The sequence below is a fragment of the Buteo buteo genome, chromosome 18 (assembly GCF_964188355.1).
Source record: "Buteo buteo chromosome 18, bButBut1.hap1.1, whole genome shotgun sequence".
NCBI lineage: Eukaryota > Metazoa > Chordata > Aves > Accipitriformes > Accipitridae > Buteo > Buteo buteo.
This window is the reverse complement of record NC_134188.1, coordinates 829,908-901,996: the sequence shown is the minus strand read 5'-3', so window position 1 is coordinate 901,996 and position 72,089 is coordinate 829,908. Positions and strand designations below refer to the sequence as shown.

Here is a 72,089-nt window from a genome sequence, read left to right as displayed (position 1 = left end):
GTTCCCTTTTTTTTTTTCTTCTCCTTAGGAAGACATTAAAACAAAGCACAGATTAGTTGAAAAGACAGTTGGCTTGTGAAGCGTGCAGGCTAAGACTCTCAAAAGGAGAGAGGTATTTTAACAACAAAATCTCTTTACAAAGAATTTTCCTTCACATACTCATTTTGTAACTTAATATACGAAAGAACAATACAGGTGAAGTTTGCAGATGTGAAACTTTGTGTAAAGGCTGCAGGCAAATGACTGGACTGCAGACTAGGTCCTGGCCTGAGGATAAGCGAACTGAACAGGATGGGGAGAAGTACTGGGTGTGACATGAGAAATTGCCTAATACAACAAATAACAGTGTGAGAAGTGAACAAAAGTTACAGATAACACAATGAAGGATAGGTAGATCTCATAGGTGGTTTAAAGGGGAGTTATGTGAGAAACAACCAAACTCCACAGATAATTGGAGGGGGATTTTGGGGACCTTCTGGGGCGTACAGTCTTGCAGGACCAGCAACACCTAGGTAGTATTTTCCACAATAACATACAAGCCTGAAATCACATACGTAATAGTATCAGAAACACAAAATTTGAGTACAGATATAGAAAAACTGCAGCCAATAGAGAAAAAGTAATTAGAGGCAGTTTTTTTCATTTGAGATAAGACTGGGATGGACAAAGGGTGGTAGAGGGATGTCAAAAAGGAGGATCGCAAGATGGGAAAAAGGGAAATATGTCTTTATTTTCCCTATACTGTGAAGGAAAAAATTTTCTTTCTGCTATCAAATATACAGTATATATGTAGGGGTCGGCGTTCGGAAGATCTCGCCATGTCACGGAAAGTTAGAGGGTTAGTCGCAGCCTTGTGATGTACCTGTAACCCCACCTCCCCTTGTTAGTATAAAAGGAATTAACTGCGCAATAAAAGGGGGAAGTTGGCGCTCACACTGCGTGTGTTATCTGTCTCTTTCCCTGGTCCGGGCCGACCAGTGATCTAAGCGTGGCACCTTGATATGTAGCGAATGCTACATATATATTTGTGCTAAACTTGCTCATTCTCTCTCTCTTGGAATGTGCTGTTCGATGTCACTATTTTCCAAGGCTTTCCTGATTATGTGTTCTCAGGGTATGTCTACTATCCTCTTCAGGAAAAAAATTCACCCACTGCTGACAGAGCCATTGCTGGATATGCTATATATTGAAGGGCTGTTTGGTTTTTCCCATTCAATTAGTTATTCATACAAAACAGGAAAGAAAAATTCCAAGGCTTTTAGTAACACCTTTGAACATAAGTTCATGTTTTCCCATAGGGCTAAAATTAAATCAAGGGATAACCCATCTTCCTGAGAAAAAGAACCAGCAAATGAAAGATATCTACAGATATGATTTTACTTTTGTTGTGACAGAAGAAAGTGTATCAGCACAAAAACTTTTGTCATTGACTGAGAGTTAATTAATCATGGTGTTGTAAGGTAAGAGTGTTTATAACTCTAAAAAGCTCTTAATAGGCGTGGCTATCTTGTTTGTACATTGGCCTTAGTGATGCTCCCAGACTAAGAAAGGGCTACTTGTGTGATGAAGGATTAGCAGGACCCTTGCTGACAAGCCAAACCCTATGACTTTACTGTTTTTCTTAGGCTTGGCAAATATTTCTATTATTAAAGGCCAATTTTAACTTTGCATAACCACAAATGAGATATTTTATCCTTTAACTTCCTGACTGTAAATGATACTGAACCTCTACATCCATTGCTAAAGGCTTCACAGGGTTAGGTTCTAGCAAAAAGGTAAAATTTCAGAATTTTTCCAGATACAAAAAAAGGAGCTGGAAATCTCCTACACCAGAAGCCCGAGTGCATCCTGTACAATAAACTCCAGCAGGTAGCAAGGCAGAACATTATTTATGCTGCTCTAAGGAGATAAAGTGTGGTGGTCATTGGAAACAACATAAAAATCTAACAGAAGGTCATAGACCAGTACACGGCCACCCCTCAAAATAGTAGGACACTTGCCTTTCTGAAGATTTTCTCAGATTTTCAGTGCACTGTGTAAGCAACTCAAGATAGAAATGTTCTCAAGTATGGGTTCTGAATGATCAGCCACAGAAGTTCATAAACTATCCTCAACAAAATAAAAGGCAAGACAGGTAATAGCCCAAAGCCAGCACTAAGGAGGTCAGGAACCTCAAAATATTTAAAAATAAAGCTGAATAGGATCATACCCATGTGTGAATATCTGCTATTAATTCCAGAAGTACGCTTATACACAATGGTGTATAACAAGATACAAATTTTGGAGGGAATTTTCAGCCTATAAATCATAATAATTCAGAAAAACAATGCTGTTTAAAGACTATGACTCCAGAGATGACACAAATATAATGACAGGTATCATTATCATTCTGGAAAGTAGCATCATGCTTTGCAGGAGTTTGGAATGGAGCATGAAATGGAAGCCAGGTCCAGAGCAAGTGCTCCAGGCGTTCGGTCCTCTCCTCCTGCTACATCCCTTGTCCGAGAGCAGAGAGACAGATGCAGGGATGCCTTGGAGACACAGCCTCGCCTGCCTATTCACCATCACTTTCTGAAGGGCACCAAAGTCAACCCCTCTGAATACACTCCAAAGACCTCGATTGCTAGGATTTTTAGACACTTGAACTTGCAGATAAGCAGGTAGTTGCATTTTCCAGAATGCCTTTCAGTCATCTCTATCCGCCAGCAGCAGGGCATCCCAGCACTCTCCAGATCCCTGCGCATGCTCGGCTGCATCTCTGGGAGCTTAGGGCATACCTGCAGATGCAAGTAAGGGCAGGATACTCTGAATTGGCAAAATGAAAGCCAGCCCTGCTCTGAAATCTGTATGGCATGCAAGGCTGTGGCTGAGCAAACATAACCTGCCTCTGACCAGAGAGGTGCCTCAGCCTGGCGTGTCAGCTGGGGTGCAGCAGGACGCTGGGGTGGTTCAGCTTAATCCGCACTGAATCTGCCTTGTATCCAAATAGCCAGAACTGTGCATCCCACAGGCCGTGTTGTAAACCCAGTAGACATAGTTTGAAATACTTCTATAAACAGGATTTGGGAAGCAAACACACTGCTGTTAGATACCAGGCCAATCAAAACATAACACTTGAATATGATTCAGTATCCAAGGCCATGAGCTATTCCATGCTTCTGATTAATATAAGCTGTCTCTTTGATAGTCCTGCTGGTTCCACCCGCCTGCTGTAGTCACAGTGAAATCATTCTTCATGATTTCTTCATTTACTCTTAATAATCATATGAAGAATATTCATCTGGAGTGTAATTCCTCCCAGAAACATGCACAGAGTAAGTCTATTATAAGTTCTATCTTTCATAAGTTTTTTTGGTTTTTGCTTTAAAAATTTTACTGCTATAAGGCTACTAGGAACACTCTTCTAGTAAAAATTACATTGAACATTTCTTAGCCTCTCTTTATTATGTATAATTTTAAATTCCAGACTCCCTCTGATTTCCCACCGCTATAGTGTCCCAAAAGCAATGCAAGTCTTCCAACAGAAAACAAAAAAATCCACAGCTTAACCCAAGTACAGCCTGCAATCAGGTTTTGCTTTGCACAGCAAACATCATGTTTCTTTGCATTTTTCTACCCTTGATAAATTCCAGTAGTTTATTTGCCTTTAACTGTAACCACACATTAGTATGGTGTTTCATATAATTTTTAACAAAAATAGCTATCAGCAAACCCACCATTAAATCTCCAGGGCTGCTTTGGTATTTTTCTGCAACTGTTTTTCACTTTTTAGAATCAACTTTTCCAACACCCACTAAAAATGTTCCGCAGTATTTCATTACCCTACTTTTTAAGTCCTATACAGTTACCAGGTCACTGGTTGCTGTTGCTGTTGTTGTTTTTACTAGGCACTGTTTCGGATGCACTCACCTTTCTTCTCCAGGAGGCCTCTGATTTTGATCTTTCTGAGTCTAAAACCAACTGTATGCAGAGATGGACCCTTTTTATATGCACTCATACAAGTAATAATTTCAAACCTCCAAATGTCCAGGTACTGCATCAACAGATCAGGCTGCTGGCAGAAGGGAACTGTCATTCCATATCATGTTCCACAATCAGGGTTCTGCTTATCTCCCATTCTGCTGTGGTGTTGCTGCAGTTAAGCAATGGCAGCGCAGTCTGTTTTCTTGTTTGTGACACCTAATTATCTAATTTTATTATTTATTAAATATTGTTAAGGATATTTGTAGACCAGATTAGCCTGTGAGTTGTGACATACATCTAAAGAAGTGCAACGTATTTCCTTTTATTTTCTGGAAATCATCAAAGCTTCCACAGGTTTGTAAAACCGATATCCTTCTGGGGTGTTGCAAGGTGACCTGACATCTCCTAGAGGCTGGATAACATAGTGAAAGAAGCAAGATGACAAAATGTTGGCAGGGAAACTGAAGATGCTTGCCCCTGACATCTCTGCCTTACAAAGTGCTGAACATCATCAGCCATAATGCTGAGGGAAATTACCTACAGTAAGTACAGCAACTACTTTAGGGGGCATGGGCCGGCGGGGAAAGACAACATACCTCTGTGCTTTAATGTATGTGGAAAAGATGCTGCTTAGCTTCTCAGCAATCTAAGGACATCTGTTGCAGTGGAGCCAGGTAGTGTGCTGAAGAATGCAAAAGCAGCAAGGGCACATTCCTACCACTGAATTCAACACCAGTAAAAGGGAAATCCCTGTGGCTGGGTATGAGAAAACCACATGGGATTAATGAAATAATCATGCTATCTGAATTTTGTATGTGAAAGAAACTGGTTTTCATGTACTTAATTTTTAAAGTTTGTTATGTATGTAACTTTTACACATGCATATTCTACTACTAGCTTGGGATTTATGCAGTGGATTCCCAGACCCTTTACTATTCATAAATTAACATACCGGACTGAGTCCAAGCAAGGACTTTTTCTGAGTTCAAGCCCAGAGCCTTAGAGAGCACTTGTTAGCTTTCTGGCAGGCATAGGTCTGGCCTTGCGCTAGAGTGCTTCCACGGGCTGCCGCTGCAGGGCAGTTCATACAAATACACAAACCCATGCTTACTTTTCTAAACAGAGGTCTTAAGCACCAGGGTACAGACTATTCTATGTAATGACTCACGATTCACCCCCTGCCCTGTCCTTTTGAAAACTTAATATTTGGCAGCAAAGGCTTGAGGAGCCGCTGTGCTAGCTGATGAGTTTGAGGAGGAACAAGGCTGTGTAGATCAGCACTGCATTCAGCTGGGAAGGGAAGACCTTCTAGAATCGCTCCTTTATTTTGTCCAAGCTTTGCTGCATATGTCTGAAATAGGTATAAATGGTCTCGTTAGCAGGAACCCATGTACAGGACTCGCCTCTCCCAGAGTACTTTCTCTTGCTTGCTCTCTTTCCAGTAGTGTGTGTTCTTTACTCTTGGTGGTAAAGCTTCAAAAGGAGAGGTGCTGACTGCCTCACTCTAGCATAGCAAGTCTCATAGTAGATAGATACTGATATAAAGCTCTTCAGACTGAGGAGAAATTCAGGTGTTTTCTCTCCTTGATGAGGGCAGGTTGCTAGGTAAGAGATGACTGCCACTGTCACAGACTTCCTTGCCTCCTTCTACAGTTTTTAAAAGAAAAACTGTCACTATTCTACCTTAACGTTCTAGCCAAAACACATTCATACTTATCCGATGTAACAGATCAGATCTGTCAGGCAGATGAACTTGTGGATTTCAAATGCATGATAAGGTAGGTGTCAGTTTTCTCAGCTCTGAAGTGTTGCTGGGAATATGAACCCAGATACCTGGAGAACTTCAGAGTAAAGGAGTAAATTCTGTACAAAACCTGTATGCTTTTAGTTTTAGGTGATCTGACCATTGAAACAGGGTTTTCTGGATCACAGCTTAGGATTTATGAAGCTAAATTCCATTTAAGTGTCATGTCAGATGCTTAAGCCTTTTCCTGGACTTCATCCAGCCTCCAGGCTAGGAAGCTGTTTGGCCCAGCAGTTTAACGGGTATCTTACTGTGTAAAAGTTATCAGCACCCTGTAAAGCAGATTAAGTAAGCCAAGTTCTCTCAGATGCGCAGAAAAATTCCCTTAACCTCCTGAAGCCCTTTTACATTTACACTGGTGTATCTAGATCAGATTCCCCCCAATTTAATTAATTTCCTTTGACAAGCTCATTCATAACATTTCTTTGGTAAGTGGCAAAAGAAGAGCTAATTACTATATGTTAATGATGTATATTCATGTTTAAAGAAAATGTTAACAGATTATGTTTTGAGACTATAAGAAAGCTATAATGGGGAGGAAGAAGGTAGCTTGTTAACACCTAAAGCCAGTCCCAGCATGCTGTGTTTGCCTGGCTCTGATGCATGTATATGGCAGGGATCTGCCAGATACAAACCGTTACCTCTCTAAGTATGCTTTCAATGCACTCCAAGAAATGGTAGCCCTGCACACAGCTTCGTAAAGAAACTGTATTTAAGTTACTTGATTCCTGAGAAAGCACAGAGCTCCCTTCTATGCAATGGGCTGTCTGGAGATTGTTCTAAAAAGAATGTCAGCAGAAAAAGCTTCTGACCTCATTCTTATACGGAGTTACAATTAGAACATCTGAAGCTTACTGTAATGTTGGTGAGAGAGACCAAAACTGAAGGGGGAGATTCCCAATCGGTGAACTTGTCAAACATGGCTGAGAGAATTATGTATGTCGTCAGGAAAAAAAAGGTAAAATCTTGCTGTTTCACTAGCCTGCTGCTTTGCTAGACTTGTTGAAGAGTAGCAGTGCCTTTGTCTGACAGAAAGACTAAGTGAATGGTTTTATCATCCCTCAGCAGTTCGCAGTGGACTGGCAATCCTGGTAAGATCACACAGCTCAATGTGTGACACCTTGAGACATCTGAACTCTCTCCTAGTGTATATGTCTTTATTTTCTGAAGCTGACAGTGTAAGTAAACAGAAGTAACCTTCCTTCACAGTAGGAAGCCTTGCCTTCTTCAGGCTGAACAGTCCCAGCTCTCTCAGCCTTTCTTTTAGGACAGATGCTCCAGTCCCTTCATCATCCTCATGGCCCTTCACTGGACTACCTCCAGTATGCCCGTGTCTCTTTTGTACTGGGGAGCCCAGTACTGCACCCAGTATTTCAGATTTGTCTCACCAGTGCTGAGTAGAGAAGGGTCACCTCCCTTGATCTGCTGGTGATGCCTATTGCTGAGTAAGAGCTGCCATTGCCAGGGTATTTTGGGAGGAATCCAGTCTATCTCAGATGTGTTTGGCCTTTTGGGTGTTTAGAAGGAACATGTCATTCCTGTATTGCAGGCAGTCAGCTGTGGGACAGTTACTTTGCCAAGACTGAGGCATCTTTTGACCTACTCAGAATTTCACATGCTGGGGGAATTGTCAAATTGTAAAGTAAAAAATAACTGTGCAGTTTAGTAGCCTTCAATACTTAGCAGGAACTTAGGGTGGAGGTAGGAATGATAACTCTGGATATAGGGGCTTAATTTCTGCTCAAGTATCATTTTTCATAAGTGAACGCTTATGTAAAAGCCTGGTTGTTGATCAGGAGTTCAGTGATACTGGCAAACTGTCAGCTAACATAGAGATTTATGAGTTATATTGCTAACGTTTTAGAAAAGGCTGGCAGACAATGCCAGTAATGCAAATGTTGTTCATTACAGTGTCATTAGTTCATTTTCTTTCGCTGGTGTTTGGAAAAGGGTAAATGCTATTTTTACCTCTATTTAAATGGGAAAGGAACTGATTTCCTTTCTACTAAGACATGGGGAATGTGATAATATTTGTAAAAATATTATCTTATGAAAGGTTAAATATTTATCTACCCTCGTAACTTGGAATTTTTAAATGTAGATGTACATTTTGAATTACAAATCTTGATTTATTAAGGATTCTGGAAAATTCAGCCACGTGATTTTATTAATCATTAGTTAAACATTTTTTGCAGATCATTTCAAATGAAAAAGGATTGTGTCCTTCTTTAGTGAAATTACAATGAAATATCACTATCTTTGCCAACTTTGTAAACTTTGTCAGATTTTTAAAGGACCTCTGAAACCTCTGGTGCTGAGCTGAGGCTGATGTACTTAAAATGTGTTTACACAGCTCTATGTCCAGAAATTTGCTTATTCTGTAGGTGAAGTATCTAATTATACTATGATGGGACCACCAATGAATTCTTGGTGTGTGAGTGATTGAGTGACTAAAATACATAAAACTGTACTTGCAGTCATGTTATAACCTAACTTGATTTTCCCCCAATACCTATTGGTTAAACAATCATTATAATACCAGTCAGGTACTCTTATCAATTTGTGTAACTGGGTGTCTTTTCACATGGTACTATGAAAATGCAGTTAAGGCTGTGTAATGATTAACTTCTGGTTAATAAGCTGTGCTGAAAAATTATTAAGGAATGAATCAGTATAAAATGGAGCTCTTTTTGTTTTCTTTGTCAAATGAAAAGTTAAAAATAGCATGTCCAAGATATGATATTTGATAAGAAAACCCTTCATTATTTTCAGCTGTTATTTAATCAAATTTTGTCACTTTTCATTCTGAAATGTTTTAAAACACAAACTGAAAGATCTGAAAATGCTGAAATAAACATATCCTCCATTTTCAATCAAAATTATTGTGGGGGCTTAATATGGATTTATATACAGGATTAATCAAAATAAAATAATAGGGTTTGGTTATTGTATTTGTTATTCATTTGAATACATTTCCCCCTTCCATTAAATACCATTTAACTTCATTAATTTTGGTCCTTTGACATTTTAAGATCAAATCAGTAATGCAGAGTTTAGCTGATATGACTGCAAATACATGAAGAAAAGAGATGACAAGGTTCGTATAGAATCCGCAGCAGTAGGACAAATGACTCATAAAGCTTTTTATATCTCAGCACACTTTTGTATGGAATTAATGAGACAGAGCTATTGGTCTGACCATTAAAATGGATCACCTGAGATGTCTGGTTCTTTTTTTAGAAGGCAACCAGCTTTGACTCAAAGTATTTTTTGCATACATACTGCACCCTCTGCTTACTTTATAATCACTGCAGTTTCAGTTAAGAAAGTTTAGTTTGATGGGCCCCACATAAACTCGAAAATGTCCAAATTAGTAGCAACAAAATTGAAGTTAGATATTTATTTCTTTGCTTTCCTGCTTTTATTTTCCTCAATAGCATGAGCTGGAAGCGTATCACTTAAACTTTAGTCTATAAGCCGGACATTTCCCTCCTCTTCATCTAATGAATTGTCAAGTGGTTTGAGAAACGCATTGGTAGCCAAAACTGGACAAACTGCTGTTGTACTCGTGCTACAATGCCTAGAAGTCCGGTTCCTGGCTCTGGGATGAGAAGTTACGATGCTGGCCCCTAGGGGGGAAGGAGGACCCTCTCTGCACCAGGAGGACTCAGACTGGTTCCCTGTTCACCCCATGAGAGACCTAACGCGAAACCGGTGTTTTGAGCTGGATGCAGGGTTGCCGGGTGGAGGTCCGGCAGGCTGCGCGCTGTGGAAGACATTGCTGGTCCAGCCTTTGGGCTGGTACCTCCAAAGTTATATGGCCCGGGGGGAAACAGCTGAGTGACGGAGGCTGGAGGGGGGACTCTGCCCAAGTACTCACCTGCCACCTTATTCGCCGGATCTCCTCCGGCTCTGCAGGTGCTGCAGCTGAAATCTCTTCCTTGTATTTGAGAAACTCCAGGCTCTTTGAATGATTTATGGAATTATGTAAAGCTGTAAATCGTCTGCTACAGCTAAATGCAACAATGATACTGTTTGTATAATAGTTTGCGTCAGCTTTGCTTGACCACATCTGGGTCAATGCTGAATTGCTGAACGACTGAGTAATGGCTGTATGGAGAGCGTGACTGAAATAACACCGGGCTCCCTGGCCACGGAAGAGGACTGTCCCAGCTTCCTGGTTCCCAAGGAATTACCAGAATTCGTATAAACAGAGCCACCAGAGCTTCAGTTAACCTCTAACAAAGTGACCTCCTTTGAAAAAGCTAAATAAAACCCCCAAGACTTACCAGAAGCAATGTCCAGCTGACGTCTCCGTACGGAAGAACATTCCCCTTCACAACACAGAATACATTTCCCTCCCACCCACCACCATCAGTGTCTGGGCCAGAATGCCAGAAAAAAATCAAGAGTTCATTCTCGTTTTTCAGTGGCAAGCTTAAATCGAAAATTCTTCAGTGTTTTTGTGGCTTGAATTTTTCTCCTTAGCCTCTGAATTTTGTATTGGTGTGAAAAGAGGAAATATTTGACTACCATGAGGTGCTCTATTTAGCTTTTTCCCAGCTGAGAATAGAAGTGAAAGTGCCAGAAAATGTGTAAGAAATATTGTACTTGGTGAAATTTACAATCTAATTCTGTAAACTAATAGACACTTGGTTAAATATAACATTTGGATGAGCTTTTGGTTTAGAATAAAATATTTGACCTGTACGAGGGATGTGTATGATCTAATGGGTGCATGCTAAGACTAGCCTTTGACAAAACAAACATATTTTCAAATGGTCCATTAGCTACCCATATAATACCTAATACCTAGCAAAACAGTAAGTCTGAGACTGAATGAGTGCAGATTATTTCAAAGGCATGTCAATAAAAACTTTTCCAATGTAACACACCACCCTACATTTTTTTTGTACACTATATATGTAACATAGGCAAATTGTTTTAGGAACATTTAAAGAGCTTACGAGAGACTAGTGGTAATGCTATTTTTAATGTGGACCTTTCTTTGTATCCAGAAAAATCTGTTACCTAGAAGAAAACCACATTTTTTTAACATGACTTATAATTAACCATGCTCTCAGTTGCGGTTCTCTTTGTTATTTACTATGTGCTAAAAGATTGCTTCCTCCAGAACTTTTCCAGGATTGAAGTCTTTTTCCAGGATCAGACCGAATTCTATGCAATCAATAGGACAGAAAATTTGTATTTTCTGTTTTCTCCCTTTTTAGAAACACTTCTAGAGTTCTGGTACTTCACCCTTCTCCAAAAATTCTTCAAGATAATCTCATTTTCTTCTAAGGTTATGTTAGTTTCTTTTCTCTCCTAGAATGAAATTAATCAGATCCAACCAATTTGAAGGCATTCAATTCTCAAAGTATTTTTTCATTCTACTCTAGAGAAAGACCTTTGTTCTTTGTGACTGGAGTTAATTTTGATAGCAACTAGTCTGACCTACCCAGGGAGCACTATTGCAAAAGATTAAAAAAAGCATCAGGTTGGCTGGCAGTTTTTCCTTTCAGTGCGACTATAGACGAACACTTCCATTGCTCTGTTTGCTGCTTAGGAACTCAGAAATTGCATCCTGGTACTCTCACAGTATTACTCTCATTTAGATTTTTGCCTTGCCTTTTCTGATATTCACTCAGCATGGTTGGATTGTTTTTTAGTACTTGTTAGCAATTTCATCTTGTTTCCACTGTCTGTGTGTTTGCTTCCTGTGCTGAAGGGGAATGAAGACACCTCTTGGAGCTTGACCATCATTTGAACATCAGTAAGAGCTAAGTGCTTAAATTTTCTGCAGTCCTTCAAAACAGGTATCATGAAATGCCAAATGTCAGAATCTTCCTGTTATACTGAATGCAATCCTGTGGTCATGAGGATAATTTTAAAATTTTGCTATGAATAGATTTTCCCTCCTTGGAAAATGCTGATATCCAGAAATAACATTGTGAAAAGTCCCAATATGGCACATTTCCTAAACTGGTCCATTATGATATCTACATTAGACTAAAGTTTCTATATACAGTCTTGGGGGCTTCTTCACATCTTTGTAGAAACTAGTATTCCTTACAGCATGGCTGCCAATTAAAAAAACATAATAGAAACTTCCTGACCTCTCTCTCTGGAGCAACAGAGATTTCTTTTTTTCTTTTTCTTATTCTTTGCATGTGGTATATACTCTCTTACTCAATATGAAGACCTCATATGTTGTGAATTCTTCAGCTTTTCCTTTAAATAAGAAGGCAAGCAATGTCTTTTATAGTTTTCCTCTTTAACAAGATAGGACGAGGCATGAACCACACATGGTCATAATTTTTGCACATGTAGTGTGTATATAAAATAGTTGTATCTGTGACCTGTAAGTATTTTTTGAGGCCATGAGGATTTGTTGTTATTATTATTACACTGAAGATAATACTCTTTACCAAAACCAACAGATATAATGCTTTTTTATTATTAATTATGTGTATACGATGTTGGCTATCTTTCTTCATACAATTTCAAATTATAAACACTCCTTCAAACATTTTTACATTTTTACAGCTAGTTAAAAATTGAGACTGTCTAAATGTTTTGGCAATGAAGTCTAAATACTAAAGATTAATTCTGACACTGGATACCTTAAAAGCCTTTGATGAAGATAGCCGAATACTGTTCACTCTCTGCATCAGGCTTACGTTCATTACAGTGTCTCTTCCTTTTTTGGGTGAAGAAAACTCACTCAGGCCAAGTGAGACAAAACAAATTCCCAATTTAGAAAATGAAATATCCCCTGGACAACTCAAGTGTTTTTGTTACTTACTGAAAAGGAGATTGAATTCACTATAGAGAGCTTCACTCTCACGCAGATTTACGCACGGCAGAAAGCCTTATTACCCAAGCTTAGTGTGCCAAAGGTTTTCTTGTGGTCCAGGCTGGCTGTATCTGCAGGCGGAGTGCACGCAGGGTGATCACACCAGCAGCTGCACGTCCACTGGCTTGTAGAAATAGTCAGAAAGTGTTAGATAATGCTTACATGAACACATTCATGCCAGTCTGTAAATCACTCAAAACTGCCATTTCAGCTAGCACCAAGCATGGTGCATTTTCAGCTCAGACCAACTTGTGCATCGAGTCCAACCTAACTACTAACAAAAAATATAATGAAACAAGCAATCTAACAATATTGAGGCTGAGCTAGATTAGAGGTTACAGATATGTTTTCCAAGTGAAGCTTGAGAAAGGAGATATGACTTTAGCAATAGGGACATACATCATACAATGTAACCTGCCATGAGTGATGGGATCAGTGCTGTGGTTTCTGCCTCCCTCTCTTTTGCTGCAGTATTAAAAATCTATCCTGGCAAAAGAAGCCTAGGGCAAAATATTACCCCAGAGTTTTCTGTCAGTATGTTGGAAGTATCCCTGCATATGAAGATTGTACTGGATGATCTGGGATGTGTGGTCTCTACTATGTCTCTGGCTGACTACATTACAGTGTGCCTGAAAGTACCCCTCTAATCAAGCAAACATCATGTCTTCATCTCTTCTGGTGCAGACTTGTAGGATTCACCTATCCTTAGACCAGGCTCTGGTCACCTAACTTCTTCAGCTGCGTTTCACCCCAAGACCCTTCCTTTTGTGCTTTTGTGGGTAGAGATGGATTTTAACCGCGTGGGTGGGATCTGCAGTCTTTGCAAAGTCTTGGTCCCCTGCTTGTCCACACTGGCTTACCTGATACAGCACATCACTGTTCTCGTGCACGTGTATTTGGGTTTCCTTCTATTGGAAAACCTGGCCTTGTGAGTTGATCATGTACATTCAGGTTTTGTCCCAGTTTCAGTAACACTGTCACAAACATGCCCTCAGGTCTGGAAAGACAAAGCTCTCCCAGGTTGCCCAGTTCAGATATATGTGTGATGTTCTCCAAATCAAAGCATTGCTTAATTTTAACAGCAGAAAGAAGGTCTAGTGTAAGAGAAAAGTGTTAAAAAATAGATGGACAAACATCTATTGTGTTGAAAGCTGCAGTAGATAGTAATGTTTAACGAGGCAGGTCTCCAAGAAGAAGCTCTGTGTGGTCTTGTGTGATTGCCTGGACAGCCTTGTGCTGCTTTCTTATCAAGCCTAACCACGTGTTTTCTCAGCCTGTAGGCTTTTTGACTATGCTGTTAGCTAGTAGCCGTACACAAGTGAATGAATCTGCTTCAGGGATGCCGTACCGTATGAGGACAGTGGTTGTATCCATGTTGTTCAGAGACAGCTTCCTTTACAGTGGATTGCTCATCCACACAGTGCATGAATCCAAGCTTTCTCTCAACCTTGCAATTCTTTGGTCTGTGCCTTTCAGTCCAGAGTATCAAAACCAATGTGAAGTTGAATGAGGGCAGGTGATGAATGTCATTGCATACGGTATGAAGTCACGTAAGAGGTACTGAGGCTGGAAAGCCCACTGGATACTTGGACATAGGGCAGAGGGAGCATACCTTGTATGCCAGCTCAGTAGTGCCTATAGACTGAGGACCCAGAGTGAACTATCGGCTGGCAATAGGCAATTTTTGTCTTAGAAGGAGCTCCAAAGAAACTCTAGGCGTAGACAAACACTTCTATGCAATGGACAATCAGGGAACTCAGAGACACCTGCTGAGATAAGTTTTTGATTGCATAGAAATACAAAACAAACAGTGTATAGTCTGCTTACTAGTGGCTTTCCAGTTATCCTATATTGTTTACTTTTTTTTTTTCTGTAACACCATTCATTCAACCTACCTAACCCCACCATAAAAATTGCCATAACCAGGCTGCATCCAGTATTTATAAATTGTTCCTTGTCCATCACCTGACTGAAATCTGATATGATCACCTTAATGTCTTACAAGTATTCTTGGAAACATAGAAGTGACGTACCACCAAGCTGCTAAGGGTATCTGATGTGGTGAAAAGGATGATTGGGTTAGAAGGAAAAAAAAAATCCTAAGAGTGAAATAGCTGGGTCTGTTTCAGGGAGTTCTGGAATGCCGTTATCCAAAAGAGATACTCTTTCTTTGGTAGAAGCAACATAAGTAAATCAGATTCCCCAGTTACCCTGCTGTTTCAGTCAGTCATTCCCTCAAAAAAAAACCCTGAACATGAGTAATTGACATCAAGCTGTGTTTCAACTAACTGCATCTTAGACCATAACCCAAATGTTCCCTTTCTCCCTTTCTGGTATTTGAAGGCCAGTCAATTCTGCAACTTTGTATAGGTGATAGTCTTAACTACAGACCTTCCTTTTTCCTGGGCCCTGTAAAGACCGTGAGCCATAATCTGTCTATTTCCTGTAGAGCAGGTGACAGATTTAGGCGTCCACCTCAGTTTCTGAGTCCGGGAGGAGAGTGACATAGATCCAAACCACCCACCCTTCAGGACCTCCCACCCACAGCTTCCTTTGTTGTAGTTAGCGAGTGCTAGGAGCAAGACGATCTGACATATCGACCCACTGACACCATGTGTTTAAAAGTTTTATTCAGATTCAGAGCCACAGCTCCTCCTCTTTAGGTAATATAATAAATTAAGATTGGAGAGACAGTACAAAAAGAAAGGAACAAGACTATGATGTAATCCTGCCTCCACTAAAATTAATGACAAAATTCCCACCGGTGTCTGCAGGGGTAGGATGTCTCCTCCTAGATAATATCCACCTACTGTCTCTAATCAAACAGCTGGTAAAATCTTTGTCCCAGCCATACTGGTTGCATCGCCCAAATTAAGCTTAAGTGACCTATTCTTCTGGTACTGTGTGGGTCAGTTAATGAGTGCTTCCACTTCAGCCCTGACGAAGGGCTTGTGTACCTGAAACCTCATCTGTTACTTGCAGCTATAGCCATTGCCCAAAGAAAAATCTCTTGCTTTCCCATAGATTTTTGGAAGTGACAAAGAGAATAAAAAAGCAATAATGGTATCATAGTGGGAAACATAAATAATTAAATTACAGAAGTAACGGTTTATCACATTGAATAGTGCAGAGAAACGAACGTAGGGGAATCTCTGCTGTGTACTAGGGATGAGGTTAGTTAACCTGATCATGATGTTCTTCCATGTTCTGAGAGTATTTCTAAGGTGCTGGGCTTGTGTATGTCATGCCATCACCCTCATGTTCAGGTGATCCTGGGTTATACAGGGATTTCCTCCCCACCCTGAGGTTTCCCTGAGGCGGACACGGTGACCAAGGGGGAGGAGAGTGGAGCCAGGTCAGCTTCTGGTAGTGCCTCACCACCCATGAGTGAATAAAAGAGCATCCAGGAATAGAAGACATTCAAAAAGTCTGGTTTGTATCTTCAACGTTTGTTACTCCTTACTTGGCAATTTTCCCCTGCAAAAATATTTTAATAGCATTCACACAGAAACCACAAAGTGTTAGATCATAACCTCACAATCTGATTAGGTGGCAGTGTGTCAGCAATACCAGAAGGTGAGTCATAAATGTCACCAACTAAGCCCTGTCATGATCCCTGCTGACCTGGAATTTTGGATAGGGAGAAGACAAAAGATCCAAAAGAGCTGTTTAGCACTGAGTCTAGGATCTTAGTGCTGAAGGTGTCATCATTGCCGGTGTAATGTATTTTAACTATTGAAACAGAATCTACCATAAAACTATCCTTGAGCAGGAGGAGAGCCCATGATTAATGGATTTATTGGGTTCTTTAGCATTCCTAGGCCACAGGCACATAAGTAGCATCTGACTCTGGTTGCTTATATAAAATTTAGAGGGGTTTTTTTTTCACTTAGCACTTCAGAGTGACTGGTTGGTGTCCTAAGCTCATCTGAATCATACTATAGAACTGGGCTGCAAATTTTGACATTTGAGTAGACAGTTGAGTACACAATTACAAACGGCACAAAACTATCCACATGGTAAATTCATGGTAACTGTGTACATGGCCTGTATGGATGTATGAGGCAGACACAATCTAAAGATTCCTGGCAAAGAGACTGTAGATGCATATACTTTGGACATATGGTTTATTATCTGTCTATGATCAGCTAATACAGCCTGATTTTCTCTTGTTATTTCAGTCAGCTGTGCTCCTACTCACAGGCAGTTCTGGCTGTGAAATCAGAAGCCTAGGGGCTTTCTGAACTTTGAATCTCAGGGTCTAGGTGCCAGAACCAAATGACTGGAAATGGTTTTCTGCTGCCCAATTCCTGGGGGCAGCCCTGGTATCCTGGCTGCCAGGGGATGAAGAATTTCAGACCAGTAAGATTTTCAGTGATGAAACTGAAAAGAATGCTGAATTTTATACTCATCTGCTGCCACACTTCTACTGACATAACTCTACTTGATTCATGAGGAGTGCCAACAATTACATGAAATAGTTTCTCATTGCACTGGTGTTTGAAAAATGCATTTAATTTTGGGACAAGGAGGGAAACATATAGGGACATTTCCAGATAATAAGAAATTTTTCACAAGTGCAGCTGAGTTTTTAAGTGTTTTTTAGAGCTCTAGCTGACTCTGCTGGAGTAGGGGGTTTGGACCAGATGACCTCCAGAGGTCCCTTCCAATCTTAAACATTCTGTGATTCTGTGATTTTATGAACCACTTATCCTGAACTATTATGGCATCATTAGGAAGGCAAAAAAAAAAAAAAAAAGTGGCAGACCTATGAGGCCATCCACAAACTAAATCAAAGTCAATAGTTTGTTCAATACCAAAATAGATCTCCAATCATACAGATGTTTCAGGAAAGTATGAGCAAGTTCATTACTGTCACATTAACAGGGATGTTCATCCTCGTTATAGCTAAACCAGCTGTCTTTTCTGCTGAAGGAGTAATTGATGGAATATGCCTGCCTAGTCCGATGGCAGCTAAGCCAGAAAGGGGAAAAAATATGGGAAAGTGGCTCTGAGGAGGGTGTGAGAGAATTACTGTGGGAAGGTACCATTTGCCTGGGCAAAGCATTATGGACTGTAACAGTGGGGAACAATCCAGCCTTGGCAAGTAGATCAATAACATGATCTAATAAGACTTTTCCATCTGTAATGTCTCTGATCTGCAGCTGGAGAAATAATAAATACACATCTGATGTACAGCTGTTTTGTTCCAGACTCGGTTCTGTTTGGATTGTGGCATGACATCTCCCTTGCTCGTGTTTTCAGAGTCCTTTCCAAAGATTGGAGATGGAGAAGAGTCCACATTCAGGTATTGTCCCAATAGAGTTAGGGCATATTTGGGACATGCATGAAGATCCACTATCTTGGAAATGCTCCTGGGGCTTCTGCAGACTTGTACGGGAGGAGTGTGCCTTGCAGTGGTCACATGCACTTTTGCCAAGGTCTTGGCACTACAGAATAAGCCTTTCCAAAGACAACCTTATCCATACCCAATTCATATGAAAATGCAAAAGGAAAAAATACAGCAATAAACACCTTGTTTTAAAAAGGTCTTTCCCAGGATTCCTCTTTAAAAATTATACTTCCTGTATTTCCTCTCTCTGACCAGCTGGGATACAGAAATGAGTTATCATTCTGCCCTCCCTGGAAAGAACAGTCTTTCCCGATTAAATCAGAGCTGGTTTTTTTCTAGCGATGGAAGAAAGGGGCTCAGCAGTCTCACTCACCACTCCACCTGTATCTTCCAGCGACATACGGGCACTTTATAATCCAGGTCTTCATAAAAGATAGAAACAAGTCCTGCTAAGTCCTCCAGACAAATGCACCTAGGCGTCTGTAGACAGATGGATCTGTACTTGCCATTGAGAACTGCAGGCTCTGGAGGCGTGCCCTTCATATATTGTTGTGTTTCACCTGGATTATATTAATGGTGAAGGACAGAAAGGTATTTTAGTGACTACCAGAGGCTTTAAAATGTTATCAAAGCAGAAAATACACCAAAATTAATATGTCACAAATTTATTCCCACTTGAAAAGTTAAAAAAGCCCCGCCACAGGATAGGTTGTAATCCATTTTCTTGCCTCCTTCTGCTTCCTCCCCTGTTCCTGCACATACTTTATCTGTCAGTTCCATCCCATTTTCTTCCCCATCTGCTGCTCTTTTTTTGGGAGAGGAAAGCACAGACACATTCCTCCCCTATCATAATTACTGTCCTTTAAAATCTTACTTGACTGACAGTTCATGGTGGCACAGCAGTGAAGAAAGCAGATTAAAGTTAATGACTTTATGACAGTCAAAGGCCCCAAGGAGAGGCGACAGCTTCAGTTCACCCTCTAGGCAGTCCCAAGAGCTCTCATTCTCCCCTAAACGCTGTCTAGCTCTCACCAGGGTTAAAAGCTGTCCTTCCACCAAAGCACTATGACAGTAGATTCTGAGGTCGCCTTTTTGAGAGAGTCCAACAGCCCAGTAAGGCTACAAGGTGTATCAATCCCATTCAGGGAGTAGCGCTCATGGTATGTGATTATGGAATTAGGGAAGGTTTTTAATAGTATTTAAGGAGAGTGATACAGTTTAAGTGTATTAGCATGTGCTAAGTGAGAAAGGGAAGCATTGGTTTGCTTCTGTGAAAGCATATTTTTTAACTAACAACTACACTAAAAGCTTAAGAATATCTAGAATTTGCTTTACTATTAAAAAAAAAATTTACAAATTAAAGCAAGCACAGTTCAGCCAAATTCTTTATTGAGTATTTGTTTCAAAACAGAAGTATAAAAGCACATTAGATAACTCCTCTGAAACTTTGGTCTGCAGAATTAAGGCACTTTGAACGCATTTTTTTCTACTCCATGGCTAATTGTTTTCCAACTTTTGTTGATAAAGGCAAACAACTTTTATGAATACAAAACTAGACTTATAAAATTGACATAATTTACAGACAACTCCACATTAGTACCAGACATTAGCAAAGCATGTTTTGATATAAAAGCTTTCAGACCTAGCCTTATTTTTGTAACACCTTTTTCCATGCTGAGTTAACTGTTTGCATGCATTTTTATTTATCCCTTTTATAATCCACTTTAATAATCAAAAGACACATTTAGGGAAAAGTGGGAAAACACTTAAGAATCTCAGTATATGTATTGGTACAGGATTCCTTTAATGGGAATGATTTTTCTTATCAATAAAGAAGGCAACATGATCTCAAATGCATTTCAAGAAGCTCATAATGTTTGCTTTTTTTCTTTTTAAGAGCTTCCATTAGCCATGTTACTAGAAGGCACTTGGATACGCAATGCAGAACAAAAAAAAGGATACATTTAATATAAGGCGTATTTGTTTGTTTAGAAAAGGCAATATTACCGGTGTCATTATGACATTAAACACGTCATGAATTTTGACTTATAAAAAGCATACAATATTACTGAACCAAAAGTGCTATGTTAACATCTCATATTTCCTTAGATTACTCTAAAAGTCACCTGAAGTGATTTTTTTCTAGAAATGATCTAATTTCATTTATATTTCTTACTTAGTGGAAATAATAATAATAAAAAAATACACTCTGTATTGTTCCCTGCTCTTCTTGAATCCAATTCTGCAAACACTTACTAGCCAGCACAAGAAGGAATCCTGGTTCTACAGAAGTCAATGGCCTTCAGCAGTTCCAGGATCCCACCCTGCATAGTGCTTACTACTCAGAGCAGTTAAAGCACCCCCACTGGGCTACTCCTCCTAGTGAGCACTCTGCTAGCAGTGAGTATCTGCAGCGTCACATCTTTTTGTGGATTCATGGTTCAGTTTACATTATGTTATCAAAACAATGTCATTTTCTAACATTCTTGTTTTTAAAAAAAGTTTCTCTTCCTCTCAAAGACCATGCTGTTAATTTGTAATTCTGTGGATTCTAGCTTGGAAGGCTTTTAGGGATAAGCTAGTCTTGTCCTCCTTCTTGCTGTTCCCCCTGGGAAAAACAGAAAAAGAACCATAATTATTACCTATAGTTATATATAATACAGTTACACTATATACTGTATTTACTTGTGAAACAGACATGTGAAGAGGAAAGATGAAGCGTGATGCTGAATCTTTCACTCTTGTGCTGACAGCTAGGAAATTACAATGATCTCTCAGCTTCTTAATTGATCAAAATAATGTAGAATCAGTGAATTACAAATCCCATGGTGGGGAATCTCACAGTGCTAGACTCCAGAGTCAGAGCTCACTTTGACAGCTTTATTCTCATCTGAAATACTGTTTGACCAAAGCACACAATCTAAGTTGTTCTCACGTAGAAATATATATAAGAAAAAAGCTAGAAACCCAGAAATTAACAATACCAAGCTTTGTTAAAATTTCTTTTTTTAAAAGCATAAATGCAACTCTTTCTTTGCAAACTCTGATTTCTTAAGGGTATTTTTTTCCCTCCTGACTTTTAATGTAACTGAGAATAGTATTTGATGCATGTTAAAATGTTTAAATGTGTGTTTTGCTTTTACCTTGTGTCCTCCTGGTTGGTTGTTCTTTCCGTACAGGTGCTTCTAGAAAATAGAAATGTTGTAGTCAGAAGTTATTTGTAAGAACCTTTGAATTAAAACTCATCAGAAATGTTGGAAACCCATTGCTGATTTGTGAAGTTTAAGGTTTTCAGTAAGCTAAGAATTTTGTCCCATTAGCATGTTGACTTGATCACCTGAAACATGAATGTTCATAATACAATTCACATATTTCTGTCATATGCAGTCATCTATCAAGTCTTACCAACATTTCAAAAGTATTTTTACATTTTAACAGTATGCATTAATCCGTTATTCACACTGATCTCCTGCAGATGGTTACATGATGTAGGCAGGTGCCAGGACGTTTTGCCCATGCTCTTCATTCAACAAACACCATCTGAGACTGTCAGGGACGTACCAGCTCAGGTTAATGTACTGCCCAGGACTCAGTCTCAGCTTTTGGCAGAGGATGTCCAGGTCTGCTGTATAGACATTACTTTAGGAATTATTTATAAGTGATATGCTTGAAACTCAACCATCACAAGATGTTGGCCACATTTCCAGCTGTCTTTGGGGCTTGATGTGTAATTGCATTGTGAGTCCACAGTATGATTCCACATTGAGAGTTCAGAGACCTCTGTTTTAATGGGTCAAGTAGAGCGAGGGCTATTGAATAGGTACCACCCTCATTAGCACATACATCTGTTTTCCAAAATACTGACTCAGTGAAGCTATGGACACTTCTTCCTCCTTCTCATCCAATCTTGAGACATTTTTAAACCAGATGTCTCCTCATTAGGAGGAAAAATATTTCACAAGCATAAGAGATAATTCTTCTGTTACTGTCACAGAAAGGTTACTGCGGTGTTTTTCCTTCTTCACAACCATAAAGTACTTGCTTCTTCACTTAACCAGCTGCAGTCAGTTGTCTTTTCATCCTGAGGTACAGGGTATATAAATGCATAGCCCTGAGACACAGGCTTCACCTCATTACGACTGAGGCTAAACACTGGGTATCTGCACCAATGTGACTGAAAATTTCAAGCTCTGTGCTGCCTGGACAAGGACAGAACAGGGTCCATCCAAAGTATGCTTTCCACACTTATATGGTGTCCATACAATTATGCTTTCAGGTAAACCTTATGGTTGAAGCTCACACCTGTCTGTCATTTTTAGTAGTCGACTTCCCTGCATGCCTTGTACTACTGAACATTGAAGTTATACGAACACTATGGTATACCTTCAGTATTTAGCATAGGCTTCAAAATTTAAGAAGTAGAAACATATTTATTTAACTTCATTCTCTACAAACCATAATACTCTTTCCTATGAATTTAGTTCAAAGGCTGACAGAATAACTTATTCTGCATTGTTAGAATTAGAATTGGAAAAGAACATACATACAAACACAAAAGAAACCTTGAACAAGCTACTTCTTAAGTTTGAATGAAGATCATTAGAAAAAAAAGATTGTTAAACTTGAAGAACAAATTCCTGGTATAAAGCCAGGCTAAGTTGTATTGGGCTCCTTTAAGAGATTTACTTTGCACCTCGACACCATTCAGCTTTTTCAAACCCAAGAGCTTCCCTCATTTAACAACAGGATAAGGATAGAGAAATTCCAAGACCCTGTGAGACATTTTTTCAACCCCAGAGGTTATATTCCCTCCACCCTCCACCCACTTCACCCTTCACATCAACAGATCACAGTAACACTGACAACAAATAACTCAAGGTAAAAACAACTCACGTGGTCTTCTTCTGGATGTGCTGCTTAGAGAAAAGGCAATTCTTACGCTGCGTATTCCTTCAAATGTTTTACCTAAGCTTTGCAGTTAGACATTTCCTTTTGTCTACTATGCTTGCCAAATCTTTTAGTTACTTTTAGCCACAAGATAAGCCTCAATGTTTTTCTCTGCAACATCAGTGAAAGAATTCTTTTCCAAAATAATTATAAAACTCTTCTTGCTAAAATACTGGCTTCAGACTCAAGTAATTTTTGTGAATAGATACTATAAAACCCCACCTGGAATGATCACTTCAGACAAAGCAGTCTTAGTGATACTGGATTTTTAGACAAACTAACCTTCCAGATGGACTTTCTTGATTTCTCTCTCGATAATCTGTGGCTCTCCCTCAATTACTTTAGTAACCTTGGTGTACTCAGTTCCAGCTATGATAAGCATCAAAAACAAATGAGTTAAATCTGGCATAGCATTTTTCCATATGCAAGGAGCCTTCAGTGGAAACAATGTCATTTTGGGGGTGTAGGTGTATGCAGGCCACCATGTTATTCATGCCATAAGGTCCTGCTGATTTTCTCAGCCCTGCCACAGGTGATTCCTTCTCCAGGGCTGAGAGTCATTCATCGCAATCTTGGCTTGAAGTTCTGTTTCAGCAAAGACTGCCAATTCTAGTAAGCGGTGCTGGATGTTCTACGAGTAGATTACAGCCCATGTGAAATAATTCTTTTACTTTAGGCAGTGGTAATACATTCATTTGTGACTGGACTTGGGTTTAAATGCTTAGGAAATTTTCAGTAAAACATAAGTAATTTGATGTAGACTATAGGGCCATAAAGCATTATCACCAACAGCCATAAAGCAGCATGTGTATCTGCTTTTGTTGGCTAAATGTATGGTAAGGTATTATTATGGCAGCCAAGGGTAGCTGACTGGATAAATCATGGAAAAGATAGAGAAAAATCAAATTAAAACAGACAAAACTGCCTATTTGGTCCATTCTGTAAAGCAAGGTGCTTATGCAAACTAACATATAATAGCAAGGAAAAATAGCAAGAATTCAAGAGACAATGTTGTGTTTTTCAAATTTACTACGAGGAAACTATTTATCTCTTTTCCATACACCTATAGGATCACTGTAAATTGTATCCTTACAGATTATGTCTATTTAATTGTATACCTCTGTAACTGAAAATGATTACAATTACAATTGTAGTTAGATTCTGGCATCAGACCTGTCACCAGAATTTTGAACAGTTCTTCAGATAAAGTTTGATCCTGCTCTTTACTGCCTGGTTGACATCAGTAGAACATAGTCCAGTATATGGTGGGATTTTCTGGCTATAATTCCTTTCATTTTCAACTTTCCTTTTAAATATTCAACATTGAAATAGGCATCTCCAGAGGGGAGCTCTTTTCACATAGCTGGGACATCTAAGATGAAAAACCCTCTGAAAGTTCCTATTTCTCTCCAATGATTACAGGCAAATCCTAGCTTAGATGTGTAAAACTAAGATTTAGATGTTTAAAACAGAAGAAAGAAATACAGTCAACAGTATTCATAGCCATATCTTGGCTTTTCTCTAAGACTAGCCGTATCATCAACTAGCATGGTTTTGTTTGGTGAAAAGCAGACATCACTAAATTTTTTACTTTACTGAAGTCTAAGTCACATCCACAGAATAGTGCTTTTGAAGGGCTACAAGATTTAGCTCAGTGAACACAGAGCTGGCTGTGAGCTACTTCACTGGTATTCAAGTTTGTAATTTACTAAAAAGTGAACATAAACTGATGTGGCTTCAGTTCATTTATGCCAAAAGAAACATCCGTACGTATTTTTGAGCTTCTGACTCAGATTTACACTAACATTTACTAAAACCACAACACTTGAATTCTTTTTTTATTCCCCATTGCTATTATAGACAGTTTTTCTAATCTACATTAAGCAGAGAACATTCCAAATTCATAGATGAAGATTAATTTCATAAGCACAAGTTCTTTTACCAGTTTTCTACAGCTACTGGTTATATATTGCCAAAACTGTTAGAATTAAGAGAGCAAGAAGGAAAGAAAACCATTCCTTGGAATGCTATATTTGAAGAGAATTAAAGTTAATGCCTTGATATCCATCACCTGTAAGCACTAAAAGAAGGATGCTAAACATGCCTTTAATTATTAACTTGAGGGCAATGAATATTCATTTCTGCAGAACTGATAAGTAAGATGAATTTGGCCTATTACAATATTTTCCACTTCATAAGTGTTTTTCACAGATTTAAATTTGATGAAAGAGAGTTCACTGCTAGTGGAATAAATCTTCATTGCTCCCCTGAGTTTTAATTAGATAACTTTTTAAAGACTGAAAAAACCCAAATAATTGTTTTTTTCATGATAAATATCATAAAAGAATTGATTAATCAAACTTTGGTGCTTATTTCCATTTCACAGACATCTGGCACTTCATATACGGCATTCTGTTTTTTCTCCCATTAAAATTACACTTCTGCTAGGTCAGTCTTTAAAATGTTGAGATCAACATATCTGAGAGGGGTTTCAGTTATCATAACCTGTTGCAAAAAGGTTAGTTATAATACACTGAATTACCTCCCTGCAGAAGTCTTTTGATTTCTTCATCTTCAAGCAAATGACCATCACCTTCAATAAATTTGGTCACCTTGGTAACCTCTGATAGGATACAGGTTATGGCAAAAAGTTGATTTACAGAAAACATTTGACAATCGTGTAAAAGCATATTACTGAATTAATCCTGTCATAGCATTTTGCTAAATTAGAAAATTCATCTCTTGTGATATTAAATTCCATGTAAACACTGAAAACACCATGTTTTGTGGTGAACATACCATACTATATATTAGACCCAGGCAGCCTCAACTCTTGAGCTGACTGAAATGTGAAGATCAGAGACTTAAACCAGAATGTTAGATTTGGACATTTCTTAGGTTCTGAGGTTTAATCTCCGGGTATAATTTTGCAGTATGAGCACCTTTGCTGAAAACATGGAGTATCCATTCAGTAATTACTTAAGTAATATTTTTTTTTTTTTCAAAGAAGAAAACAAGGATACTAACCGTCTTCAAGCAATTTCTTTAACTTTTCTTCATTGTCTGAACCACCTGCAGTAATTCTGGTATATTTTATTTCAGGACCTGGAAAAAGGATGTGTGTAAGACAGTGACTTCAATCAGATCTAATAGGATTCCCTTTCAAGTTATTTTTTCCTATTTAATGCTTAGGATGGTTCCATGGTTGACATGCCTTAATCTGCTTTTATGATCATTTTATCTTTCACTGTGTCCCAAATTAAACTGAAAGACGGTTACAAATAGTATTTAAAGCTATTCAGAAAAGTACTTTGACAAATTTAAAATACTTATAGTAAATATCTGATTACATTCTTAAAGTAAGACACAGTTTTAAACAATTTGGGGTCATAGATCAGGTATTTCCTGAGTGCAAAAAGAGTCTGGGTCCACTGTTGTAAATAGACATTGGTTTTATTACTGCTATGAATCATTTGAGAGCTTAATATTTGAGATTCTTTATCAGTTTCTACTACAGAGAGAAGAGTAGGAAATAGCAGGTCTGAAAGGCTGGCATTTTACATTATATTGACCAGTTTATGTGGGATATTAATGAAACTTGAATTTGAGAAATAAGAAAATGGTATTTTATTTTCTCCCCCATAAATTCTGTTTTGAAAAATAGTCCCAAGTTTATTCAGAAACCACCAATGTTTTTCATTCGGTTTTCTTCATTGTAGTCAATAGTTGTACGAGAATAACTTAAGCCTGGTTCTTTATTTCCCTCTTGCTTGAATGACTTCTTGAACTGAATTTTAACATTTTCTAAATAAGTTGAATATTAAGACTTTCTGCTAAGTCAATGTGTTCCTATAACACTGTCTTTCCCTTACAACTGCTCTGGCAGAGAGAATTTTAATGGCAGCATTTAAAGTGATATTTAACCAAGGGGGTCAAAATGTGTTAGCACGGAATTTGTGGCTGCTTAAATACGCCTCACTCCACTTTCCAACTTCTGTGAAGTTTCTAGGATTCTTAAAGAAATATCTCTGTAGTAGGTGAAATATAATTAAAATTGGCCAGAGTTTGAAAGTTACTGCGGGAGAAAATCAAGGGACACAGATGCACATTAATTGTGTCTTGTATTAGCTGAATACAAATGTCTAACTTGTGCATGTCAGATCAATTGAGGCCCCTCCTTACAGAGAAATTCTTTTTCTGAGATGATTGTCAAGGGAGCCTGGGATAACAAGCAAAAGTAGGTATCTACACACTGAAGGTCTACCTTTGGTCAAATGAAACCTACCCGGAGATATAAAACCCCAAAGTTCACCAAAAAAAACCCAAACAAACCCAACCTAATAAACCAACAAACTTCCTTCTACAGCAAGGCACACTAAAAAAAAAATAAAAATGCAATATAATCAGTCTCATCCTGAAATGGCAGCAAGAAGCTTGCAAAAGCAGACACTTTGCAAATACGTAAAAAAAAGACAAGTTTTCATTGTTTTGCATGCTTTTTAATATTGTTGCCATTTCTGTATACGTGTGTATTGCACACATGGCCAGAATTTGAGCCATACATAGGCAGTGGGAAACATTAGGGAAAAATTAATCTCTCCAGGAAACGCAGTTTAGGCATTAGGACAGAACTTAAGATGTGTTACTTTTGTATGTAATGGTGAACTCTACTAAGTATGAATAGCTCAGCATAATTTACCTTGAATAATTCTTTCTTCTGTTACTTTTTTCTCTGTCACTTCCACAGGTCGCCCATCAATTATTTTGGTGTATGTTTTAATAATTGGTTCTACAAGGATTTTTAAATTGAAGACATTAATCAAGTGATGAACAGTGTTACAAGTGCTGTTTCTGAGATGCTGAAACTCACTGAAGCACCCAAGGAAATACCATAGCATATTTTACGAAAAATAAAAAAATGTTCAGAGGAGACCAGGAACCTGAAGCTTCCTCCAAATTTAGGATGGTTAAATGCTGTTTTTCCTTTAAAAGCACCCTAGAGGTGAACTTCCCAATGCCCCTAGCAAAGATGAATGCAAAATTTACCTCTCTGTGATAAAATTGCCTTTCTATCACAGAATCACATAGTGCATTTTTTACTTCAGGACAACAACCAGCAAATAATTCTTAACTGAGACATGGTATGTCAGCATGCAGAGCATTTCTAACACTGTCTTGACTGTAGCTATGGGACACGGGTAGGCAAAAATGCCAATTTTTTGAAATGCATGAGAATTGGGAATGAAATGATGCAATGAAATTACAACACTTTCAGAAGGTCTTGTTAAAAACAGAACAGTTGTCTCACATATAACATGAATCACCTACATAAAGTAGAAACTGACTGGGAATAGTGAATGTTTCAAATTTTAACTAATACAAATTGAGTTGCTGAAAGCATACTAACCTCCATGAATCACTTTAGTTATTGTCTCCCCTTCACTGACTATTTTGAACTCAGGTTCCCCTTCAATTAATTTAGTGAGCTGTGTGATAGATGGGTCTGTGACATAGGAAAAAAACAACATGTTACAAATAGTCATAAAAATATTTATGGTATTCCACAGGGCTGAGATGAAGCTAGCATTATCCCTCCTACCCTATATAACCTAGATGAATATAATGGAGAATTTTGTAAATCTGAGAAGCCATTTGCAGCAATGCTGTACAATCTTGCACTTTTTCCCATCCTATCTCAAATTTAGATCCTATTGCACACTACTTACAACTTTATTTTTTTTTTTTTTTTTATTACTGTGTATCTGACATTTTTAACATTTGTTGACAAGTCTCCAGCAAAAAGCAGATCCTCAGCAGCTGAAAGGAAGTCTTCGCCTGTACATATACTGGTAAGAAGCCTACTCTGAGGCGTTGCTGAAATCTTATAGCTATTGTTCCACCAGTGATCAGCATGCAAACTATTCTGTGAAAACTTAGAAAAGAACTAGAGAAAGGAATGTTTGTAATGTTATTTCCTACTAACTGTATAGATATCCAAGAAGAAACTAGTTCTTTTAATCAGAATTCCCTTACGTTATTTTGGGCTTTTTTTTAATTTATTGTTTGGGGATTTTTTTTATTTGGTCTATTTTTTATTTTTTTTTTTAAGCTACTAAGACTTGGCCAGTGGTCACCCAGCTTAAAGAAAAAAAATAAAATTAATAAACTTCAGAAATCAACTGGAATGGCTGTAAGGATATTTGTAGCATTAGTGGCTATCATTCTTTGAGTTGCATGGGAGAGGTCATCTTGACTTCAATAGCCAAACAAGCCTCTTAATCTTGTGCAATCCCTACAGACCACACTGATACAAATATACCTCTGACTGACATGCTGGAGCAGCAGATACTAAATAAATTAGGAACATACCATTGATGCAGTCAATTAACAGGAATAACATGGTTCTTCTGTAACAAGTGTTACAGCCACATCTTATACTTCAGAAGTTGCTGTAACACACACTTCCCTTATTCCCTATTCAGAGTTAGAAACTTAACACAGTCCATCTATCTCATTGGCCTTAAAAATCCCTTAAAAATTTTTCTTTATATGAATATATGTAGAAGTCAATACTGCACAGATTTCTTTTTTAAAAAAAATTACTGATCAGGATTTTAATAATAGCTTTTTAAAATGTGTTCTTGGTCTTAATTGTTGAAAACAGTACAATTCAGGTTAACTAGTGACCTTCAATAGTTACAAATCCAAGCATATATATTTGTTTGCTTTTGCAACAGAATATGATTGTATAAGTTAGACTTTAGAGCAAAAGAATTCATTTATTTGCTGCAGATGAGATGATATGATAGGATCATAATGATGCCCAGTTATTATAGAGTTCTATTCATCTACTCTGAGTTTTAAATAGCTGAACAACCAATTGCATTTTCTTTTATTTTCTAACAGGTCTGGCTGAAAAACATTCATAAACATTTTAAAGAAGCAATCTTACAAGATTCATTCACTTGCTCCTGTTTTAAGTTTAGAGGCATTTTTGCATGTTGAGAACCCATTAAATACCAATATACATTGATAAAAGTGATGAATATTCATGAGAACATGTATTTATGAATGTTTATAAATCCTTTTATTTATTTTTAGATTTTTAAATTACTGTACCTTCCCATGTGACTGATATAACAGATATACACAAAACAAAGGTAAAGCCACAGTTTGCTATAGTGCCTAGTCTAGGACCAATCCTCTGAACATTTAATCCATTAAAATTTGGGTTTCAATCAGATTTAACTCTTTAGATCCCTTTAACTTGCATATGGATGGACAATGGAAGCACAACTCAAGTAGAAAACATTGAGACAGGAAAGGGCAGACGTCACCCTCTAAACATGGGGATAGTGGTGGTTTCTCTTTTTTTTTTTTAACTGAAATCTCCTTTCCATCATGATCTGCTAGAACTTCCTGACATATGTTGCAAAAATTAACATGCAACTTTGCAGCTTTTTTCTACAGACAGTTGCGGGCTTATGTGGTTTTGATGGGAGCTGCTGCTCACTACTGTTCCTATTAGCAAGCTCAGAAGGGCCAGAGTTGGCTTTATGGGGTCTATTTCTGAATCATCAGCAGAAAGGCTGTACTGGCCAGAGATCGCTCCCTGGAGTGTGTCCCGAAGCAGAGACACTATACTGGCAATGGAAACGAGTAACTCCTCAATACTCACTAACTTGTATTTTTTCTCTCTCTGATGAGTAACAGTTATACATTTAACTATAGAAATGCCCAGACATTTCTTTCTTTTTTTTTTTTTTGGTTTTGTTTTGGTTTTTGGTTTTTTTGTTTTGTTTTTTTACAGAGGGTTTTGTTTCAGTTAACTTTCAACTTCTAAACATTGTGTAAATCACCTAAACGATATGCCCTGTCTCTGGGTTTAACACAGAAGAACAGGTACTTTCAGAGAGTGATTCACCTTCGTCATAGGAAGATTTCTAAAATATCTTGGATGAATTACCATATGGAATCACCTATTAGTATTATTTATTGTATTATATTGACATTATTCATTTTATTTTATTTCTATTATTTATTTATATTGCTCTGTGGATCTGATTTAACGATGGAGACTAGGCAACAAATATCAGCATATATGTTAGATGGTGTCTAATCCTAAGTGGGATAAAGCACAGACAAGCTGCTGAATGAGCAAGCTCATGTCACTTCTGCTGGGAGGAAGCCCTCCCAGAAACAATGATTAATCAGTCTGGATAAAATTTTTGCAAAACATTTTTAACTGCCTTTCTCCTCAGTTGAGCTCAACCAGATTCTCCCTGAGCATTTTTATTTCAATGGGAAAGGGCAGCTCATTAGCAGTGTACCTGGTCTAGGTTTTTTAGTTAAGTTATGAATCACAAGTGATTTTGACAGTCCCAGCCCTTTTTTTTTTTTTTTCTTCAGTCCCACCACTAATTTTAAGTCATGCTTTTGCCTTGAGAAATTGAAAAAGAAAGTTTGGCTAACCGTCCTTTCCAGGCATCTGACAGATATTGATATTTAGAACTGATTGAAAACTATAGAAAAATGAAGTGATTTTTTTTTTCTTCAAAGTGTAAGAAACAAATCTACTTAATTTTTAAAAATAACTTTTAATTTAAAAAAAAGTTGTTTTTTTTTATTGAAAGTATAATTATATTTGGGACACTTAAAAGAAATGGTTTGAAAAAAAAGATTGTTTAAAAAATATTTTTTAAATGCCCATAGAAAAAGAAGAAAATCCATTTAGGGAAAACAACAGTGGGAAATCTTTTTATATAAAATATTTCAGCCAGTTCTAATTGCAATATTTGTATCTTTGCTTTTCCAGCAAAGTCCTGAACTTCCTTGAGTTGTTATGTACAAAATGCATCCTGTTAAAGAAATATATACAATATATATTTTGTATATGTATATGAACATATACAGAAATATATATACTAAGGGCATCATTTACCTTCCTTTCTGATGATGGGCTGGACGTTGCTTTCAATTATGTTAATTTCTGCAAGTATAGAAAATGGAATATAAAGCACATTCCATTCTTACAGTTTCTTTATGGTAACGATCAGTTATATTTGGTCTGGTCACAAAGATGTGGATAAAAACACAGATATTAATGGATGGAAAAGTAACTCAAAAGGATCTAGAGTATGGATCTTGGATCTAGTTACTACATGGTGGTGTATGGAAGTCACCTGCAGAGTGAGTCTGCTGTCATGCTGTTTGCCTTTCTTTGTGCCTTCTGAAACCCACTGGTCATGAAACCCATGATAATGAAAGGTACATAATAATAATAATGGCTCATACAATTCCCTGCATAAAGATTTGCACAATTCCCTGACATATCTTAAATTCTAATCTTGTCCTTTTCATTAGGGAGCTGACCTTGTAAACAGAGGAAACCCTCCGACATTCAGAGCTATTCTTACACTCGATAGAATGTCACAGAGACCATGACTGTGGTGCCCTTGGGAGATCAAGTTGTCCTTCTACACCTAACACAGACTCAAGTATTCATTGAACAACTTTAATAGATCATTATTTGACTCTTATCCATTCACAGGTAGAGGAGCCTTCACTAGTAGGGGTCCCAGCCTTCCCATTCCTGCATCCAGATAAGTCAACAGTTACAGCTTTCTCGATGTCTGACATTGACCTCCCTTGCTTCAGTTTACAGGCAGTGCTTCTCGTGCTAGTCTCACTGGCCATGGGAGATAGAATCATAGAATATCTCAAGTTGGAAGGGACCCGTAAAGACATTGAGCCCAACTCCCTGATCCTTGCAGGACTACCTAAAACTAAACCATATGACTAGGAGCATTGTTGAGACACTCCTGAACTCTGACAGACTTGCTGCCGTGGCCACTTCCCTGGGGAGCCTGTTCCAGTGACCGACCACCCTTCTTGGTGAAGAACCTTCTCCTAATGCCCAGTCTGAACTTCCCCTGACGCAGTTTCATTCCATTCCCTCGTGTCCTATCGCCAGTCACCAGAGAGGAGATCAGCACCTCTCCCTCGGCTGCCCACCGTGAGGAAGCTGTAGGCTGCCATGAGGTCACCCCTCAGCGATGAGGTCACCCCTCAGCCTTCTCTTCTCCAAGCTGAACAAACCAAGTGACCTCAGCCGCTCCTCCTAAACCTTGCCCTCGAGACCTTTCACCATCTTGGTCGCCCTCCTCTGGGACACACTCTAACAGTTTGATGTCCTTCTTGTATTGAGGCACCCAAAACTGCACACAGAACTCGAGGTGGGGCCGCACCAGTGCGGTGTAGAGTGGGACAATCCCCTCCCTCGACCGGCTAGCGATGCTGTGCTGGATGCACCCCAGGACTCGGTTGCTCCTTTTGGCTGCCAGGGCATGCAGTTGACTCATGTTCAACTTGCCATTAAGACAGATTATTCTATTTGTTGTTCCAAGAGTCTTTTAACTTCAGCGTGTCCAGTCTCAATTTTCAAAAGCCTAATGTGATGGTCTCAATTTTGACTGAGAAATTTAAGTAGAATCCTATAAAAATTTAATCATCTGCCTAAATTCCTATTCCCTCACAAGCCAAAGCTTTAGCAGGATCTTTGTCTTCTAACGGTTTGCTTCAACAGGTTGTCCTTTATATGCGGAAACTAAATGCAAATCCTGAGAAAGGCTGCAAGAGAACAAAAAAGGTTCCTTTTCTACATTTACTCCCTAAAAGAAAATGGTAAGAACAACTGCCTCCCATACAAGCCTCAGTTTTGTACATATGGGAAATAGGTGGAACAGGTATAACCTGTCCTTCTGGAAGAATTTATGAAAAAGAAAGTATCTCGATGCAGATCTTGGTCAATAGTACTTGGAGAGTCAGTACAGTACGATACTACGCCTTGGAGAGAGAGACAGTACAACTCTGCTGTGCACCAAGCACTGGACCTTGGCTAAAAACTGAAAACCAATCTTTTCCATGTGTATCTTGCCTACCCCAAAGAGTTTGAACAGCTTGCTTCAGGGTTACTTTCCTGTCACACATCTGGAAAGGGAAAAAAATACACAGTAGCACAACAGCCAGAAACATTCTACTTTTGAGTCCTTCTCTTCCTGTGCTTCATTGGCACATCTTACTTTCCCAGAAATTGTTTTCTTTTTGATTGAAAAAAAAGATCTACAATTCAAGATTGGAATTGGCAACATTTAAAAAGCAATCTCAAACCCATCTGGAAGTACTTAAAATGAACTTACTGTAAAACGTCAGTGGAATCTCTTTGAAGGCACTGCCACGAACAAACTACAAATACAGAAAAGTAATCTTAAAATTTAAGAGAAAGAGCACTTGCCTTCTAGTTTCCTAAGGAGTGTGGGTAGGATTCACTGCTTCATTGATCTAAAAGTTAGGCTATGCTATTTGCTTAGGTCCTCTCATTCATTGTTGAGGGAGAATGCAATCTCAAGATGATAGCTGAGATATATAAGGATGCCTATTTTTCTCCACAGGCTATTGAGGCTGGTGGGTTTAATGACACAGCAATTTAGCCACTCAATATTTCTTTCAGAGAGGGATTGCCTCAAGGATTTAGAAGTGATTTATTTTGCTGGAGTGATACAATGTACCTGAACCAAAGAGCAGATTTGGGCCAGTTCACACTGGAGTTATCCAAATGCAAATATTCTACAATTATTTGGTATTGAAAAACATAAATTCTAACTAGTGAGTGCAGTGTGTCATTCATAATTATACTTGGGTAACTGGGAGCTATTGAATGTGTTGTCCACTGAAGAAACAGAGGGACAGGAGAATCACTTATGAACTATAAAGTACACGGTTTCAAAGATCCCGCCAAAAAGACAAAGGGATCATTAAAGAGTACCTTAATTTGAATGTACTTAATCAACTTCTTCAGGATTGTGAGCAACTGATCATTTCCAACAGGCAGATCTGACAAAAGAAATAGGCATGTAAGAGGAAACATACAACTGTGTTCATTTTACTTTCATTTACAGTGATCAGGGGATGCAATCACTCTCAAACACTCACACCTATACATTCTTCCATATCAGTGGAAAAGATAGCCTATGACATCTTGTCTTCCATATACTTGACTATCACAGAATTTCAAAATTGCCATGGTTTCAAGCAAGGTTGAGTAGTAAGGTAAATCTTCTGTTTCTTATTCCACATAGGAATTGTCTCTTTAAAGGACTTAACTTTTTTAAGTTATTGCACCTACATAAAATGTAAAGAGATTCAGAAAAGTGTGTATAAATTCCATGAACTAATACTCACCTGCTGGATATAGGAGTTTATCAATAACATGAATGACACCATTGGTTGCCATGAGATCAGATTCTCTTGATTTCAGTTCATTAACAAGAAGAGTATCATTCACCTGGTAAAAGATGAAAAGAGAACATAAGTTATAGGGGCACGAAAAAACAACCCCAAACCCTAATGTAACATTCAGAGAAATGCATCCCATTCTGTAATGTGGATAGACATGGAATGCCAAATCCCTGTTACAAGGCCGTCTGTATCACGGAGAATTCTTCTTCAACACTTAACTGTTTTCAAGTAGAGTTTCCCTCCTTGGATGGTTTTGAGAATGTTTGTCACACCAGGCTCAAAGCCACTTCCAATGAAAACTCCTTGTGTCAAGTGGTAAAGAAGAATATTCCTGAGAGCATTTTTGTCTCCTATTTTAAAAGAAAAGGAAAGTAGGAGTAAAAATTAAATGGTAATGGATAGTTCTCTCTGGAAATTCTAAGGATTCACACAGGCTTGAGCTAGAACTAAACATAGTATGAATGAAACTACCACGAACACACACAATTTCAATCTGTTAAAATGATGATAAAGGGAAAAAAACAACTATATGACAAAAAGGCATTCAGAACATAATTATAGAATGACAGAATGGTTTGGGTTGGAAAAGACCTTAAAGATCAACTAGTTCCCACCTCCCTGCCATGGGCAGGGACACCTTCCACTAGACCAGGTTGGTCCAAGCCCCGTCCAGCCTGGCCTTGAACACTGCCAGGGATGGGGCATCGACCACCTCTCTGGGCAACCTGTGCCAATGTTTCACCACCCTCACAGTAAAAAATTTTTTCCTCATATAGTCTGAATCTACTCTCCTTTAGTTTAAAGCCATTACCCCTTGTCCTATCACTACACTCCCTGTTAAAAAGTCCCTCTCTGGCTTTCCTGCAGGCCCCCTTTGGGTACTGCCAGGCTGCTGTAAGGTGTCCCTGGAGCCTTCTCTTCTCCAGGCTGAACAACCCCAACTCTCTCAGCCTGCCTTCATGGGAGAGGTGCTCCAGCCCCCTGATCATCTTTGTCGCCCTCCTCTGGCCCCCGTCGAGCAGTTCCATGTCTTTCTTATGTTGGGGACCCCAGAGCTAAACACAATCAATCATAAAGATGCTATGAGAACTCCTATACAGAAGAACAGAAAGTGGCCAGCATTTTCCTATTTTTTCTGTATTATTTTCTCTTACTTGCTTGCACCTCTAATCAGATTTTTTTTTTTGCCCTTTTCTTAAATATGCTCTACAAATCATTTGCAAACACAGTAATTTCAGGACCACTAAGCAGTCGGTAATATCAAATTTCACCAAGCTACTAAATAAACACCAGCCTTAACAGTGTTGCAATTAAAGGGAACCATAGCTAACCGTTAATATAATTATTCTCTTGTGGCAACACCTTTCTGAGACGACTGGGGATAACTCACAACTCTTTATATAAAAACACATCTATACTTGTAAATATAGTGTTTCCCACCTGGAGCAGGAGAAAGTTGCTATTTACTTCAGGCAGAAAAGGAGGAGTCATTTGGAGTGCTGGTTTTGACTGTACTTACAGAGTACAGACACAGCTTGGAAAAGTTGGGGAAAAAAACCCTATTCTAGGGATGATTTCCATATTTCAAAGTTTGACATTCCTAATTGGGAAGAAAGCAAAAAAAGCCAACATTTTCAAGACTGTCTTAGAAAGGAAATGGATTCTGGAGCTCAGGGTAGTGAACTGACAGGGCTTTCTGGTGCCCTGGGTCCATGGAGGTTCAGAGTCGTAGGATGGGCTGTAGGAATACCCATAACTTCTCCAGGAGACAGGGTACCAAGCAGAGCAGTCTTTAAACACATCTGCTTGCCACTACATGGAATATTGACCATTCTATTACAAGTCTCATGTTAGCATTACAGGCTGATATTGATTGTTATTAGGAGTTTCAGCCTTGATGAAACTGCAATGGAAATACTGTCTGGTTATAATTTTTTCCTGGTGTCTCTTTCAGTGAATATTTTCCTTTTTCTGCTTTTTGCTTTGATCACTGATACTAATGCAATTCACTTTACTACTGAAATGCAATTAAATTCTCTTTTTCTTCCTACTAAAATTAGCACTGAGATTTTGTGACTGGACCATTCATAGATAGCGTCAAGTTATATACAAAGCCTAAACATGGCCATTCAAAAACTGTTTTCACAAACTATCAGATTACCTTTGTTCTATGCCATAATGGTTACTGGGTAAAATAATCTTTGTTTTCTGTCATTCTTACAGATAAAGAAAGGATTTTTTTAATATTCCTTAAAAAAATTACGTATTTTAAGGTTTAATTTTTATGGAGAAAGCAACATAATGTCTTTAAAGAAAGCCAAGACAGAACTACAGAACGTAATCTGACACACAAAAATGGACATTGTGCAGTAAAAAAATAACGAGGGTAAATTAAATTCTCATCTGCCAAGGAAAGGAAGTAGAAACTGAGTCACAACAATAGGAGAAGATAGTACAAAAACCCCTTGAAAAGCAGAATGGCGCATAATTGTATTCTTAATTAGAGAAGTAAAAAATGGCATGGGCCTTGGGTACATGATAAGTTGTGAATTGAAGACAAAAATAACAGACCTGATAAACTCAGTCTTAGTTAATAAAATAACTATGTAGTCCAATAAAAACAGAACAATGGCATTTATCCAGTTACTTCAGTTCACAGCCTTGAGACAAGCTTCATTTCATTTTCTAGCTATCTAATATTAGTCATTTAGGCTGTTCTTTAGTGTTAGTCACTAGAGACACACCACACTAGAAGGTAATTTAGACCACTATCATAACATTAAATGGCTGAAGAGATAATTCAAATTCCAGTGAGTTAAAGGCTGTATAGAGCTAGGGTTGCTGCTTTTCTATGTTCTGAGCTGGACTCTTTGAAGTCATTAAGGATTCATGGGATTTGGCTTCATGTCTTTGAACTTTGATCTGAAAAGTGCATGAGCAGAAAAGTGACTGACCTTCTGGATGTGGGATTCAAGGCAATCACGGGATTCAAGGCAATCACTCCTCCTGCACTTGTGCACAGGCCAGATTCACATTACTCTCAAATAAACTAAAAATATTTATAGTGCTGTGGCCACAGTCTACTCCTCTAGTGGGAAATTCTGGAGGACATTTGAAGTAGTCTCTGTGCATTTCTTCTCTTACAGAAATAAAGTATGATATTAAAGAAATTACTTCTAAATCATGTGAAAAATCTATGTAATTCCAGAGTTTAAAAGCATAAGATGGAAAGAAATTACATAAATTCACATTTAGTAATATATATTCAATATTTAACTTGTAGAGCACAAGTTATATCAGAGATCACTGGGTGGAGGCAGAGAACAGAGAGGAAAGGAAAGATAGGAACGTCAATACTACATATCTTTTAATGCAGTGGTCACAACTAGAAAAGAAACCTGATAGAAGAGACCTTTCCATTTAAAGAATCTGTGGCAAGGTCAAATGATGAAAAGTTGAAGCTAATTAAATGAATGCAAATTTTTACTTGGAAGGTAATTACACCTTGGAATAATATATCAAGAATTTAAATTTAAATTCGGGTTGGATGCTTTTTTCCAAAAAGATATTTTCTCTAACCCCCAAGAAGGAATTAATTTTGGGAAGCCCTATGACCTGCTCTGCGCAAAAGGTAAACTGTTTTATCAGACGTGTTTTGTGTAAGAAATGCATTAGCCACCTTTCCCACCGATTTTTACTTTTGCTTATATTTCTAGTTTTCTTATGTTACTTACTTATCAATATATCCTTATCATCATCAGTCAAACCTTTAAAGGCGTCGTTAGTTGGAACAAACAGAGTCCATTTTCCAGGCTGTGACAAAACATCATCTAAATCTGCAGCTTTCACCAGACTGAGGAAAACACTGTTTACAGCAAACAGACAAAACACAAATACATTCCGTTGAAGTAACTATACTTGGGTCCAGGCACTTAGTTCCCTCATTTTTTCTGATAGTGCATCAATTTTCAAACACTCTCCCTGTTTCCCAGAAATAAAGACAGTGGAGGAGGAAAATGAGAAAAAAAGACAGTCTTAAGAGTAACAGACTGAGCACAAAAGATTTGAGAAAAAAAAAAATATTGGCAGCCTGCATCAGAGCAGAATTCATCAAATATAAACCCCACAGATAGAAGAGATGAAGGGAGGATGCCAAGGATAGTTGCTTTCTCTAGGAGTATTGAGATACTTGCAGGAAGGGGACAGAATAGGTACTGGGAAGGGTATGCAATCATGTTGCACCCATCTGGAATTGTACTACTCGTTAATTAAACCTCCAGACTCCACTGCATTTATAGCTTTGGATGCATCATCCAACCCCTTTTGTCCTCTGACTCCTCTCATTCTGGTGTCTTACTGACTCCTATGTGCCGTTAACAACCGTCCTAGCATAAAGTCTCGGAGCCCTTTCAGCACAGAGCTGAAGAAGAACATATTTTCTTTTTTATTCCCCATCCCCTGACTTTTTTTTTTTTTTTAAGGATGTAATACCCCCTCCCCTGCCCTCCCTGTTCTCCAGTATCCAACAACCCACAGTCCACAACTAGTTCTCAGACCAGCTGTGCTGTATGTACAGTTACCCTCTGTAGGAAAACCTCAGTGCTGAAAAAACTGCTACTCACCTAAAACGCTTATCATTTCTCAGCATTTCATGTAATGTCTTTTCTGCTGGATTGATGATCTGTCTCAAGATGTGAATAAAACCGTTCCTTCCTTCTTTACTTCCTCTGACCATGCACGAATTTTCAATACATACAGCCTGATTAAAAGACAAACAAGTGTAGCTATTTACACAATGAATAACTTAAACATATTTGATAAAATGAGATAGAGGCATACTTTCCAAGAGGCTCCTAAATTTAAAAATAATATTCATATGTATTTCCTGAAGTCAAATTGTGTGTTCTTACCAGGAAATCTGGTATTACTTGAGAAAGCAAAAGTAGCAAAATCTTGAGTAAGTTAATATTGTGTAAATATTTCCAAACTTGATTTTTTTGTTTCCCTTGAGAATGTTCTTAATTGACTCTAAAAAAAACTAGCTTTAAAACTTTGTAATTAATGGAGTGCCAGATCTGGAAACCTGTTTCGTTTTCCCAAGGAGTCTTCCATGCAAACAAACTTCCCAAAGTTCCTTTCACTTTTTCCCAGCCTAAAACCTTAAAGATTTTGCTAGAGTCTCGTAATGGCAAACATTGGAGGTTTCATTCAGCTTTCTCTTCTGTTCTTTCATGATTCTTCATTTTCATAGCTGGGATACATATTGTTAGAAAGCCCTGTTCACTTACTGTGCGATACAAAAACACTCTAAGCAGTTTTCCTCCAATTGTCTCCAGCTCTTGTCCATTGTACAGTTCATTGAGCCCAACTTTCACATTTATAACGTGATTCTGCAGGATTGTTTTAAGGCGGCGTTGATCCATCCTTAAGGTGTCATCTACAAAGCCATTTAGATATTAATATATAGTGATTTATATAGTGATTTTTCATTTGAATAAGGTTAACTGTGGATGCTATATTAAAAGACCATGGAAATATTGTATCTTTCTTTGAAATGCTTGAGTTAAGTGTTGGACAGACCTGTGTACACAGAAAATGAATTGTTAAGTAGTTTCTACAAATTGCCATTCCTTAAATTCGGTAATAACTTTTGACATAGCCCTGATTAATTACTATAAATAATATAGCTGATAATTTATATATGGGCCTGCTCCATCTTCTGAATTACTGCTGAACTTCTTATTACAACTTTTCCTTTCTGCATGTGCACCTTAAAACCTTTCCAAATTTGCTTCTGTGGTGGTGAGTTAACCAAATTCTTGGGGAAAACTTAGGATGCCCATGTAGTCGCTTCTGCAAATATGCGAACACCTGTTTTATAGTATATTTGTATCAATTTCTCTCTGCTTCAATGTACTGGAAAATACCAATCTTCTTGTATAAATTTTTTGAGAATAAACAAGTTGTGAATCTAATACAAGTAACCCAAAGATTAAGGGAACCGGCAGTTCATTAATACCTTTCCTTTCCCACAAACTGTCTGTGCATATTTTGTATCTTGTTTTAGTGATACTATTTCCGTTAACAAATGATGCCATTAAAAACAAACTGTGCAGCCTGGTCATTAGGCTTTTTTTGTCTTTCTGCATGGTATGTATTTTGAAAGGATGAAGTATCTCTATTTCTCTATGGCTCTCTTTCCTTGGGACTTAGAACAAGTACTGGAGTTTATTTCAAAAACTGTCAGGGTAGCGTATATTCTTGTTCATTTTGACATTCAGAGCATAATCTTTTAAAGCTACTAACCTGAGAAAGCACCATTCAGAGGTACCAGGAGAGTGTATTGGCCTTCTGGTCTTAGAGAAGATGCCAGTCCTAATTGTATCATGAGGTCTGTAAAAGTAGTCTGCTGGGCACCCCCAAGCTCAATGACTTGCTTGGCTGCAAATAAAGGAATAAGAAACAGTATTTTAACACACAATTTATTCCTTTTCCTGATTTGGATTCTCCATGCTTATCCATAATAATATATCTGAGGTAATCTAGGTAATATTATGACAAACATCATCAGTGTAACAAGTTTTTCATCCACATCACTGACCGGAATCAGGAATTAGCACTTCATCAATGAGGTGGATAACACCATTGCTTGTCACAATATCTTTGCGTTTCACCATCTTCGCTCCATTCACAGTCAGACTTTCACCATCACAACCAACTTCAACTGTGTTTCCTTCCAAGGTTTCATAGGCAGCTCCACCTGTGATGGCTTCAGAGCACTGCATAGTATTTAAAATATGGAACTTCACGAGAGCTGCGGAGAAAAGAGCAGGAAGTTCACACATAGGTGTTTGGACACATATATTCATATATATATATATATAATTCACATATAGGTGTGGAATAAATTACATGTACACTATTTTTAATACTTTACCAGCTTATCTAGCATATTTGCTTATTTGCACTCATAGATTCTTTATCAAAAGTTATTTATATGAGAATTGATACTATGGGCCTCTAAACAACATTTATGGTCAAAAAGCTTTGGCATCCATTATATTATGAAAACTATACTGATTATGCTGCAATCAGCACGTAACCAAGTATATAACTCAGTGACTGCAAACGATATGCTTCAAATGGACCTCTGAGTACAAAACTCTATAGGCTATGCAAAGTCAGCCCCACATTTATGTTTTGTTATGCCTTACTACGTGAGATTCACTGTACTATCCTCTGTGTGTAACAAAAGAATCAGCCAAAAATTCCTGAAAACAAAACAAAAAAACAAACAAACAAACAAACGTAAAAAAAATGTGGTGCTATTTCAGGATTCCATTTTTAGTCATTATCTCAAATTAAAATTAGCCCAGATCCCTCTTTTCATGATTCTCCATTGAGATACTCCACAGTGACTTAATCAGGCTATAATGAAATGATGGAGAACTTGTTTAGTGCAGTGGAGCTCATAAATAAGAATAGCAAGGTAACCTTCCATTTCTTAGTGGTTCCATAGAAATGGAACCTTCTATTACATTACTGTTCACATAACAGACTGATTCAGTTATTAAGTTTTTTGTAGTTCTCAGAAGAATAAATGTGCTGACTTACAGTTTGTCAGAATATATAGTCTAAATTCAGTTCAACGTACAGACAGAACTTGCCTTTTACAAGAACATGGCCTTTTTGTATGAAAAAGCGATTCATGAGAAAGCTATTAGAGAATCCCACATTCAGATAGCCCTGCATTTCTAGAGGCAGGACTCTCTATCAGAACTATGCAGCTGAGCTATTAGAAACATCAATGCGCCTATATTTTCACAGTTTCCTTTAAACTGTTTTGGAAACTAAGTCCTCAGTGAATTTGAATCCTTAGGTAACTGGAAAAATCAGACAGAAGAAATAATTCCTCCCACATGTATGAAAGTACAGGTGCTAAATTTCAGAGCTACTAGGATAATGTAGTTTCTACCTCCTTGATCTACTAACCTGTATTTTCATTTGCAAAAAAAGGTTACATACCTTCAGAAGCCACCTTGTCACCCATGATCCTTTCTAAGACTCCCCTTGGAAGTCTCTCAAAAGCTTCATTAGTAGGAGCAAAGAGCGTGTAATGACCAGGCTTTCCAAGAATATCCAAGACATCTGATGTGATAGCAGCAGCCTAGAAAATAAATTTGGTTTTTAATACTGGTTATTTAAAATATTAGCAAAGTACATTATATGTCTAGTTTCACCGAGTGCCCACAAGCACTTTAATGCTAGACTGAGATCAGTGTTACAGAAAGATGAAAACATGAATTAACAAAAAAGAATAGATAATTGATTTTGTGGGAAAAATGTGTCGATATACCAAGTTACCTCCTTAATTTAGCACACAGTAATCAATAAATTCTGATAGAGGTGACAACAGGGCAGAAATTTTTATTATTATGGCCTGAATTTTTAAATGAAAAATGTGAACATGCAGGTTTTGACAAATTAGATCAAAGCGATAGTCTATCAAAGCTGATAATTTGCCCCTGAAATAATAAAAAATGTATCATGGGTATATGACTAATTTGATTAAATGCAAGGAGGAGGTTTTGAATCACAACAGGAGGCTGAGGGGTGACCTCATTGCTCTCTGCAGCCTCCTGAGGAGGGGACGTGGAGAGGGAGGTGCTGAGCTCCTGTCCCTGGGATCTGGGGACAGGATGCCTGGGAATGGTTCAAAGCTGTGCCAGGGGTTCAGACATGATATTAGGAAGGATTTCTTTACCGAGAGGTTGATCAAACACTGGCACAGGCTTCCTGGAGAGGTGGTCGATGCCCCAAGCCTGCCAGTGTTAAAGAGGCATTTGGACAATGCCCTTAATAACTTGCTTTAACTTTTGGTCAGCCCTGAATTGGTAAGACAGTTGGACTAGATGATCATTGTAGATCCCCTCCAACTGAAATTATCCTATTCTATCTCAGGCTTTGAGGCCAGGAAAAATTAGCTCCAGGTTTTTAATCCCTAAGATGTTACTCAGCTCTGGACATTAAAAAAGTAAAGTTAAACACAACTGATGAAAAATTCTCTACTTTCTAGTGATGAAGAAAAGGTAAGCAGTCTGAACTAAATAAAACCCCATTCAATATTTTTCAAAAAAGTATTATTTCCCTTTTATTCCTTAAATAAACCTTCTTAACTTGCTTATAAATCTCCTCTGTACAACCTCACAATTTGGGTGTTTCCATTATTGGATTAATCCTAAAAGAGAATACTATAACAATATATATTTCTTTGGTGGCTGCAACTTGTCCTCATTAGAATCAAAGACTGAAGAAAAAGAACAAGGCAGGAAAAGTAATTAAAGATATTGTGAGAATATATGATGGATTAAAAGGATAATATGATAGAGTATGACAATATAAATTATGAACAGATTTTCTAGAAAAAGAACATATGTAAAATTGACAAATCTGGACTTGAGTAAAGAATTTCCTCTGTCAAATATGAAATATTATAGAAATATCTATATTATAGATATTATATATTAAATATTAAGATAGAAAGATAAAGTGCATATGAAACTGGTGAACTGGAAGATGGGAATAACCATGTTAAAAGAAATGTCATATTAGAGTCTCACGGCTGATTTTGTTTAATGGTTTTATTAGCACATTTGCTTTTGGAGCCAAAGTCATTAAAGTAGTATGAAGTGCAGAGGTATGCACACAGGAATTAGCAGGTGTATGTGCTATAAACAGGGACTTCACCCTTTGAAAAGTCAGAAAGGCAGAGTGCAATGTGAAGCAACTGGAAGAAAAACAAGCATGATGCTAGCATCTATCCTGGAAACCAGTAAGTTTTTTTCAAGCAGAGTTAGGGAGGTATGCAAGTCAATATAAAAGGAATAGGTAAGACCTTATCTAGGATTAGGTGAAAACATCTGCTTAGAGTTCACAAAAGTTAAACCAAAAGAGAAGAGATACAAGAAAGAATGCACAGGGAAAAATGAAATAGAGAGGGCTTGTTTTTCAACTGGAAACTCAAAAGGGTTGGCTTTTATATTCAGTTATTTAAAGGGATTAAATGATGTGGTTGCCTATAACTGTCATGGACTGAATTTGAGGGTTTTTCCACCTTTATGCCTCTGCATTTAATTTTTTTTTTATTTATTTATTGAGGAAATGAAGGAGGGAAAAGGACAACTGCTATTTGCAAAACCATGGCAGTTTATTTTAAACATGTGCAGCATGAAATCCCATTACACTAGGCAGACATATATTCTAGAAGAAGAAGAAATTAGAAACCTGGACAGAAAAAAACGCTGCTGCTTCTCTGCAAGAAAAATCCTTCCTATACGTATCTACCAGTGTTCTGAAACTTGCTATAAGCCAGGTTCTGGAATTTATTTGGATTTTTTACCATTTTTTGTCATCCATTTTGAAACTATTCTCATTTATCTAGCACCAGACACTGTAATATGCTCACACGTTTCATTACCTTAGTGCTTGAAGAAAAGACACACTTTGTGTCCAGGGACACATTCTGTCCTATTGGTGTTGTCTTATTTGATCCACAAAAGAGCAGAAGCAGACTCCTTATGTAAAATATGCTTTGCCTTTTTGTATAGCTAGACTTGCAATATTAGCTGGAGTTCTTAATTTATTTCTGTCTCTTACCGAACTAACCCTTCTTACTTCCAGGTATGATACACAAATAGAAAAGAAAGAAGAAAAAACTAAAAGACCAGAGAAGCATTTTTATTTTTGTCTGCTTACTCTAAGAGATGAAAGGTCATCCTCAACTTCAATGAAATCTTGAATGGTATTTCCAACAGCGGTCAGGACGCGATCGATGACATGAACAGCACCATTGGTAGCAATCTGGTTGCCATAGATGACCCTGGCACAGTTAACAGTAACAACCTATATTTGAAGAATCAAGGAGTAGAAGATTAAGCATTAATTTGATCATATACTTGGAATCTGATTCTTACAGTTTGGCAATGTATATACTGTACATTATGTATTCACTGTTGTTCTTTCAGTTTTTATTTTAAGTTTTAAGTAAAACCTTGTAAGATTTAAAAAGCTGGCTAAGATTCTGGAAACCTGGCAGCAGATTTATTCAGGCTACATTGATTTTATAATTTTTTACCAATGTAAACTGTAGTCCAACATAAACATTTTGATGCAACAAAGATGAGTGACTTAACTGGGAGATTTCTAGCATTTATAAAAATGAATTTTTTTCCAGCCAAAAAATGGATGTGTCCCTCCTACAATCTTAAATGCCTCTACCATGCACTCCAATTCAAATAAAAGATCTGATTTAATAATATTTTGTAGACACACGAATAGTAGGTTTTTGTCTCAGATTTATGATGATCATATATTTTGGCCACAAAAGCCTTTGTCTTTTAGGAAGAAAGTTCATTATCTTTTAAACTTTGATTTCTAAACAGCAAATGGCATATGTTCATTAATTCTTTCTTAGTGATTAGTCTACACAGCAGACAAAATTTCTTCAAGAGAAAATTTATTTATTTTTGTCAGTGGCAACTGACTTGCTAGATGTTAAACTTTCTATAACCTATTTTCTTAGCTATAGAAGGAAATAAGTGGAAAGAGTAATGGCTATAACTGAATAATTATATTAGGAACAAAAAAGAAAGAGGCTAGACTTACCCCATTAGGATAATGGTTAATAAGCAATTTCTGGTCATTATACATAGACACCAGAGTCATGCCATTCTTAAGATCTTTTGTCAACATGCGCTTGTTTACCATGTGGTGGTGGAGAGCGTTATACAGTTCAATATTTACATTATCAATCAAATTCCTGTGAATTTCCTGAAGAAGAAAGGCGTTTAATTAATTAGAACTTCAAAACATTCTTCCAGATAGAAAGATGTACATACTGCTTTACCTTAACATATGCTTTCAATATATTCAACAATGGGTACCTCCTGTTAGGAGACATGACTTTGATACCTATCAATCTGTCTCTATTTAAATGATGCTTTAGCCTGATTTGCTCACAAATGGAAGGTAAGAGGTCTCATCACAGACAAGTCATTTGAGGAGTTTTGATTCAATATTTAACTAAAAACATTACTAAAAGAAGGACACCTGATTCACTGACAAAGGACAATTATACTCTACATCATGCAGTTGCTGGAATTCCTGTCAGTTTCTCCAAAACTATGCTAATAACTAACAATATTAATATTTGTCATGCAAGTGCTTACATAAGCAACACTTAACAGTCACTTAGTACTCCTGAAAATAAATTCAGACTCTCTAGCTTCAGCGATGCATGTTAAACATTCAAATTATTTTATTATAACTTGTGTAATGTCCTTTAATATCTAAAATATCAGTAGTTTCCAGTCTACCTTATCATAGACTACCTGTTGCAGCTAAAACAACATTAGCTGAAAGAGAAATACACTTTAACACATGCATGTGCGCGCATGCGCGCACACACACACTTACTGAATTTAATTGCTCCCAGGCTTCATTGCTTGGTGCAAAGAAAGTGAATGATCCTCGTCCCTCAATCTCTCCTCTCAGCTTTGATATGTCACAATAGTGCTGCGTGGAGGTAGCTCCCACAATACCAAGTGTGCCATATACATGATCAATAGGAGCAACTAAAATAAACATGAGATAAGAACACTGTAAACTCTTCAAGTCATCCAGTTTCTCACAACCAAATCTACTTTGTTTCTTTTGGTTAGACAATAGTATTGCCTTTCTGAAACTATTTAAATCGATATTAAAACAAAGTGCTTGGATTAAAATTCCATTGTCAACATACTCAAAACCCACCCAAACCCATCTGTTTGTTATTTATTTTTTTGGTTTGCTTAATGAAAAATTAGATCAGACAAACCCCAATATTGTAATGTTTTCTTTAGAAGAGTTGTCTTGTTTTGTGCCAACCCAACCTGAAATGGGAGGCTATCCATTGAGGACAGGAGTAAGTTCCATCTGTAATCACAAAAATTTCAATGGAGTGGGTCTCGTTTAGTCACGGCAGACCAGAATTCTTCTTGTGAGACCTTCTGCTCTTCTTCCAGTGTTTGGTTTGTGCATGTATTGATTCATCCAGAGAGTAAGAGTGGCCATAGTCCCACAGTTAAAACCCTGCTACATGAGAACAGGCTTCATCTCTCCTAATTCAAGGTATCTATAGGTGAGGCACCTGCGTGCGAGCTAGTTGTTCTTGGCTCTTTTTATGGTCATGGCGAGGAACAGGCAATTCTAGAGTGTGACTGCTCTCGTCCTAATGTAAACATCTGAAGTGAGATTAATTCATCTAAACAAACTGAACTCTGCCTTAGGCATGCCTAACTCTATTATTGAATGTAAAAGGATTAGTTCAGATATAGGGACCTATAGTTATGAAGTATATTCCTTCTCAGATTACTCTTCCCTGCTGCAATTAATTCTATTTATGCAAAACAGAATAACACAAATAGGAGAAATCAAGAATTCCTGTCTTCATTTTCACTCCTCCTCAGTTTATTTAAAGCCTATAATACTCTTTCAGTAAATAAGATTCAAGTTTTCTCAGGAAAAGGAATAAGCAGAATTTAGATATGCCACACCTCATGTTCTGGGTTTCTGACCTCACTGGTATGCTTTAGGTTATTCTGGGGCATGATGGGAATAGGAATAAAAATTCTTCTTTGGCAGCTTTGGGAACTGAAGACACTATTGTTCCTCTCCAATTCAGCAACTGGAAGGAGCTGGGGAATTCAACTTAAACTGCATGATCAAATTCAGTGCTCACTGTTTTTTTAACTGTTGGCTGTATGCAAATGAAGCTGTGTATTCTCAGGCAGTAATTCCTAAAAAGGGGCAATCATTTCCCAGGATGACCACCTTTGAAAGTCTCTCGTGTTGTAGTGCTTCTCATATACTGACTCATCCATATGAAAATAAGTTTGTACCTGCAGGACATCCTCTCATACCATCCATCTTCATATAGCCAGGACAGCACTCGTATAACACAGTTCTGTGGGATATAGACAAAAGCACAATTAAATAATATACAGGACAAGTTTATACTAATTTTAGCTGAGTCTAATTTTTTTTATTATTATTATTAGTTTTTCATTGCTAAGTATGCAGTCCCCAGATCTTCATCCCTTTTTTATCATTCAACCTTTTCTGTATAGACTACAAATTAGTTGTATTTTACTAAATGCAGGGCTTTCAAATTTACTGAATGACTGCCATCATTAAGTGCTAGGAAGGAACATGGGAGGGGATGTGGAACCTATACAGAGTTATTAAAAGTTGATGTGACTAGAACAGCAGCTGAAGAAAATTTAACAGATCTGTTTTGAAGAGATTAGATGGGATTGAAGAAAGGGAGAAATAAAGAAAGTGAGGCCATTGAGAGAAACTGGTGACAGCAGGGTTATAAAGGAAAAAGAAACAAATAAATAAACTGAACAGAAATTAAAATGACAAAACTACATGAGGTCACCATACTGGATATAGGAAATAAACAGGTGTTTAGGAGAAGGTCCTGTGGATTGTATGGTGATAGAAAGTGGGATAGCAGAGCCTCAGTTTTTCAAGGAAGACTTTGAAGAAGCTCAGGAATGAGGGAGAGAACTAATTAAGAACAGACATAAAGCATGTTCTAGAGAAGGAAGTCACTAAAGACTGGATGGATGGACACAAGGGAAAGTTCACCAGTAAATGTAGTGAGGATGAAAACCAGACTACGAGAAATCAAAAACAGAGTTAAAAGAACTTAGTTACATAGAACTTAGCAATACCAGGGACCAGGAACTGTTATATAATGATGTCAATAAAATATTCTCAGACTTGAATACATGTGAACTATACATAAGAGCAAAGCAGGGCTAACTGATAATTCTATACTGTAATATTCAATTTAGCATTGATGGTCTTAGAAGATACAATGTCGTCTTAATTCATACGACAGACATAAAAGCTCTACCATAGATCTGCTTGACAAATTCTCTTCTCTTACATGAAAGTGCAAATTCACTAAAGTTATCACAGAGTTGATTTTGGCTCCTTGGGAGAGGGAATGCCAACAAATTTTATAATCTTACCAAAGTCTAAAACAACCTTTAAGACATTAGATTTCAGATATTACTTTTCAAAGTATGGTACACTGTGAATGACAACGAAAAATTGCCATCACTGTTTTACATAATAGATTTATTTTTATAGGTGTGGCTGATGTTGGCAGTGCTAGAGTTCTGAACACTAATTCCTTGAAGGTTTTTGCTGAGTCTTTAAGACCACATTCCAGCTTTTAAATTGTAGACTCTTTGGTGGCAGCTGAGTACAATTCTCTCATGTTTCATAAACTAAAGCTGACAAAACATTAACCACAAACTCATTAAAATGAATAGCTTATTCAAATGAAAAGTTGGACTTAAGACTTTCAACATCCAAACTACTTGAAGAGATTAAAAAATGAAAGTAGACTGGAGGAACAATAGCATTACAAAGCAAGATTTTGAAAGTGAGGATTGTAATTCCCTAACTATTAGCAAACTGATAGAACTGGTGAAGATTAGAGATTTTTTTAAAAAATGACATAATCTTTCATTTCTCCATGCTAAGAGAATACTTTGTCTCCTTCCCTCACATACATAGACACATATGACATATTCACCCTTCTGCCATGAGCATCTTTTCAATTGGGAAGCCATATATCGAAAGTATTTGCATAGTTCTTTTTAATACATCTCTTTCTTTAAAACAATTTACTGAATGGCTATTTTTTGGGAATGCAAGAATAGCATACAGTTTAGGCTACAGATTTTCTAACTAATAAGGAAATTAACCTTGTACTCTTCCTCCTTGTTGCATTCCTGCCAGAAGCTAATAAAAAAAATTCTGATTAAAGAAAACCATGTAGCAGAATAGGAGTCAGAATGTTCTCCCAACTGTGTGAACTGCTTTGTCATGAGAAATTTTCTATTCTGTGGAAGGAAAAAAATATTATCTCCCCCTCACCCCATGAGCAGCTATGAAAGATTGTGGTCTTAATTAGCTTTTGGAAAAAGGAAAAAGGAAGCTGAGTTATAAGCATATAATAAGACACAGCAAGTTTAGTCTTCTTACCATATCCAACAATGACACAATTAATGAAAGGCAGAAAACTGGCTGAAGAACATAGTTAAGATAGAAAAGGCTTCTTCAGCCAAACTTTACAAGATCAGTGCCTTTTTTACCATGTAACTTGTTATGTACAGCCCAGGCTTTTTTTCAGTCATCAAGAGTTACTGTAAGTTCCTACTTAGAGTATTCACGTTCCCTTACACTTGACAGCAATTAGAAGGTCCATGTATCAGATGTGCTCAAAATGTAGTGAGAAAGTGGAATGGGAGAAAGGGGTTATGTATGGAGGATCCCACAGTAAGGTTAGAACCAGATAAAACTCAGTGCAGGGTGCAGCTCCTCAGCACCACTGGTGTATAGACACAGTACACGGGGGAAGTACCATCTCACACCATTAGTTACCTTCATTTGTATCTCCCTACTAGTTCAATATAAGATGGTGCCCAAGCAAAGAAAACAGTTACCCAGGCAATAAGCAATGCTACATTCTTGAGTTTTTTGGAGGCTTTGGTGTTTGTTTTATTTTTTTGTTGGCTTTCTTTTTTTGGGGGGGGAGGGGGGGGTGTTTGGTTGATTGTTGGGGTTTTTTTTAGCACAAAGTTGTTCTGACCTCATCCAAAGGAAGAAAGGGCAGAGCAACACTACCTTATGTCCTTGTTATTCTTGGCTAACAGAGCCAGTTTACAGTTATTTAGATCAGCTCTGTGACTCATCTGTTTCTACTCCTTGCTGGCATGGATTTAAAATACTGCAGAGAAGCAGTGGAAATACTTGTGGTCCAATTGACTTTGATTTTAGCAGATCTTTAAGTTGCATCCCGATTGGAAATTTAGAGCAGTGGATAGGAAGTGTAAATAATAAAAGCATTCTCAAATTAACATTTTGTAGATCATATGTACAAGTTAGGGAAGACTTGTTAACATGGAGATATTACCATGAGAAGAGCCACCGTCCTTTTGGATTAGCATTCTTATTACAGTAACCTCTTTAGTAATGTCTGCATTTCTGTTTTGAGTGCACAGAATATAAAGCTCCCATTAACAGCTAAGACTAAGTTATAACAGATGCTCTATTACAGCCACAAAAACCCCCTCAGGAGTTCTGTCACTTAACTTACTCTCATACACACTGTTTTGCCCCTCTAGCCTGGTAGGAGTGTTAGGAGGGAGAAGGTAGGTGGTAGTTTTGTGTAGACTCTCATGCCCAATTCCACCAGCCCCACTGCTCAAAGTCTTCCTCTGGTTGGCTGTAGCAGGCTTCTTGCTTAGGGCCTTACACAGGCTCTGTAAAATGTTTTACAGCTTACATTCCTCTCAATTCTAGTCAGTGAAGAGAACAAAGTCACCACCTGACTTTAGTTCAATGAGTACAAATTGCCTATTGCTTCAAACAGTTTTTCCTGACACATGAAGGTATCTGTCACTACATAAGTTGTTTTACTTCTGGAGCTCAGCAAGGTAATGAATTCCCTGTCAGATTTGTGCTGAGAGCAGACTTTGTCTCATGGGAAGACATGACATCTATCTAGGAATAAAACCACAGGAGTAGGTTGTTTTCCCAAACTGACTTTGAGAATATCCAAGTTTCAGTCTAAAGTTATGTTCAGGAAATACCCTTCTTCCCAATGTGTCTGCAGTGGAATAAAATGTAGTGCCAAAGAAGTCAGTGGTATGGCAAACTTTACTCAAAAGGTGAAGTATTTTGGATGACTTGCAGCATGTCCACTGAAGGAAAAGGGAAGTCAGTACTACAATGCCACCTGGAGGAGAAGGAAAGACTCTGATTAAAACTGTAAACCTACAGGTCCTAAAAAGATTGAAGGTAGAGGTGGAACAAATGACCACACAGTCTAGTTTGACTAGAAATTGATCATCATTATTACCATCATCATATGCATACAGATCTGCAATTTATATGAAAAATGAGTTCTAACTTGTCTGGATTTGCTTATAAAAACAAAGCCAAAATAAAAATGGGAGAAACTGGTTAGGATTCCAGACAGTCAATTACATTTCAAAGAAACTTCTGGGGACTTAGAATAACCAGATTGCTTGTCTGGGTAGGATATTCATTATGATTTGTGCTATTTCCACTCTAACTTACTGCTGTTACTTTCTTTCACCTCCTGAAGTAATTAGTAACCAATAAAGTTTACAATAGCAGAAAGCTTAGGGTGACAGCTTGGCCCATGATAATCAGGTCTTTTCCTCAGCTCTGGTGGGGCCATTGTATCCTAACTCATGTCTAAACTGACTTTAGAGTTGAGACTTCAAAGCCATGGCAGTGCTTGCAAGGCAGGACTGTGTGTTGGAATCAGTGCCTCACTGTATTGGAAGTACAACTCAGCTCCATCAATTTATGATATGCTGTCAGAGCACTAAAAACATTTTCTATGAAAGGAAATGGAAGAAAACTTCCTCCTACTACCTCTTCCCTCAGTCTTTTTCCTAAGGATCATTTCCAACACCACGCTATGACATGTAGCATCTTTCAGGAATCTCAAAAAATGCAAAGCCTCTGACACCCAACAGGAGCAGTAGGAACCACAATCCAAGCCCATTTCAGGTCCTTGCCTGACTACTATCTGATTTACCTGTAGTATTTTAACAGTGCAAAAATCGTTACTGGAGGCATTTGTCTCAATCATTTGATAGTCTTAACCAGTTTTACATTAGTAAATATAGGGATCACGCTCAAGAACTAGGAATATAGTTGTCAGCCAGGACAGGTCAACCAGCCAAAAAAATGAAACAAAGTGCAAAGCTGGCTTTGAAGAAAAATGAAAAAAGAAAAAAAAAGGAAAAGGATACTTTTTTAATTATGAAAGTGTCATATATGTAGATGCACTAAAGAAATCATGAGAGAGTGTAGCCATATTAGCACTCAGTGATGCATGCACACTCTGCATCATTTTCTGTGCCCCTCCATTCCCCAGCACAAACCCAGATTGTATCTGCATCTAGTTCTTTGTCAACATGGAATTCTTTGACTTTCTGTAAAGAACCATTCAATGAATTTCATACAAATTTATGAAGCCTTACAGTTGCACTTTTAACTTGGAAGTATTCTTTTTGTAAAAGCTCACTTGGATTCAATGTCAGCTATGTGTAATTGTTTAAAGTCAAATATATATTTTTTTTTTTTTTCCCCCAGAATTTATGATTGTTTCTATATTTAGAAACATTTTTTTAAACATGAAGAATGGACTGGAAAATACGAATCCTATTTACTCATGACTGACAATCAAGAGAAAAAAATATGACTAACCAACTGCAAATTCTCAGTCACTTCTTGTTCAAGCTCTCCTTTCTAGTTTATTTAGTGAATTATTGTTGATCAGAAAAACACTTTCAAGAGAATTTAAGAGCTTGTTTACAAAGGGAGTCATCTTTGACTGGCTTATGTTGCCAACACTGTGGATATTTTTCTTCCATATTAACCTCTGTTAAGGAAGCCTTTGGCACAGAAACAAAAAATTAGTCCACATTACATTAACATCTAAAACATTGGTTGATGTTCATTACGAAAGTTGTAAATACAAGTCTTACTTCAAATGGGGTTAAGTTCCTCATACATATAATTTTTACCATGTATCAAAATAACCTGACAGCTTTATGTCTTAGGGCATACAATCTCTCAGTGACTATTCAAATTGTATACTTAAATATTACTTGGGCATTTTGAAGAATTTTATAGGCTTTCACTAAGAGACTCCTAATACCCTAAGACAGAGTTGCAATTGAAGCCAGGACTCCCTGTTCACTCAAGCCTTTCTGAAAATGTCACCACAGACCTATTTGTACCCTGTAAGAGAATAATGAGACCATAAGAATAATGATTTTCTGTGATGACTGCTGAGAAATTTATCCAAGTAATTGCATAATAGCAAGAGAATAGTACACAAGAAAAATATTAGTTTATTGTATTGTGTAAACAATGACAGTCTCTGTTAAATTACTTAATTCTAAGTAAGACAAGTGGGGCAGACCAAGTTCAGGACTGGGGACTTCGTATGTCTTCACACTCTGAAGCTGCTCTATGACTGACAAAACAGTAGTGACTTTGACGTTTTGTCACGGTGAAGGCAGTGACTTGCATTCTGAGAAGTGACACACAGATTCCAAAAGAATGCCAAACTCACCCAGATATAATCTGTATCCACAACCATAAACTGATTTTTTTTTTTTTTTTTTTTTTTTCTCCTTTGTGGAGAGGTGTGGTCTGAGCTCACAGCTCTGCTAGGTAGTGCTGAGTTCTTTTCACAACTGGCCTATTACATCCCTCTGTGTTTTTGGGTAGGTCGCTTAACCTCATACCTCTTTGTGTTTAAAATAGAGCCATGCATACTTAACTCAGAGAAGTATTGCTGAAACTAATACTTTGAAGCCTCTTAAACTTAAAAAAAGAATATATGCTATGCTGTTATTTTCAGACTTTCCACTCCTTTTGTGATTATTTTTGGCAATGATTATTGGATCACTTATCCAGGAGGTTTTAGAAGCAGCTAAAGAGAAGCTGTAACCCTGTAAAATTATGAACCAAATTCTTCCTGTGCCTGCATTTGAAACAAACAGCTCATGTCTGAGAAAAGGAGAGTTTTCTAATCTTACATTGGATTATCTCAATGAATGGGGAAGAGTTTTGAAACAGAGCATACTTACGCTTTCTTTCCACAGATGGCTCCCTGGTACCAGTTTCTGCAGGTACTGAAGTATTTCTTTTTTGTTCCCATAACTTGCTGAAGGGCGCAGACATTTTGGCTGTGGGTGGGAGCGAGAAACATTTTAAAAAGAAGCTTCTGTACATCTTCAGAAAAGTTTTATATAAAACAGCAGCAAATACCATTTCTCTTGAAATGTAAGAAATGAACATCTGGCTTCAGTTTCCAGGGCAGGTGTGTTTTCAAGCAACCACAGTGCAAGATGCTGGGACTGCCCAGCTGAGCTCCTTGGCAAGCCCCCCCCCTCCCGGCAGGGACAGAAGATTCCCCTCCGGTCTGGTTTGGCCGCCTGTCTCTGATGGGCAGTGATCACCAGCTGTGCCTAATCAAGTCTTAATATGCCTTACATTTTTCCCTTCCCCCTGCAAAGTGAATTAATTACCAACCAGCAGGGACTGAGCTGTGAAAACCATCAGGCTCTTTTCATTAAAGTTTTTGTCTTGTACACATCTGTGCAGGTCATGGGGAGATGGGGAAGCAAAGTGCCTCGTTCTTTATGTAGAAGGAAACCCTGTCTTCTGTAAATCAATCAGCTGTTTTGATTACCAACCTTTTGGAGTACCGCAGGCACCTAAGTAAACATTCTGGGAATTACTGGGGACCAAAGGGTAAATTGGCATGTAAATAAAAGGAGTCACAGTTTTCAAATGTAAATACTTTTTCCTTAGCATGGTAGTGTACAGAAGAGGAATTTCTTAAAGGAAAATTCCATGGAGCAAAGGCATTTTGTCATTAGTTTTTATACTTCTAAAATAAAAAAAAAAAATCATCAGTTAAAAAGTTAGAACATATATGTTACATCTACTGGGAAGCCAGTGAACTTTTTTATTTGAATAGCGCTCTGTGTGTGTGTAGCAGGCAGAGGGAATTTAAGAAGGGAAGCTAGGATGGTAAACAACTCCTATTCACAGAACAGTTTTTACTTAAGAAGACTGAAGGAAAATAAGTTTAGACACATGTGTCTCCCTGACACCAGCTGTTCAAATTATCTCCATGTCTCTGAGCAGCCTGGCTTGCAAGCATTGTCTTTTAGGTACCCTGTTGAGCAGCTTGCTGCATTGCTCTAGTGGGAATAGAAGTTTTACAAAGGCTCCCAGTATATATTCCCATCTTAGAAAGCATTTAAATAGAGGTCATGATTTACATTAGGATGGATAAAGAGAGAAAATATGGTGAGATAGGTGTCAACTCTATTCAAACATTTGAAAACGTATTAAACATATCTGACATCCCATTACGTTAATTGTGAACTGTAAGTAACTTCAGTGATCCTAAAATGCATGTATTTTATTCATCGAGAAGTGGTGATTTTAGGGTTTTTTTCACATTTTATGAAGTTTAACAGTATTCAGTCTCCTTTTGAAACTCCCCAGAAAACTTTTTATTTAGGAACAGTTCTTGTAAAATTAATTGAGAAAGTTAGTTCTACTTGAATGATAGTAAGAATTCATAACGAAAAATCACATTTAATATAATGTGAGAAGAAAGGGCAGAAAAAAGATTAACAATCTCCCTTTTAAAATAGAAATAAACTCCAGTTACTTACCCTTGGTCGCGTGCCCTTATTCGACTGTGAGTTAAAATCTTGTCATAGTGAACAGAAGCAGCTGCTTGTTCAAAAGGAGACCAAAAAAAAGTGGAAAAGGTGAATAAGAAAAAGATCTTCATCTTTAGTCCTCTGTTGCTTCTGGCAAGGCTAGAAGAGAGAACTGGCAAAGTGTCTGGAGAGCTGACAACTTATATACATGTAGGAAGGTGGTGGGAGGGAACCACAGGATCAACCTGAAACTTCGTACCACCCTCCTTAGAACAGCAGCTTTCTTTGCCAGCTTCAGTAACCTAAATTAGTACCATACATTAACTATAGAAAACATTTTTTTAATCCCCAATTGACTAATTTCTTCCTTGTTACAGAAGGCTTAGCATTTTATTCTGCTGACACAACAGCAGAGAAAGTTTGAGAAGTTTAGACTTTGAGTTATGAATTAATATTTATAGCACTGAAGCATCCAGAGGTCGTGATCATTGCGTGTGGTTTCTTTCAAACCCAGAGTAAGATGTTGTCTGTTCCCATAAGAACTGCACTGCTTTCCTTTGTTTTCCATGTCCTCACAGTTATCAGCTATGAGCTATTTAATTAGTGAAGTTGATGAAAGTTCCAAACAATACTGTTGTCAAGAACCTGGAATAACACTTTTGTCTTGAGAAAAAAAAGCTGTATTAACACACATTCAGATTATGAAGTAGTTACACAATCAAATGCAGTATTAGCTTAAATATTCATTTTAATTCTAATAATAACAGTAGCTATTACATAATGCTTTTATTCAGAGCTTTACATAATCATACAAAACCACTGACTATCTGAAAATTTGAATATATACCTCTCTACACTTATTAGTCGGTCCTTGGGAGCCTCTTGTGAAGTAAAGGGAAAACATAATTCCGAGCTGTAAATGAGGGAACCGAGGCAGAAGGGTGAAGAGACACGCTTAAGCCTCCGGTGAAATCACAGGCTCCAGGGACAGTTGGTGTTGGGACTGCAATCCAGGAGTTTGCAATTTTCATGTCAAGGAAAAAACTCTGCCATCTATGTAGAAGTGTTTGCATATTAATACAATTTCAAGGTATAGTCTATAGATCATTTCAGATCTTTATGAAAGTAAGGTGACTTCTAATGGCAGTACTCTGCTGTAGTTTCTTCCTCTGAACCAGAGCGAGTAGTGAGGTGAATCACTGGAAATGGACGCAGTATCGGACTGACACACCTGGGACCAGCCGCTCATTGCAGAACAGACACAAATGGGGCAAACAAAACCAGGCAGAGACAATGACTATCTCCTGTATATCATCATAGGTAAAGGTTATAACTAGGCATAGGTATAGAGATATTTTATGATTAAGGTAATGTCTCACATAACCATAGCACTTCATGGTTTCTAAGGTTAACAGCAGGGACCAGGATTTGGTGAAATGGTAGGTGGAGTTCCTTTCTGCTGTGACCTGTACTCATCCTGCCTGCAAATGACTTGAGATAGCTCATGGAAGCGTCAGCATCTCTAGACTCACGGGGTGTGAAGTCAGTAAAACTCCATGCCTGAAACCATCACTGTCAGATCAGCTGAGGGAGGTGCTGGGTCAGCTCTGTGATATAATATTACAAGTTTAGGAGAATGTCACTGCTGCATTCCTGTTCCTCTCCGAGCTTTTCATCTCCTCCTGGTCTTTGCAGCAAGAAATACAGAGACGAATATCACCTCTTAAATGTCTAGCTATGACATTTCAACCCGCTAATTGGCCTCAGTTGATCACCCTTCGCAGTTCTCAAGCTACAGATCAAACAATTAGAATATACTCTGTTAAAGTAACTTGACAAACTTCAGAAAGTCCCAGAACTGTCTCAGTAACCTGTCTTCTCAGGAGTGCCTCCCTCCTGAGTCTCTCAACTCTCAGCATAACTCATGTTAGTCTCTTCCACACTTACCATGCACCATCAAAAAATGAGTAGAAATTAATGCTCAGTGTATGCACTGAGCTCCTGTCGTTTACAGAGCTATCCACCACAGTTAAAGAAGGAGCAATCTGAGCAGGGCAAGTATTTTATTTCCAGATTTTTCCACATTTCTGATTAGTGACCTATTCTTAAACCGCAGAGAACCCCCCTTGTTCTGTGTAGAGTACAGTAGGCTATAAAACTTAAACTGATAATTATTATTAATAATACCTTACTCTTCTCTGTTTCCACTTGCCTTTGATTGTGACAGAAACTGGACATAATGGGAAAAAATAGTCATCCTAAGACCATTCATCTTCCCACTTCCATACATTAATGTTATAAAACTTCCCTTTCCACTTCAGAGGTATAGAAGAAAAGATCTTAAGGATTGTTATATGCCAACTTTAATATCAAACATGGTGTCAGAGGTAATAGGGCAGCACAGAAACTGGTCATGAAGAAATATGTAATTATAAAGTCATGTTAATTAACCAAATTAAATGAAAATCAACATTAAACCTTATAGCAATGCTGGTGACATCATTATATTTAATGAGGTAAATGTTAGTAAAAAATAGTCAATGCAGACATGAAGTTCACTAAAATAAAATAGCATGAGGAAAAAAATAATGATCATAAGCTTGACTTTCTGAAAAATCTCTAAATCACTGAATGAGTTGTTCTGGTGAGTGGTGTAAAATTGCACAGAACCTAAAATGGATAAAGCTCATCTTTAGCTGGAAATGACTTATTTTGAAAATCATCAACCCAATGGAAATTGCACAAACTTATAATTTAAAAACTTCTAGTAAAAACAAACAATGAAACAAGCAAACCACAAAAAAAAACCAAACAGCAAAAAGCATCAAGAAGAAAAACCAGTCCAACTACATGAATCCTATTCCTCATTTATGTTTACATTAGTCCAGATATAAAAACAAATAATGAAGCCAGGCTCTGTTTTGCCTGTGATATAATGGTGTGCTGAACAGCACACCAGAGTAATCATTTTCTAATCTGCCAACTAAAACACTGTTCTGGTTAACCAATACTTTAGTCACTTGTGCTCATTGCTACTTTATTTATTTTAATTTGTTCTTTATTTAGCAAGATGGCTACTCCACCAAGTAGAAAAAAAACTTAGTTTTTTTCTTCCTTTGTCTAAATACTTTGTGCAATGTTATAATTCCTAGGGGATGTGATGTTGAAATTCTAGTTATAAATGTTGAAAATCTAATTATAAAATGCAAAAAGCCACCTCATGGATGTGAATTATTATTGTAGTAATAGGACATGTTATTATCCACAGCAGAAGCATCATATCCAAAGAAATACCTGGAACAAGTATAGAACGAGTGCTGATTTTCATCTTCCACGAAATGTAAATAGTGTCAAGAAGAAAACTCTAAGGTATCTGCTATTCTGAATTGTTTCTTGTATTTCTCTAGAGACCTCTAGTGGAGAGACCTCTGTAAAAGTCGATTTCTCAAAGCTGCTTTACATGTTTACACTAAGAATCTATTGTACAATAAAGCAATTTGTTTTATTATTCCTAAAGAGGATTAGTTTAACTGTATGATGCAGGAATCCTTGCATACAAATATTTAGGGGTTTGAATAAGTGCCTTTACATCAAATTGAAGTAACAGAAGCATCTATCTATTGTGGCTAATTCTACTGATGATGTGTAGAAACTTAGCACGTAAGAATGGAAGGAAATTAAAAGTTTTTCAAATATTGTCTTCCCAGTTAAAACCTGCAGATGTTTCAGGTCATTTACAATGTGTGTCATGTGGTATACATACTCTGCTTTTTATTTTATAACTACTTTATGTGTTTACTTTTTGTTGAGTGAGTGTGTGTGCTCAGTGGAAAGAACAAATGGGTAAAAAAAGCTTTAAGATTAAAGGAGAGGCTACCTCTATCCTGCAGTTGCTTAAATCATTAGGTTTCCTTAGAAACCTTGATTCAGCAAATGTGGGATTTTTGTCATTAACTTCATTTAGATCAGCAATTTGCACCTGGAGTAACCTTCAGTGTCTCTTCTTAAAAACTAGTTTGTTTTTAGGAATGCCTTGACACACTAGAAGAACCCAAGCAACCCATTGTCCTTCTGGGCAAACTAAGAGGTTGACAGTAACACGTGTATAAGAAATTTAGTGTTTGTAAGTGCAAGGTGATAATCAACATATTGATTAAGGTGTTTAGCAATGTAGTTGGGCATTACTCTTCCCTGTGACATCCCCCAATGAAAGCATGACATAGCATGTGTATGTATATGGGGATTAAATGACAGAAAGCCTTGCTGGATGGAGAAACGCAAAGACAGCTCCAAGCCCTCTGAATTTGGGAGAGAAGGGAAGGAGAAAGGAAGACTCAAAGTTGTCATTATTGTGACTCAGAGTTGGAGATACCAATCAATACTTTGGCTCCTGCAATATGCAAGGAAACACCCATCCTTGGATATCCTTGGAAGCTATAGGTGTATAATTTTTAGGCAAGTCAACAGAAGTTGTAAAATGAATCTGATCCCTCAGAAACTGTTATTTTGTAATCATATTCTGATAGAAGAAGAGATATTGCTAAATTTTAAAGTATCATGGTACATACTACAGTTTTTGTGTATTATAAAATTATTCTATAATGTTTATGTGCAATGATTAAATGTGGTGTTCCTAGATGTGATTCTAAAGTAAGACTTACAGTATCTGACTTTTTTTTTTTTTTCCCTTTAGGAAACTATCTTTAATGTTGATTTACAAACTCAGGGGAGAATTATTTCTAACAGATCCCTAACAATCTTTTTGTAATATGGACTCAGCCTTCTGAGGTATTTTTGGAAAAATCTACAGCCCTGAACATCAAAATATTCTGCTTTCTCTGTGTCAAAGTGACACTATAGATCCCAAGATATGAATTGTTATTTACTGAAAAAGTTACGTGCATATAGCAATATTTTATTAAAAAATGACAGTTCAGCTTAAGTTCTATGGTCCTACTCCTCAATCCTGATCTGCCTATTCAGCTCAGTTACCCTAAAAAAAAAAAAAAAAGCATTCGGCAAACTCTTCAGGAAATGGGACTGTTAATTCTTCATCCAACAGCAGGTGATGCTGTTGCCATAGACAAAGAGTTCTCATCTTCCTTAGAGAATGAGCACATCATCTGGTCGTGCAGCCCGAGGTAGGATCCACATTACCAAGTCCTTGTGCTTATACAAGACACGGTAAGTGTCACCGCAACGCTGAGATACGAGCCGAGGGAACCACTCAATAGGAGTTAATAAGCGATTCAGGCAGCAGTGGAGTGTGGGCCAACGTCCTGAGGAAGCAGCAAAAGCCTACATCGACGTGTTGCGGATGGAGTGATGCACTTCATTCATAAGAGACAAGTAGCAATATATTTATCGATATAATACAGTGATTTAACAAAGTTTGATAGTAAATGCAACAGTGGTTTAACAAGATTCAATGGCAAATTTCACTTGATATTCACTGCATAGAGGACAGGGTCAGACAAAACTGTCAGGGAGACCCTCCTGTTGAGTCAGCAGGTTCAGAAAGGACCCCTGTGCTTCCTAAACTCCTTCCAGAGAGGAATCTAGGTGCAGCCGGATCCACTCCTAGTCCCAGACTTGGTCAACTCTTTATGTCTAAAGGATTATATATGCACAATCAATCCTTCATATCACTTAGCTAAAATTTCAGATTTAGCATGCTATTAATCACTTACTGAGACTCTGTTGTGGCAAGGACTCTCTCACCCTTGAGGAGTAACCCTGAGAGGCACCCGTACTCCAGGGGAGATCCCGGCGTGCAGCCCACTGCCGTGCAGGAGAGCTCGATGGGCCCTGGGCTGCCCGCTAGTTATGGAGTAAGATAATTGACTCACAGTCATATTTGCATACCGACTGCAGGTGTTAGTTTCTTCCAGATTTGGCTTGAGCTGGACACTGACCAGCACTGCGGCGAGGTGGGGGCATTGTTCAGATGAGCCCCTGGCTATCGTGTTGTTATCTGTCTCCCCCAAATCCTCTTTGAGCCAGATGCAGCCGTCACGGCCAGATGCATCCGTTAGGACCGCCACCGGTGGTTATCCCTTGAGAAGGGGGACAGCAAATACAGGTCAGCTTGCAGGGGTGAGGGGTGGGGTGGGCAGAGCACGCCGCCACGCAAGGGCGCTTGTGCTGTCGCCCACTAATATTTCAAGGTTGCCCTGGCAGTAGACGGTACGACAGTGAACTACGCTGTGTGCCCACATTCTCCATTCTTTACTGCTTAAAGGAAAAAAAACAGATAACAAAAAAAAATTCCTACGAGTCAGCCAGTACTATCCAGTTTATTTTTTTAGTTAACATGTCTCCTTGCAAATAACTTTTTGGTTGAGGTTGAAATGACAGCAAATTGTCAGTAATATGCATTCTAAATGGCCCAATTAAATGCTTATTTACTCTTCTGGAAAGCTTTTACAGATTTCAAAGGTCATTTAATCTACTCCAGTGCAGGTAAAAGTTACCACACTTCTAGTTAATCAAAAGGCCGTTTGTTGCACTGTCTGCATTGTCAGGAACACTAAGGAGGGTTCCACAGGATATTTATTTTGAAAACGGTAGCTGTTTCATCTGTTTTGAATTTTGTGATGGTTACTGTCAACTTGAGGTAAAATTCTAAGCTGCTTGTTATTTATAGACTGTACAATCCTGACTGCCATAAGTCCATCCTGTTACAGCCTGGCTTTGTGACCTAGAATATACAGCTTCTAGGGCATGAATCAAAACTGCAAGGAAGATCCTGGAATTTATGTGGGGGGATAGCGTGTAGTCACTGAGAAAGCTTTGCATAAGAAATCAAGAAAAGAATGGGAATAATGAGCATTTAAGATGAAATAGATCTTTTAAGTTAGGCCTTTGATCACATCAATAAGACTATAATAATAAAAGAACTGGTATTGCTGTGCACTGAGTATTATGCAGAGAGACTTAGCAGTGGCTCCAAATGAAACAAATACTTTCAGCTCTTATAAGGTGGTGATATTAAACACAAGGAAGGGTGGCATTCTGGAAGATGCCAATAAAAAGGATTACCAAAATTGAGGTGAAGTGAAACTTGCTCAAGTTGAGTTGTCCCAGCTGTGTCCCCCCCCAACTCCTTGTGCCCCTCCAGCCTGCTCACTGGTGGGGTGGGTGAGGAGCAGAAAAGCCCTTGGCTCTGTGTAGGCACTGCTCAGCAGGAACCAAAACATCTCTGAGTTATCAACACTGTTTTCAGCACAAATCCAAAACACAGCCCCATACTAGCTACTATGGAGAAAATTAACTCTATCCCAGCCAAAACTGCAGCACAACATGCCATAGTAAAATAAATTTAGCCTTATTGCTAAGTAAAGGATGTAGTAGTGTCAACTGAATGTGGGAGAAGAGAAGTGGTGTAGGCATCTAGATGAAGTTTTTTGAGAATTATGTCAGATTCTCAGAGATTTCAGGAAACAGAACCATTTATATTGTTAGCAAAATCTAAGAGTACTTCCAGTTCAGATTACTTTTTGAACTAGAAGCAATGTGGCTTGGTTTCAGAAGTCATTGTATAAACTGAACACAAGGTTGATCACTGATAAGGCAGTGATAAATACTAAAAATAGATTAAAATATTTTTCAGTGAAGAATATATCTCAAAAGATTAATGAAAATTAATATAATTCTATTTACAAGGTTGATTATAAAACACACATGAAAATCTTGAGTTTCAGGAGTTACTGGATATCCACAGCTTCCACTCAAACTGAGCAGGAAGGGATTGGACCTTGGATTCCCACATGGGTATGAAACATCAGGCATCTCTATTTGTCTGACATTCAAGTTTGTGTTCACTGCCCAGAGCTGAAATTAAATTCAGGGAACCAATTCCAGACATGGAAAGATACATTGCCTTCCTTCTTTCCATTCACATTCCTACCTAGCCTGTTGGGGTTCTATAATTTTGGGAGACAGGACAATTGTCTGGTGTCCCTTCCCTAAAACCAGCTATAGTATGTGGCACAAATATTAGGGATTTCTCAGTATGTGGTTAGGCTACTGTACTGTAAGTGTAGAATAAAAAAAAAAACAAACCAACAGTATCAGTACTGAATCAGGCTTTCTTCTCATAAATATTCATTCCAAAAAGTAGGCAGTTTGTCTGAGCCTTGGAGAAGCTTAAGATGTGTAAGCTTTTCCAGGTAACAAACTACCTCTTTCAGGAATGGAAGCATTTAGGTTTTTAACTTTTAAAAATTATCGGTTCACCCAAGAAGCCCAATAAATAGTCCTGCTAATAAGAACTCAGTGCAGAGGCATTGTCTCACACCAGTGAGACCCTTCACTGGGTTTACCTTTGTGCACAATACAAAGCACAATGAAAAGACATCAAAAATCTATTTCCAGTCTCTGTGGCCAGACTGTAGATCTCCTACAAAATGTGATAAGGTGAATCAAAACATAAATACTTTTTTGACAAAAATCATAAGACTGTCTTCACCATGAATACCTTAAAATACACAAGTTGTCTTCTGAAGAGCTAAGATGGTATGAAAATGAGAGTAATGTCACCTTTCTAAAGCAGATCGTATAAACCAGCTTGAAGGAAATCAAACTTCCGCCTTTAACTGGACTCCATATAGATTCAGTAAAACACATTTACAGAAGAAGAGTGTTGCTCTGGTAGATGAATGTGTTTCAGACTTAGATTTCAATTCAGCAAGTCATATGAGCATGTTTATTGGATTTCAGACTTTTCAAAGCATGTACAGGCTTGATCTGTACTGTATGTGTCTGGATGCAATTCAACATTTGCATACCAGTTTTATTTTTGGTCCCTTCTAGAATTTGTGACTTTTCATAGGATGTGACATCTACTGTAGCTTTTATTATTAAACCAAAACTTCATTCAGTTTAAAGATCATGACTGGTAAGGCAAAATTACACAAAATCATGCATAATATAATCTACCTTGACAAATTGGTAGATTTAATGCTGCCAGCTTAGAGAAAACTGATTTTCTCCTTTACGTGGGGAAAGGGTTGAGGAAAAGATTAAGTATACCAGTATTGTATTTTGGAGGGAAAATGAAATTTTATGTGTAATGTCAGGCGCACAATTATTATTTCAGTGGTTCAGTGGGTTACCATAGCAATACAACCCAGTGGCTTTTGAAATACTTTATTTAGCTTAATCACTGGGTGGAGGGGTTATTGTATTCAGAATCAAGCTTAATCAAAATGGCAGAATCATTTTTTCCCCCTATAGCTACAGCGAACAGCCCAGAGCTTCACAAAATACGTTTATTGCTTACTTACAGATCTGTCTTTTGAAATCATCCTTGCTTGTACTACTTAATGTATGAATATATTGTGAAGGACCAAAAGTAAATCACTCAAGTGGTCACTTTTCATGTCATAAGGATGTTATCTGTGGCTTTGCATGATTCTTACCTGTTTTGTGGTGCTTGTAGAACACTAAAAGTTACAGTTACATGACACAGCTCATTGCTGTGGTTTGGCACTGACACTGGCTTCAAACAGCACCCTCGTGAGAGGCAGATGCAATAGGTAAACTAAGAGCCTGCCTGATGCATCTTTAAGTGACACAGCTTACTTGTTTAGTAGGCAGTATTCATTGCAAGCAAGCATTTCAGTATCAGACAATCTCTTGCTGCAGAAAAGCTGAATTCATGGGAACTGGACTGTGATATTGGCTTTTAGGAGTATAAGCCATGGAACAAAACAAGTATCCCCAGCCATAGATCAGACGTCTGGTGAATTCAAAATCAGATTCTTGAAAGTTCATGGAAAGATCTATGTATAAAATTACTGGATTGTTATGCTGATGAACAGAATTGCTGTTTGATTATTCCGGCTCTGAAAAAGCAAGTTTTATGATTTCTCATATCACCTAAAAGAGTAAAGTATAAGCCCCAAAACTATACTATATATCTTGGATGCCAGAAATACCTTCCTTGGAGATAACTATTGCAAAAGCAGATGCATTTTTTGTGTGAGGGATAGCATTTCCTTTTCAATCATGCATAAAATTTTATACCAGATTGTTTGAGTGATTGGGTAAATTTATACATTTTGCAGTACAGATGATCCCATTATAGTGCTAAAGAATATACTACAGATGGCACAAATCTGGCTGATCATTAAATAAATATTAACTCCACTGAATATGCTGAATTTTAATTAAATGATAGCTAATAAACTATTAGACACATGGCAACCACCTCTTTAAATAACTAAACTGTGACTTTCTCACTTCAGTGCTGCTGACTGCTGTGGAGTGTCAATACCAGAAAATGTATGTATTATGTGACTCACTCTGAGGCTATCCAAGCAAATAACCAGTTGTGGCCGTGTGGTCCCACCCCTGCAAGCTGACCTGTATTTGCTGTCCCCCTTCTCAAGGGATAACCACCGGTGGCGGTCCTAACGGATGCATCTGGCCGTGACGGCTGCATCCGGCTCAAAGAGGATTTGGGGGAGACAGATAACAACACAATAGCCAGGGGCTCATCTGAACAATGCCCCCACCTCGCCGCAGTGCTGGTCAGTGTCCAGCTCAAGCCAAATCTGGAAGAAACTAACACCTGCAGTCGGTATGCAAATATGACTGTGAGTCAATTATCTTACTCCATAACTAGCAACAGGGAAAGACGCCTGTTTTTGAGGAAGTGCAAATTTTCTCTGAAGAGGTACAAATAGTCCTTCAGCAGTAATGATACAAACAGTCTGGATTCCTTACTGGGCAAGTTAGATAGTTAAATCATTATTCTACAATTAAAATAGCCTTGGGGTTTTCTTCTTCAAACACAGGTAGGAAAATCCAAGGATTCTGAAGTCTATTACTTCTGAAACAGCATGCAAAAGGTCCTAATCTGAGTGTGCTGATTTTATCTGTTATAAATATATTTAAAATTTCAAATGGAAAAATGCATTATTGGCAAAGAGGTGGTAATGATGATTATATAAGACAAGGACATAAAATAATTGCTATTTAGAGCTGCATTGGTAGGCTGTTGTGACAAGTCTGGATAAAAAGTATGTACAGAAGAAGAAAATATATTTTTTGGAAAGTACAAAAAATTTAGACAATTTTGATGACTTTAGTGTCTGATGTGGTAAAAGGGTAATCACGGTTTTTAGAGAAAAAAAAAAGTAGCATTAACCTCATCTAGCTTTAGACATTTAAAGTTAGATACCTAAATCCCCTGGGGTTTTTACATTTAGTGGAGTGAAATGAGCCTCTCCAGAGGTCCTGATTTAGCTTGGGAGGGATCATGCTCTAATAACACCTCTCTTGTAGCGAGGTGGGTGTTGATCTCTTCTCCCAAGTAACAAGTGCTAGGACAAGAGGAAATGGCCTCAAGTTGCACCAGGGGAGGTTTAGATCAGATATTAGGGAAAAATTCTTCACTGAAAGGGTTATCAAGCATTGGAACAGGCCGCTGGGGGAAGTGGTTGAGTCACCATCCCTGCAGGTATTTAAAAGATGTGTAGGTGTGGTGCTTAGGGACATGGTTTAATGGTGGACTTTGCAGTGTTGGGTTTACAGTTGGACTCGATGTTTTTAAAATTCTTTTCCAACCCAAATGATTCTTTCTATGATTATTTCCACTGAGTACCAAAGAAGCCTAAGGTGGCATTTAACTTTTAATCAATTAAGTTAGGGTGGATGAACATGTACTTTGAATACTCTACAACAAAATAAATGATGGTGAGAACACTGAATGGGAAACTGATATTATAAAGCATAAGAAAGTGTGCTAGTAGGAAATCCAAACCTGAGATTTTGGAATTAAGAAAAAATAATACTATGGGAAGAAAACTTGAATTTTGTTGTCATCTTGGACTCTTTTCTGAAATAAGAAAGAATAAATGGTACTGTGCTCCTGCTCTTTGCAGCGAATTAACAGGTCAGTTATACAGCCCAATAAAAATTCAGATTGTTTTGAACTACGAGGCAATGAATTTTATAGTGATATCATGCAAGGTATATAGGGCAAAATGTACCCAGTGCAAAATGTACCCTGACAATTACTTCATGTGAGCTGTAAAACTGCAGGAAAACACTTTTCTCTTTTTTTTTTTTTTTCAAATTAGCAGAAAATAGCACTTGTGTATTTAATGCGTATTCCAGTTCACATTCAAAATAATGGAAATGCCTTATCTTCTGGGAAATCCTGGATTGTTCACTTAAACATTAAGTTAACAATACTGTTTGCTTAAATTTTAAGGCTACAGCAGACACTCTTCCATTAGATTGAGAGAAGGAGAAAGAAGGAGGTCATGAATGAGTCCTGGTTACTGTGTATGATGGCCTTCCATCTGCAACTGGTTTCTACTGTCGTCAGTTTTCAGAAGTCAGATGTATTTGTCACATACATCTGTCACAAGAAATGGATATAGAAGTATTTATCCAATTCTGCTGTAATGACTCTTGCCACTTACATGAATCAGGGAGCCCATGAAAGAAATTACCATAAGGATAGATGGGAGAAGGAAGCAAGATGCAAAGTTTAAGCCACTAAGCTTAATTTAAGCCACTTCTGCAGTGCAATGCCAGTTACAAAGAACATACTTCCATTCATCCAAGGCATAATACGATTTTCTGTGATATGCATCACACACAAAGCATACTGTGGTTGGTAGACATGTATCAGATGGTTCTTTCTGTAGAATTTATATTACAGAAAGTTGACTGGAGAATAATAACATTGTGTACAGATGCTTCTGTAAAAAGTTATTTCTCCTGAGCTGAGCACCCAGAGCTCCTGGGAGTGAGTCTGGATGCTTTTTTTCAGACTTCTATATTTGACCAATTTGACACAAACTATCCATGATGTGGACATGTCATCAAAGTTGTATGGAACAATACTTGGTCAATATTATGTCTTATGTTACTTCTGACTGAATAATAATCTCCAGTTCTAGCTTGAGTAATACTAGATAATTATAGCATGAGTAATCATCAGTTCCAAGGTTTCCTTTTTAATATAAGGTTGTGTCTAAATTAATTTAAAGTTTCTTCCTATGTTCTGCTCACATAGTCCTTAATTTGGATATGATAATCCTCCCATCTGTAATTAAAACCTGGAGGATGAAGAGCAAAAAATGGGAGAAGAGCAGCCCTGGGGATATTATGATTGATCTTCGTTTCTAACAGATATTGTAGTCATAGAGCTTAATAGTGAAAAATGTAATGCTTTGCTCTGTCATTTTTAGCAATGCTTTCAAATGCTTTGTCCTTTGTCACACCATTGCTTAAAACCACTTCAGGCCTCCTTCTATTTCACACATCTCCTTCTGGCAGGATAAGAATGCCTGAAGCGGAAAGGAAATAAACTTGCACGCACTTTAAGGAAGCTCTTAAGATATCAAAAGTAAAGCAAAAAGGAAGACATATAAATGAGAATGAGGCTGTCAAAATAAATTAGAATCAGTCCAAACTGTCTATAAAGTTCACACCAGACTTCTAAACGTACTGCTAACATTTAACGAGAGCTGTGACTGCATGTGGGTTTTGTGTCATTTGTGCACATTTATGCTGATGCCTTGCCCAGACTTGCCTTAAAGCTCTGGCCATTACCATCAAAGTTGGAGAAAAAACCCCTTTGAAGGGTTTGAAAAGGGGTTTTGAAAAAACCCCTTGGACTTTTAAAGTGAGTATAGACACAAGATAGGGGACAAAGGGCACGGCGCAGCCTCTAAAACCCTGTGTACTGGGTAGCCACGTGCATACAGAGTTTAGGAAACTGCTCTTTGCTGAAGGTGCCATCAGAAATGGTACCTGGTTTTGGTCTGGTTCTCAGAAGTTCAAATACAAAGACTCTTGAAATGTCTAATTTCAGTCTGCAGACCCCCCCGCCACAGCTAAGGGTTCAGACAGGTTTAAGAGAAAGGGACATTGGGGAACTGAGCTCTTACGCAGCACACGGCCGCTCTTCGTCTCCAGAAGGAATGTTTGGGAGCATCCTGAGCAGGTTCATTAAATAACAACGGACTCTGACCCACGGCTGCAGGGTGGGCCATGTGGAGGAGGAGGCCGGGGCTGCCCTGAGCCAGTCACAGCCGGTTCCAGCTGGTTCCCAACAGCTCCGCAACGGACAAAACCAACCCGCTGCCCCCACCACCCCCACCGGAACTTTGTACCCTTCTCGGGTTTTTGTTGTAGAGCCCATCCAGCGAAGACCAGGGGTGGAGTTTGTTACGAAGGCATATTCAAACCCTCGCCACCTTCCTGGTCTTGTGTTTTGGGGAGGCGAGGGGTAGCATTTTGCTGAGGGTGTGTTTTGGGTTTGTGTGGTGGGGTTTTGGTAGTGGGGGAGGGGGCTGCAGGGGTGGCTCCTGTGAGAAGCTGCTCGAAGCTTCCCCAGCTCCAAGTCGGACCCACCGCTGGCCAAGGCCGAGCCCATCAGCGATGGTGGTAACACCTGTGGGAGAGCAGATTTAAGAAGGGGAAACCTGCAGCGGAGGAGGAGATTGGAATGTGAGAGGAAACCCTGTGCAGACAGCGAGGTCAGTG

At 38.0% G+C, this 72,089-nt stretch overlaps 1 protein-coding gene across 20 annotated transcripts; it reads right to left on the bottom strand.

Moving 5' to 3' along the window:
• Positions 1-19,343: 19,343 nt before the first annotated feature.
• POSTN (periostin) lies at positions 19,344-57,890 on the bottom strand. 20 transcript variants are annotated; one of them, XM_075050508.1, is made up of 24 exons: positions 57,588-57,887; positions 55,983-56,081; positions 49,158-49,222; positions 47,695-47,852; positions 46,885-47,049; positions 45,976-46,122; positions 43,246-43,387; positions 41,822-42,034; positions 41,527-41,661; positions 40,509-40,657; positions 39,843-39,979; positions 38,955-39,085; positions 35,440-35,570; positions 35,164-35,266; positions 34,748-34,815; positions 34,122-34,167; positions 31,865-31,912; positions 28,331-28,426; positions 27,623-27,712; positions 25,951-26,028; positions 25,466-25,546; positions 23,206-23,292; positions 21,120-21,158; positions 19,344-20,584 (listed from the first exon to the last, which is right to left on the bottom strand). In XM_075050508.1, exons 1-24 carry the CDS (start codon positions 57,707-57,709, stop codon positions 20,544-20,546), a joined length of 2,571 nt encoding a protein of 856 aa, XP_074906609.1. In that variant the 5' UTR covers positions 57,710-57,887; the 3' UTR covers positions 19,344-20,543. The 20 variants fall into 20 exon arrangements, with proteins under 20 accessions (XP_074906609.1, XP_074906608.1, XP_074906613.1 ...); XM_075050507.1 differs by having other exon boundaries at positions 21,120-21,161; positions 57,588-57,886; XM_075050512.1 differs by lacking the exon at positions 28,331-28,426 and having other exon boundaries at positions 21,120-21,161; positions 57,588-57,890.
• Positions 57,891-72,089: the final 14,199 nt, after the last annotated feature.

Bases quoted from the DNA above. Each gene is read 5' to 3' on its own strand.
- POSTN (XM_075050507.1), bottom strand. From the start codon at position 57,709: ATGAAGATCTTTTTCTTATTCACCTTTTCCACTTTTTTTTGGTCTCCT. The intron at 46,123-46,884 runs GTAAGTCTAGCC...CTTCAAATATAG, and splicing joins TTAACCATTATCCTAATGGG to GTTGTTACTGTTAACTGTGC. The intron at 39,086-39,842 runs GTGAGTAGCAGT...TGCTGTAAACAG, and splicing joins AGAAATGATAAGCGTTTTAG to TGTTTTCCTCAGTCTGGTGA.